Here is a 71,406-nt window from a genome sequence, read left to right on the forward strand (position 1 = left end):
TATTTGGATTCTTGGTGTTTTATAAATTTATCAGCACATCAGACTGAACTTTTGACCTGAGACTCACATCTGTATACATATGATTCAATTACGCCCCGTGTATTTTCTGGGAAAAATCTATGCCCTTATGGATGGGCACCCACAGTTCCAGAGAGGCTGTGGGTGAAGCAGAATGCCACAAGCACTAACTTTCCTGGACGACAGAGACCACTCTATTTAAGACTTCTTTCTTCACAGCTCTTGTCCAGCCAGTGCAGGACACAAATCTGGATTCTGATTTTTGCTAGTTTTGACTGGGCTGACCTGTTAAGACATAGTTATTAAACTTCCTCTTTGGTGAGTACACTTCATATAACTGGAATCTAGCCCCTGGCAGCCAAGTTGTGATACAGACCAAAAGAAAGGTTTTCATGGCCATTGGGTTCAAGACTGAGAAGTATATTGCTTTATAGATTGCTTCCCCTTTGCCAGGAGAAGGTGGTAAAACTTCGTGGACTCGGAATGTCCGTTTAGTAGCCATGTGAACTTGGCCAAGCCTTATGACTTCTCAAAGCAGGAGTTATTTCATAATACTTACCTCATGGGATATACTATGTGGAATGAGAAAGGAAGGAAGGGTAGCTTCTAACATTTGAGAGCTGGCCTGGCCCTCAGAGCTAGGCCATATTTCCCTGCTAGACAAAAAGAATCTCACAAAATACCAATTTCAGGAAAGGTTACCCTGAGACCATAATGAAATGAGGCAAAATAAGGCCGTTTCATAATTTTATCTCAGCATAGGCAGAAACAAAGCCAATGTGCCACCCACAAAATACCAGACCCTCCCCCCACAGCCAAAACGATTAACTGCTACTTCTTTATCAATTGCAGCTTTATCTTTGTTCTTTGCTCCCTTCCCCATGAGCAGATTTATTAAGATATTCAATCATAAGATTACCCTTGCTGCCCCACCCAATCAAGTCAATTCTTGTTTTTTAGACATTTTTCCAGTTCACCTAGCTGAAGTACAAATCCTTTCATAGTTCTTTCTAAGCCTCCAAAGACGGTCCATGCTTCCCCATGGTGTATGTTCTCTCTGCTGCTGTTACCAATAACAAACCCTCTTGTTTCATGCACGTGTTTCTGGTGGTCTTTGGCTGAAGGACATTGACATGCATAAATGGGATTATGTGTCTTATGTGTTGGGCATGTACATGGCACAAATGAGCACTGAATAACTGTTTGGTATTAGTCATAGTGAGATATTATTAAGGATGACTTTAACCCATTCATTTCTCTCAAAGATGTTCAATCCTTTCAGTTCAGTTCAGTTCAGTTCAGTTTAGTCGCTCAGTCGTGTCCAACTCTTTGTGACCCCATGAGCATCATTCCTTCCAAAGAAATCCCAGGGCTGATCTCCTTCTGAATGGACTGGTTGGATCTCCTTGCAGTCCAAGGGACTCTCAAGAGTCTTCTCCAACACCACAGTTCAAATGCATCAATTCTTCAGTGCTCAGCCTTTCAAAGATGCCTAAAAAAATGTCTCCACCACAAAGAAAGTATAGATTTGGAAGGAACTTTAGAAATCACCTAAGGCTATGGAATTCTGCTCAGTGTTATGTGGCAGCATGAATGGGAAGTGGGCTTGGGGGGGAATGGATGGTGGTGGTGGTGGTTTAGTCACTAAGTCGTGTTTGACTATTGCAACCCCATGGACTGTATAGCATGCTAGACCCTGCTGTCCATGGGATTCTCCAGGCAAGAATACTGGAGTGGGTTGCCATTTCCTTCTCCAGGAGAATGGATACATTTATATATACATGGCTGAGTCCATTTGCTGTTCTCCTGAAACTATCACTGTATTGTTGATTGGCTATCAGTCCAGTTCAGTTCAGTTGCTCAGTGGTGTCCAACTCTTTGTGACCCCATGAATCACAGCATGCCAGGCCTCCCTGTCCATCACCAACTCCTGGAGTTCACTCAGACTCACATCCATCGAGTCGGTGATGCCATCCAGCTATCTCATCCTCTGTCGTCCCCTTTTCCTCCTGCCCCCAATCCTTCCCAGCATCAGGGTCTTTTCCAATGAGTCAACTCTTCACGTGAGGTGGCCAAAGTACTGGAGTTTCAGCTTTAGCATCATTCCTCCCAAAGAACACCCGGGGCTGATCTCCTTTAGAATGGACTGGTTGGATCTCCTTGTAGTCCAAGGGACTCTCAAGAGTCTTCTCCAACACCATGGTTCAAAAGCATCAATTCTTTGGTGCTCAGCTTTCTTCACAGTCCAACTCTCACATCCATACATGACCACAGGAAAAACCATAGCCTTGACTAGACAGTTAATCAGCTATAACCTGATTCAAAATGAAAAGTGGGAAAAAAAAAATCACCTAGTGCTCTTCAAACTCCAGTGTGCATATGAATCATCTGTGCTTATTAAAAATGCTAAGGCTCTACTTTTGTCCAAGATTCTGCATCATTAGATCTAGAAAAAACTCTAGGAGTTTATATTTCTAACCAGCGGCACCAGATTGCTCTTGGACCAAACTTTGAAAAACACTGTTCTGATCTATTCCTTCTTTTTTTCCTTTTGTTCCTGCCTTCCTTTCTTTCTTTCCTTCTTTCTTTCTGTGTGTGTATAGTTGATTTATAATGTTATGTTAGTTTTAAGAATAGTGATTCAGTTATATGTATATTTATATCTGTTCTTTCTCAGATGCTTTCCCTTATGGGTTACTGAGTATAGTTCCCTGTGTTATATATTAGGCCCTTGCTTGCATTTTATATATGCTAACCTGTATATGTTATCCTAAACTCCTAATTTATCTCCCTCTTCCCTATCCATCTTTACTTTTGTATTCTCACTAACTGGCACATAAAGTTTGCTCAGTAAATGTCTGGGGGATATGAATGTTATTCCCTCATCTGAAATTCATCATTGTAGTAGTCCACAGGACCTATTTCAAATGCTCAGCACAACAGGCCTATACACTCACATCAAAGTTCAGCATTTGCAACTTGCAACTTTCAAAAGCACCCTGCTTTTGATCTATTTAATGGCACTTTATAATAGGCAAGATGAGTAAGCAAAAGAGAGAAAACAAAAGTTGTGTTGTCCCCTAAGTCCTCTGCTCCTTCATAATTCTAATGGTTATGTCTCCTGAGATGCCGCATCAGTGTTACAACAGCAGGGGCCAACTCCAAGGTTTTGCTAGTGTCTGAAGTCCAGTCAACAATTGGCCTTACCATACACCTGCTTTCTTCCTAGTAATTAATGTAGCACTTGTATCGTATACATGCTTGGTTAAATGAGAAGATGTCATCTGGTTGGTGGCCATGAAGACCAAGCGTTCTCAAAGAAGGAGACTGGGTAAGAGCCCACAGATGATCATTGTAGCCTCAGAAAACTTATATAAACAGTGTCAACTTCTAACAGGCTGAACTGTTCTCAGAACTTCCTGAGATGCTCTTCCCAGGTTATAATTTGACTCCAATAAAAATTTTCCAATTCCTTTTTAGGTTGACTGGTTAATTTTTCATTGACGAAAACGATGTTGTTTTGTTTAAGCAACAGGTGGTTGTGATTGTCAGTTTTGCTTTAACAAACCCCTAAAGAAGAAAATTTGAATTCCAAAAGTCCAGAGGGAAGGGAATAAGACACTTGCTAACATCAGGACATACCCCTTGACAGCAGGGCAGGAAAACTGGAGAGGGAACCCGTGGAGAGGAGAAAGTTTTGAGGGTATGGCTTGGTAGATTGGGTCTTGACACTTTTCTGGAATAGCTGCTACTTCAGTTTCTTTCTTTGGTGGAACTTTTATAAGGTTAGTCAGGCCAGAAACGCTGGGGATTCAAAGGGAGAAAAGAGGACAAGATGGAAGGAAAAGATTTAAAATCTGAACTTGTTACAAACTAGGACATATAGGAAATACTTGTGTGTGTAGAGTATGTAAGCTGATACCAGGGTTTTCTCAAATTGGTAGTTCATCGTCATGGGGAGAAGGTTAGTGAGTTCCTATAGGGTTATCCCTTCTTTGTTTCACCTCAGACTCTCATCTGTTCAAGATCCCAGTGTTTAGAGAGAGGACAGAGAGAAGGAGGAAGGCTGGATTAGGAGTTAGTTTGAGCATAATGTCTTCCCCCATCGTTGACTTTTTCTTTACTTTGGGATTACAGGGTGGATAGTGTTCCCTTTGCCTGCACCTCAGGAAGGGAAACAACTTGCAGACTTGATCAACAAGAACCAAGGTCTCTAACTTTTTTTTTTTGAGTAGAGAAAAGTTTATTGCAAGGCCATGCAGGGAGACAGGTGGCTCATGCCCCCCCAAACCCCAAAGTCCCCAAAGGGTTTCAGTGAAGCACTTTTATTTTTTTTATAGAACCATTTCCATTTATTATACCACATTTATTCAAACAGCACTCAATTAACATTTGATTGCACTCAATCAATGGCTACGCAGCTGGTCACAGGTATTTTACATTCTAGTAAGAAAGAGAAACACTAAGGAAGTAAAAGAGAACACTTCAGATAGTATTGAGGAACACTAAACAAGTAAAAGATAAAATTTCAGGTAAATCACTTCAGATGGAGCGAGTTGGGTGTAATCCACTTCAGATGGAGCAAGATAAAATCAACAGATAGAATGGTCATATGGCATCTCCAGAGAAGTTGATATTTGTACGGGGACCTATTGTCCAAAAGAAGCCAGCCTGTGGAGATCATGTAGAAGTCATTATAAGCCGAAAGGAGCTTCATACGCAAAGGCCCTGAGGTAGGAATTAGCAGTGTCTCTAATTTTACATGCTTTCAGTTCCAGTGTTTCAGGATAATTTCCATATGTGAAGTTTGTGATTGTATTTCTGCTAAGCAAATAACATAAAGCTCAGCACTCCAAGAAGCTTTTGTCTTTCTCATTCATGTTTGTTGTATTATTATTGGCAAGTAGAGGATCCTGGCTAATATCTCCAGGAAGCCAACACAATTCTTAAGAGTTTAAAGGTTAAAAGAACTGGAATTTAGGAACAATTAATATCAAATAATGCAGCAACCTCCAGGGAAGGAAACTTTATAAAAAGCCTAACCATGTGCCCCAGTTTGCATGGAACAGTCCTTGTTAATGCCTCTTGCCCCAGTGCAATCCTTAATAAAACACAATCTCACTCTCAAAAATGACTCACTTTAAGTAACAAATTCTATGCTTGCTCTGGTAATAAGCCACTAGGGCAGTGGATATGGAGCCCTTGAGGGTGTGGGATGGGAGGATGCTCTATAAAAAGTGAACAACCATGTGGGTATATCTAAAAACAGAGAAGAGAGGAGCAGGGATGGGAAAGACCAGCCCACCCAAGAGCAGGTTGGAGCCCAGCAGACTAGAGCAGTCTTTAATATTAATAATACTATGTTATTAATATTAATAACTTAATATTAAACTTGATATTGCTGTGTTGTTATGATCTAAACTTGGATCTCACCCTCACAACCTTTATAACAAAGCTGGCTGCACACATTATTGCTTTATGTGAGAAATGGTTCAGGAGTTAAAGGAAAAGGCAGTATGTCACCAATTTAGGTCAGTGTGGATCCACTCAGTCATGAGGCAGGAGTTCAGAGCGGAGGGTAACTCAGTTCAGTTCAGTCGCTCAGTCGTGTCTGACTCTTTGAGACCCCATGGACTGCAGCATGCCAGGCCTCCCTGTCCATCACCAACTCCTCAAGTTTACCCAAACTCATGTCTATCGAGTCAGTGATGCCATCCAACCATCTCATTCTCTGTCGTCCCCTTCTCCTCCTGCCTTCAATCTTTCCCAGCATCAGAGTCTTTTCAAATGAGTCAGCTCTTTGCATCAGGTGGCCAAAGTATTGGAGTTTCAGCTTCAACGTCAGTCCTTCCAATGAACACTCAGGACTGATCTCCTTTAGGGTGGACTGGTTGGATCTCCTTGCAGTCCAAGGGACACTCACGAGTCTTCTCCATCACCACAGTTCAAAAGCATCAATTCTTCAGCACTCAACTTTCTTTATAGTCCAACTCTTACACCCATACATGACTACTGGTAAAACCATAGCCTTGACTAGACGGACCTTTGTGGACAAAGTAATGTCTCTGCTTTTTAATATGCTGTCTTGGTTGTTCATAACTTTCCTTCCAAGGAGTAAGCATCTTTTGATTTCATGGCTGCAATCACCATCTGCAGTGATTTGGGAGCCCCCAAAAAATGAAGTCAGCCACTGTTTCCCCATCCATTAGCCATGAAGTAATGGGACTGATTGCCATGATCTTAGTTTTCTGAATGTTGAGCTTTAAGCCCACTTTTTCCACTCTCCTCTTTCACTTTTGTCAAGAGGCTCTTTAGTTCTTCTTCACTTTCTGCCATAAGGGTGGTGTCATTTGTGTATCTGAGGTTATTGATATTTCTCCCTGCAATCTTGATTCCAGCTTGTGCTTTTTCCAGCCCAACGTTTCTCATGATGTACTCTGCATAGAAGTTAAATAAGCAGGGTGACAATATACAGCCTTGACGTACTCCTTTTCCTATTTGGAACCAGTTTGTTGTTCCACGTCCAGTTCTAACTGTTGCTTCCTGACCTGCATACAGATTTCTCAAGAGGCAGGTCAGGTGGTCTGGTATTCCCATGTCTTAAAGAATTTTCCACAGTTTATTGTGATCCACATAGTCAAAGGCTTTGGCATAGTCAATAAAGCAGAAATAGATGTTTTTCTGGAACTCTCTTGCTTTTTCGATGATCCAGAGGATGTTGGCAATTTGATCTCTGGTTCCTCTGCCTTTTCTAAAACCAGCTTGAACATCTGGAAGTTCATGGTTCACGTATTGCTGAAGCCTGGCTTGGAGAATTTTGAGCATTACTTTACTAGCATGTGAGATGAGTGCAACTGTGCAGTAGTTTGAGCATTCTTTGGCATTGCCTTTCTTTGGGATTGGAATGAAAACTGACCTTTTTCTCATCCTGTGACCACTGCTGAGTTTTCCAAATTGGCTGACATTTTGAGTGCAGCACTTTGACAGCATCATCTTTTAGGATTTTAAAAAGTTCAACTGGAATTCAATCACCTCCACTAGCTTTGTTCGTAGTGATGCTTCCTAAGGTCCACTTGACTTCACATTCCAGGATGTCTGGCTCTAGGTGAGTGATCACACCATCATGATTATCTGGGTTGTGAAGATCTTTTTTGTACAGTTCTGTGTATTCTTGCCACCTCTTCTTAATATCTTCTGTTTCTGTTAGGTCCATACCATTTCTGTCCTTTATCGAGCCCATCTTTGCATGAAATATTTCCCTTGGTGTCTCTAATTTTCTTAAAGAGATCTCTAGTCTTTCCCATTCTATTGTTTTCCTCTATTTCTTTGCATTGATCACTGAGAAAGGCTTTCTGATTTTTCCTTGCTATTCTTTGGAACTTTGCATTCAAATGGGTATATCTTTCCTTTTCTCCTTTGCTTTTCACTTCTCTTCTTTTCACAGCTATTTGTAAGGCCTCCTCAGATAGCCATTTTGCTTTTTTGCATTTCTTTTTCTTGGAGATGGTCTTGCTCTCTGTCTCCTGTACAATGTCACGAACCTCCGTCCATAATTCATCAGGCATTCTGTCTATCAGATCTAATCCCTTAAATCTATTTCTCACTTCCACTATATAATCATAAGGGATTTGATTTAGGTCATACCTGAATGGTCTAGTGGTTTTCCCCACTTTCTTCAATTTAAGTCTGAATTTGTCAATAAGGAGTTTATAACCTGAGCCACAGTCAGCTCCCTAACTGGGGAAACCATAAACAACTCATTCCCTCTCCAGAATGACAAGATATGTTGGGTATATTGGAAGTGGGTATGTTGGGTGTGTTGGAAGAAGTGGTACATATCTCCTACCCCATGTAAGATGAGATTTGAGCCATTTATTAGATTCTCAAAGGATGGGATACTTCAGATGAATTTTGACCTGAAGCCAACAGTTTCATTGAGGAACTTACTTATTTTTAACATTTACTTATTTTACTGCATCAGGTCTTAGTTGTGGCGTACAGGTTTAGCTGTTTCACAGCATGTGGGATCCTAGTTCCCTGACCAGGGAGCAAACCCACGTGCCCTGCATTGCAGAGTGGATTCTTAACCAGTGGATTCTTAACTAGGCAAGTCCTGAGGAACTTTAAAAGAGTCCTAAGACCTATGTTTAATTATCTAGGACATTATTTACGCAATATCCTCTTTACTAGAACCCACAAGAAAATCTTCTTTTAGGTTTCATTATTGGGCATGGTTAGGCTAGTTTTGAATAATTAATTTATTTGCTTTATAAACTCAGTCAGTCATGGAGGTGATCTTACTTCCCTCTGTATCCTGGTTGCTCGGTCCAAATCTGGCTCTATCTTCAGCCACCAAAGTGCCTTATCACACCCAGTTTGGGCTTAAGCTTCACTCTTAGCTCCATCTCTCTTTCTCTCTCTTATTTTTCTTATGACCAAATTTCCTCATTCATCTATTTTTACTTTCTTTAATGTATTATGTTGCAATTTTTTATTAGTGACCTTAATTCATTTTTTAGTAAATTTATTTATTGTTTAATTAAAAGATAATTGCTTTACAAAATTTTCTTTTGTCAAACATAAACATGAATCAACTATAAGTATATATATGTCCCCTCCAATTAATCAGACTTCTCCAGAAAATTTCAATCTTCTATTTTTTTCATCTTTTCTTTATTTTTGGCTTTCCTGAGTGGTATGTGAGATCTTATATCCCCCACCAGAGATCAAACCCATGACCCCGGCAGTGGAAGCATAGAGTCCCAACCACTGAACTGCCAGGGAAGTTCCCAGTGCTTTATTTTTGATTTAGTATTATTTTCCATATGTCATAATACTTTACTCCTATTAAAGTGATAGGAGGCAGAATTTTCCTATGTGTCAGTGTTTTTGGTAAAAATCCTGAAAATTTTCTGCAAAGCACATACTGCAAAGAGACAGTGAGTTCTAGTTCCATGAAAATCTCATGGAGGTATGAGATAATGGACATGGAATTGGGAGAAATGGTTGGAGGCTGTTAGAAAGACAAGGAGGGCAGTAGGTGAAATGACCAGTTTGTCTGTTTCTTTATGGAGCTAAAGGAAGAGTCAAGATGCTAAGGATGACTTTCTTGATTAGGTAAAACTTGGATTAAATAGGGAAGCTGATGGGATAACCTGGAGGGATAACTTGAAGTGTTTCAACAAGTACTTATTAATATTATTATAACTGTAAATATATCCTTGTAAGATTAACCACAAATGGGTTGACCCAGTTGAGTTGAACTTTGAGCCTACATGGTCTAGCTATGGGGCTTACCTGGCGGCTCAGATGGTAAAGAATCTGCCTGCAAAGTGGAAGGCCTGGATTCAATTCCTGGGTCAGAAAGATCCCCTGGAGAAGGGAATGGCAACCCACTCCAGTATTCTTGCCTGGAGAATCCCATGGATGGAGGAGCCTGGCGGGCTACAGTCCATGGGATTACAAAGAGTTGGACATGACTGAGCGACCACAGTTTCACATGGTCTAGACTTTAAAAGAATGCTGGCAGTAATATCCTCTACTTAATTCCCCTTATGAGATGTTGTTCCCCATCTTGAAAACATGTCATCATGTCTGGCCAAATGCCATTATTGCTTATGAAGACCCCATACATGAAAAGAAAGGCAGGACTCTATTTGTGCCAGAAACACAAGCTAAATCTTTTATTAGATTCTAAAGGAGAAAAGTGGGGAATTTAAAACTTCAATAAAAATCCATCACCCGTCTTAAAGAACCAACTTTGGCATTCATTGCCCCCCAGTCAAGATATCTTCTGTACTCCCCTGGCCTCAGCAGGTACTGCCTTCCCCTGTAGCTTGGCATCTCATAGAGGACCCAGGAACCCTCCAGCACGTTGAGGGAGTGAACCTCAGTGAGGTGGAAGCGGTCTTGAAGAGAGGGACAATCGTCTGTGATCTCTGACATCTGTCCTCTGAAGTCATCTCTCTCGTAGATTCTCATTCTGAAAGTGCCGGTGTGCTGGGTGACAGATAGAAAAGAAAAAGTAAATGGATACAAATAGAGATAAATCAAAGTTCTAGCCCCTGCACTCCCTGGTCACACCTGCCTCAGAGCTCTTTTAGTCCAAGTCTACAACAACCATGTTTGCAGGGTTAAGATGCCTTCCCTGCCCTCATCGCTCACCTGTGAATCTAACAACTTCTGGGCTAAGCTAGAAACAGAACACAGCAGCCCTTCAGTTGCTATGTACCACCCTCTCCTTGAGAATTAAGGTTGGTCTAAAATAAGGTTGATTATTTTAGGGCTTTTTATCAGAGAAAGTTCCTCTCAAAGTAGAAAAGTGAGCATCATTGGAAAGTGAAGTCTCATTTGATCTATTACTCTTGTTAAAAAGGAACCAAAATTTAACTATTTTCTGTAAGACCAATGTTTTGGTTTTCACGTTTACTTTGGAACAAAGGATTATGAAGCTCTTCAAAAAAAAAAAAAATAAGATGGCATATTTTCTCTACCTCTGTCTTTGTAACCTCATTTTCAGTTCAAATTTCAACCTATGTGACAATCAAGCTTCCTTTTTGACCTCCTACCCTCCCCTTCCTCACTCCCCCAGCAGCAGGAATCATCTTCACGAAACTTGGATGTTTTGTGAAGTTTGGATGACACTTATCCCACCCCCTACCCCCCACCCCTCAACTCCCACACATTCTTCTAAGAACTCTGCAATCACTCTCAGGGAAATACTGGATCTCAAACTTTAGTTTTGATGAGGCCTTACCTCTGATTCCTACCCCTAAGCAAGCTAATAGGTACCGATTACAAAATTAGAATAGAAACCAGGGGGCCTGTCTTCTCTAGGAAGATAATCAAATAGAAAAGTAAGTCAAAGCAAGCAAAAGTATTTTTTTATCAATTAAACAGACCCAGATTGTATTTATAAATTTGGATATACTGGGTTTCTGAGTTGACACGGCTTGGAATGACCACTTAAAAAAAAAATTATATCTTGGAGTAGGAGTTTGGGGTTAGCAAATGCAAATTATTGTATATAGAATGGATAAACAACAAGGCCCTACTATACAGCACAGGGAACTATATTCAATATCCTGTGATAAACCAAAATGGCAAAGAATATAAAAATGTATTGGATGTATAACTGAATCTATTTGCTGTACAGCAGAAATTAACACATTTTACATCACCTATACTTAAAAAAAAGAAATGATATCTTGAACAGATAACTTCAATCTCTTCTATGACATGCTTTCTCTTAATGCATCTTTTATCTTTGACTACATTTAAAACATAAAACACTGGGAATCTGTGATTTAAAAAAAAACAAAACACCACAGAGTTCATGAAGAATGGCTTCCCATCTGAGACACCCCTCTAGAATGGACTGCATGCCCTGGGCTCACTCCCACTTCCTGCTGTCTAGTTAGAACGATTTGGTTGAAGAATGCTATTTTTTTAATGGCTTTAATTTCCAAAGAGACGGGAGACAAAGACAGAACCAGGCTCACTTGCGGGATGAGGCGGCAGGAGCGGATGGAGTCGTTGAAGCCCATCCACTGCTGGTAGTCGGGGTAGTCGCCGCGCCTCAGGAAGTACTGGTGGCCCTGGTAGTTGGGGCGCTCATACAGCATCCAGCAGCCGCTGTCCACGCGAATGGAGTTACAGCGGCTGAAATAGGGCTGCAGGTTGGGGCAGTCGCTGCTGCACTCGTAGCAGTGGCCCTGGAAGCCCCGGTCCTCGTAAAAAGTGATCTGCAAAATGGAAGATGTGGGAGCATGAAGCGATTTGCAGCCCCGCTGAAGATGCCACGACGGGGCAAAGGTGGAGCATCAGGTACCCCGCACTTACCTTCCCCATGTTGGCAAAAGGCAGCAGGAGGTGTTCGCTGGGTGCTGTGTGGGACTAGGGGGAGGGCCGCTGTATATATAGCAGCTCTGACTGCTGCCTCCGCAGGAAATCACACAAAAGGGGCCTATTTCGGTGAGTAAGGGGATTTGCAAGCTCTCCGCTCCCCCTCCCCCTGGTCATTGGGGTTAGCTGAATGTTTACTGTCATTCTTTCTGGTAGGTTCGGGTTTTTCTAATTCACAAAAGCTGTTGTTGCCACCAAAATGAAAAGTCTTTCCTCTTTAGAAGGACGAGCAAAATTCTATCCCCATGCTTTTAGTTTATAGCCTACTCTGCTTAACTGACTCCTTAAAGGTAATTAAACAATGTGTTCTGCTTAGGGACTGGTGTTTAAAAAAATTCTTGAAAATGAGAACTTTAATATCTTAAGGAAGAGGGAATCAAATGAAGTAATTTGTGAAAATGCTTTGAAAAGCATAAAGTTAATTCAAATTCAAGACTCTGTGATTATCAATGTTGTTGTTTGGAGGCCTATCTTGAGTGAAATTGACACTTGGCTGGAAATTTGTGGGCTCCCTGAGGCTGGGAATGATTCTTGTTCTTTTCTGTCCCTGAGCCCTAGAGCAGGGGATGGGCACAGAGTAGGCCCTCAGTCCTTGGCTTTGACCTGAGTGAAAGCAGATGGTTGTGGCCTTCCTCTCTGCATGTCTCCCTGGGAGCCTGCACCCTTCCTTCTGCTGGTGCTGCCCAGAGACTGCTCGCTTTCTGGGGGGGTTCCTGGCTTCCTTCAAATGTCCTAAGATCTGTCTTTCCTCTTCACCTTGATAAGTTCCTGCTCCCTTGATAAGGGTGATTTGAGTTAGTATAAGGAGTAATGTAGGGGCTTCCCTGGTGGTTCAGTGGTGAAGAATCCGCCTGCTGTGCAGGAAGTGTGAGTTTGACCCCTGGGTCAAGAAGATCCCTTGGAGAAGGAAATGGCAACCCACTCCAGTATTCTTGCCTGGGAAATCCCATGGAAAGCCTGGTGGGCTACAGTCCTTGGGGTCGCAAAAACATCAGACATAACTTTTTGACTGAACAACAGCAAGTAGTAATGTAGAAACCCTCAAGGTGCCACATCCCCTACTTTCTCAGACTTTTGAGATGCTAGACAGCACCCAGACTCGACAACAGAGCATCTTCATAGTATGGACTTCACAGTGTGGTATGGGGACCCCTAAAGTCCCCAAGACACTTCCAAGGGGTTCATATGGTCAGAACAGTTTTCCTAACAATGGGTGTATGTGTGCTCAGCCGCTTCAGTCATGTCAGACTCTTTGCAACCCTAGAGACTGTAGTCCACCAGGCTCCTCTGTCTGTGGGATTTTCCAGGTGAGAATCCTGGAGTGGATTAATCTTCCAGGGGACCTTCCTGGCCCAGGGACTGAACCTGTGTCTCCTGCAGCTCCTGCATTGCAGGTGGTTTTTTTTTTTTTTTTTTTTACTGCTGAGACACTGGGGAAGCCCCCAAGATGTTATTTGCCCTTTTCACTCTTCTTTCACAAGTGTGCAGTGGAGTTTTTCCAGAGGCTGTATGACATGAAAGAGATTTGGCAAAATGTAAAGCAATTTCAGCCTTTTCATTACTTGCTTTTTGCTTTGGAAAACATGGTTATTATTCATGAAACATGTTATTTATGTTAACATGTAATAGATTTATTACCTAAGGCTCTTCCTATAAAAAAAGGAACCCACCATGGGTAGGGGGTCCCTCTATTGGAATAGAACCAACACAGTATCCAGCAGATACTGGCCCTGGCATGACCCTCTATGTAATGAGAGAGATTAGGTGGTTACCATTTCCCCAGTGGCTCAGCTGGTAAAGAATCTGGCTGCAATGCAGGAGGCATAGGAGACCTGGGTTCTATCCCTGGGTCAGAAAGATCCCCTGGAGAAGGAAATGGCAACCCACTCCAGTATTTCTTGTCTGAAAAATCCCATGGACAGAGGAGACTGGTGGGCTCCAGTCCATCCCAAAGAGTCGGAGACAACTGAGCATGCACACATGCACTGCAGTCTTAGAAGCTATACCCAGATCAGTGACTCGGGGATTAAAGAACCCTTTACAGTCAGCTAATGCTGAGATCCTAGAACCAGGTTGAAGAAATCAGCCTGGCAACAATGTCAATTGAAGGAGAGTGGCTCAGTGCTAAAGAATTCGCCTGCCAATGCAGGAGGCATGGGTTCGATCCCTGGGTCTGGAAGACCCTGGGTCTGTTCGATCCCTGGAGAAGGAAATGGCAACTCGCTCCAGTATTCTTGCCTGGGAAATCCCATGGATGGAGGGGTCTGGTGGGAAGTACATGGGGTTGCAAAGAGTCAGGCACAACTTAGCAACTAGAACAGCAACTATAATTTACCAGAATTCCTGTTAAAGCCAAAGATCCTCAAGGTTGATAGAGACACAGCTTTACAAATTTAAAAAAAAAAGAAAGATGACATTGAACCTACTATGTGAAGTGTATAAGATATGTATATCTAGAAAGATAACTTCTAAAACAAGCCATGTTTTATGCAGAAACAATTCGTTTATAGGCCTTCAAGGCTAACAGACCTGAGCTCAGTTCCCAGTTCCTCTACTTCCTAGCTGTGTGTACCTTTTTATTTTATTTGTTGTTTGCTTTTTTTTTTTAATTAACTTATTTATTTTAATTGGAGGCTAATTACTTTACAATATTATAGTGGTTTTTGCCATACATTCACATGAATCAGCCATGGGTGTACATGTGTTCCCCATCCTGAACCCCCTCCCACCTCCCTCCCCATCCCATCCTTCAGGGTCATCCCAGTGCACCAGCCCTGAGCTCCCTGTCTCATGCATCGAACCTGGACTGGCAATCTGTTTCAAATATGATAATATACATGTTTCAATGCTATTTTCTCAAATCATCCCACCTTTGCCTTCTCCCACCGAGTCCAAAAGATTGTTCTTTACACCTGTGTCTCTTTTGCTGTCTCACATATAGGGTCATTGTTACCATCTTTCTAAATTCCATATATATGTGTTAGTATACTGTATTGGTGTTTTTCTTTCTGACTTACTTCACTCTGTATAATAGGCTCCAGTTTCATCCACCTCATTGGAACTGATTCAAATGCATTCTTTTTAATAGCTGAGTAATATTCCATTGTGTATATGTACCACGGCTTTCTTATCCATTCATCTGCCGGTGGACACGTAGGTTGCTTCCATGTCCTGACCATTGTAAACAGTGCTGTGATGAACATTGGGCTTGTGTGTACTTTTTTAGATTTGGTTCTCACAGTGATCGGCATGTGATTAGACTTGGTCATTCGGGAACCTTGGCCTGGACTAGGTGTTCAGAGAGCATCCTCTGGCGCCCTCTAGCGGCAGTCTTGCTCACAGGACAGGAATGTGTGGTGGCAATGGAGACAGGCCCACACTTCTTAGAAACCACACTCCTTGTACCTGGAGCCCCCACATTTCCTCCATTTACATCCTTGCTTCCAAAACCTAGAAGAGAATCTTCACCCACCCACCCAAGGACACTGTTCATAAAAGGGAGCCTGTTTGGGGGACGTGATCCGGGGTGAGGGGAGGTGGAATATGTGGATGGAGCTTGGGCATGTGCAGGAGTGAGAAGGGAGGAGGGTGGGCCATGGAGTGGTGATGGGGGTCTATTTATGTTCTTGTCCCAGATCCCCCAAATATTTGGGGAACTCTTGATAATAACTGTGCTATGTTAGCCACATGATGTATTCTTTTTTTTTTTTTTTCCCATATGATGTATTCTAAGATTTCTGGTATGATGTCTAGAGCACACACAACACTCTTCATAAGGTAGGCTTTCACTATTAACTATTACTACTTCATCATCATAAGCTAAATAAGTGATGTAAAGTTTGCTGAAAGTTCAGTGGTACCCACTCAAGTGAGAGCAGACATGGCTTCCTTCAGCACGGTTGTGTCAATGATATGCCAATGAGCTCAAGAGGTTTCATTCAGAGAAAGCAGTCTGCAGATGCTTCAAGAAAACCCAGTTGACAAACTAAAACATTTGTATGAGACTGGGTGGCAGGGAAGGTAATGCACTATTTCCGCTGAGGCTTCTAACAGGCCTCAGGTAACTTTTGTTGTTGTTACTTAGTTGCTCAGTCGTGTCCAACTCTTTTGCGACCCCGTGGACTGCAGCCCACCAGACTCCTCTGTCCATGGGATTTCCCAGGCAAGAATACTGGAATGGGTTGCCATTTCATTCTCCAGGGGATCTTCTCCACCCAGGGATCGAACCTGAGTCTCCTGCTTGGCAGGTGGATTCTTTACCACTGAGCCACCTGGGAAGCCTCCAGGAACTTCGTGCTGTGCCAAGTTGCTCAGTCCTGTCCGACTGTCCGTGACACTGTGGACTGTAACCTGGCAGGCTCCTCTGTCCAGGGGGATTCTCCAGGCCAGAATACTGGAGTGGGTTGCCATGCTCTCCTCCAGGGAATCTTCCCAACCCAGGGATTGAACCCAGGTCTCCCTCATTGCAGGCAGATTCTTTACCATCTGAGCCACCAGGAAAGCCCAAGAATTCTGGAGTAGGTAGCCTATTCCTTCTCCAGGGGATCTTCCCAACCCAGGAATCGAACTGGGGTCTCCCACACTGGGGTGGATTTTTTCCCAGCTGAGTTACCAGGGAGCCCAAAACATCCTGTTGTGGTGTTAGTCTCTCAGTCGTGTCCAACTCTTTGTGACCCTGTGGACTGTAGCCGCTCAGGCTCCTCTGTCCATTTAATTCTCCAGGCAAGAATACTGGAATGGGTAGCCATTCCCTTCTCCAGGAGATCTTCTCAAGCCAGGGATTGAACTCGGGTCTCCTGCATCGCAGGCATATCGTTTACCTTCAGAATCACCAAGGAAGCACCAGGGAAGGTAAATTCAATGGCTCTTAAATGAACAATTTCATTTTTGGAAAACAACAGGGTTATGTTAGATCCATTCATGTGTTTTGACATTTGAGTCAAATGTATTTTGATATACAAGTTTATTCAACTGTGATATCCTAAAGAACTTTAAAGGGTTTTATAATTTTTTTTTCTGATTTAAATGAGACCTGTGCTTTTAAAAATGAGTTTTGCAGTTCTTTTTAAAGAAAAGAAAAAAAAAAACCTTGTGTATAACTGTGAACTTGGTATTCAAATATTCGTGCTAAAAGGCTCATTGGTTCAGTCCCTCCCTTAATCTCCCATATATTTTAGACTAGGGTGTTGGCTGATCCTACAAAGAGATGTAACAAAGCATGTCTTGCCGCACCCAGGACCAAATGTCTCATTCCATTGACTTGTCCATCTTCTTTTTTTTTTTTTTAATTTTTCAGCACTTTATTTATTTTTTTTTTGATAAATTTAACACCTTTTATTGCCATACCTCATTTTACTGTGCTTTGCTTTAGTGAGCTTTATAGATACATGTTTTGTTTTGTTTTTTTTTCCTTGTTAATTTTCTGTTTAGTTGATCTATCCATAAGTGTGAGTGGGGTATTAAAGTCTCCCACTATTATTGTGTTATTGTTAATTTCTCCTTTCATACTTGTTAGGATTTGTCTTACATACTGCGGTGCTCCCATGTTGGGTGGATATATATTTATAATTGTTATATCTTCTTCTTGGATTGATCCTTTGATCATTATGTAGTGACCTTCTTTGTCTCTTTTCACAGCCTTTGTTTTAAAGTCTAATTTATCTGATACGAGTATTGTGACTCCTGCTTTCTTTTGGTCCCTATTTGCATGGAAAATCTTTTTCCAGCCCTTCACTTTCAGTCTGTATGTGTCCCCTGTTTTGAGGTGGGTCTCTTGTAGACAACATATGTAGGGGTCTTGTTTTTGTATCCATTCAGCCAGTCTTTGTCTTTTGGTTGGGGCATTCAACCCATTTACGTTTAAGGTAATTACTAATAAGTATGATCCCGTTGCCATTTACTTTATTGTTTTGGGTTCGAGTTTATACACCATTTTTGTGTTTCCTGTCTAGAGAATATCCTTTAGTATTTGTTGGAGAGCTGGTTTGGTGGTGCAGAATTCTCTCAGCTTTTGCTTGTCTGAAAAGCTTTTGATTTCTCCTTCATACTTGAATGAGATCCTTGCTGGGTACAATAATCTGGGCTGTAGGTTATTTTCTTTCATCATTTTAAGTATGTCTTGCCATTCCCTCCTGGCTTGAAGAGTTTCTATTGAAAGATCAGCTGTTATCCTTATGGGAATTCCCTTGTGTGTTATTTGTTGTTTTTCCCTTGCTGCTTTTAATATTTGTTCTTTGTATTTGATCTTTGTTAATTTGATTAATATGTGTCTTGGGGTGTTTCTCCTTGGGTTTATCCTGTTTGGGACTCTCTGGGTTTCTTGGACTTGGGTGATTATTTCCTTCCCCATTTTAGGGAAGTTTTCAACTATTATCTCCTCAAGTATTTTCTCATGGTCTTTCTTTTTGTCTTCTTCTTCTGGAACCCCTATGATTCGAATGTTGTAGCGTTTAATATTGTCCTGGAGGTCTCTGAGATTGTCCTCATTTCTTTTAATTCGTTTTTCTTTTATCCTCTCTGATTCATTTATTTCTACCATTCTATCTTCTAATTCACTAATCCTATCTTCTGCCTCTGTTATTCTACTATTTGTTGGCTCCAGAGTGTTTTTAATTTCATTTATTGCATTATTCATTATATATTGACTCTTTTTTATTTCTTCTAGGTCCTTGTTAAACCTTTCTTGCATCTTCTCAATCCTTGTCTCCAGGCTGTTTATCTGTGATTCCATTTTAATTTCAAGATTTTCGATCAATTTCACTATCATTATTTGGAATTCTTTATCAGGTAGATTCCCTATCTCTTCCTCTTTTGTTTGGTTTGGTGGGCATTTATCCTGTTCCTTTATCTGCTGGGTATTCCTCTGTCTCTTCATCTTGTTTAAATTGCTGAGTTTGGGAGTCCTTTCTGTATTCTGGCAGTTTGTGGAGTTCTCTTTATTGTGGCGTTTCCTCGCTGTGTGTGGGTATGTAGAGGTGGCTTGTCAAGGTTTCCTGGTTAGGGAAGCTTGTGTCGGTGTTCTGGTGGATGGAGCTGTATTTCTTCTCTTTGTTCAGTCGCGCTATGGGGAGGGAGGAAGGGATGCTGCAAACAAATGACACTGGCGTGCGCTCGCAGTGCCTCAGCCACACTGGGTCTGCCCCCGCTCACGGCGCGTGTAGCCTCCCTGCCCACACTGCTCGGGCTCTAGGTTGTTCCGCCGGGAACAATCCGAGGCTGGCCCTGGGTTGCATGCACCTCCCAGGTCCAAGCCGCTCAGGTTCAGGCACTCAGGTAGTCCTCAGAGGCGCAGACTCAGTTGGGGCTGCGTTTTGTGCTCTTCCCAGGTCCGAGCAGCTCAGGTGATGAGGTGTTTGGCGAGCGCCAATGCTGCGACTTATCGCCTCCCCGCCACTTGGTTATCTGGGTGTAAAACCGGCGCACCTTCTCAGGCAGATGTTGACCGTCCAGACCCCCAAGAAGTTTTAGTTAGCAAAGAAGCCAGTTTTATAGATAATGTCTCTCTGGGGCTGCGATTGCCCCCTTCCGGCTCTGGCTGCCTGTCACCGGAGGGGGAAGGTCTGCAGCCGGCTATCTCTGTTCAGTCCTTTGTTCCGTGCGCAGGCCTGGCGGTCTTAGGTTAGGGCTGGCTTTTCGCGTGGTAGATATCCCACAGTCTGGTTTGCTAGCCCAAATTATTTCGCTCAGATAGTGCTCAGGGTATTCAGGCCAGATTCTTACTCTCAGCGATGCAGCCCGCACCGCGCCTCCCTGCCCAGCCCCGATTCGCTAATGGCGGATGCAGGCGTCTGCGCTGCTTCTCCGCTGGAGGAGTTACCGTAGGGCTCGCAATCTGCGAGTTTTAATTGTTTATTTATTTTTTCTCCCTGTTATGTTGTCCTCTGTGCTTCCAAAGCTCGGCACGGATTCGGCAGTGAGAAGGTTTCCTGGTGTTTGGAAACTTCTCTCTTTTTAAGACTCCCTTCCCGGGACGGAACTCCGTCCCTCCCTCTTTTGTCTCTTTTATTGTCTTTAATATTTTTTCCTACCTCCTTTCGAGGAGTTGGGTTGCTTTTCTGGGTGCCTGATGTCCTCTGCCGGCATTCAGAAGTTGTTTTGTGGAATTTAGTCGACGTTTAAATGCTCTTTTGATGAATTTGTGGGGGAGAAAGTGTTTTCCCCGTCCTACTCCTCCGCCATCTTGGCGCCTTCCCCTGACTTGTCCATCTTCTAAAATGCAAGGCAGTGGTGGGAAATCTCATTATTTTTCTTCACAAAAAAAATGTTGCTTTTCACCTTTCCTTTCATTTTTGTTCTCTTTCTCAGGCTGTCTCCCCTGTGTCTTTCCTTTAGCTGTTAGAGGTAAGCTCTGAGACCTTCATAGAGTGGTGCTCTAACTCCGCCCCTCCCCTCACGAAGGTCTCCCTACTGCCATCCTACACCAGCCTGCCAATCTCTGGGCCATTTTTTTTTACCTCCCTTCAAGTTTTCCAAGGTCACCAAGAACCAAACAGGACTGGAGGCTATAAGAACCAGGTAGAGGACTGAGTGTGAGAGAATGCCGTCTATGTCTCTGAACATCCACATTGGTGACCTTGTGTGGGAGAGTCATTGCTTTCCAAAATAAACTGGAATCGTTTGCAATAAAGTCAGAATCCCTTGCTGTTTTTCAGGCTTCCAGGGCTCCATTTATCCACATCAGTTCAGTTCAGTAGCTCAGTCGTGTCCGAGTCTTTGCATCCTCATGGACTGCAGCACGCCAGGCCTCCCTGTCCATCACCAACTCCCAGAGCTTCCTCAAACTCATGTCCATCGAGTCGATGATGCCATCAAACCATCTCATCCTCTGTCGTCCCCTTCTCCTCCTGCCTTCAATCTTTCCCAACATCAGAGTCTTTTCCAATGAGTCAGCTCTTTGCATCAGGTGGCCAAAGTATTGAAGCTTCAGCTTCAGCATCAGTCCTTCCAATGAATATTCAGGACTGATTTCCTTTAGGATTAACTGGCTGGACCTCCTTGCAGTCCAAAGGACTCTCAAGAGTCTTCTCCAACACCACAGTTCAAAAGCATCAATTCTTTAGCTCTCAGCTTTCTTAATAGTCCAACTCTCACATCCATACATGACTACTATTTATCCTATAATTAATTAGTAATTAATCATGAGGATTAGAGAAGCATGACATGGCCCTTATCCTTATGCCTTGTTGAAGACACTAAACCAAGACAAAAAGACATTATGTGAGAAAGGCAGTGCTTCAGTGCTAAGTTGGGTGGTCATGAAGTAGATATAGATGTTCAGAGAAGGAAGAGACAAGTAAAAGCTGGTTGTATGAGTAGCTATCCTGGGAAGAGGGACCTAGACTGCCTTGAAGATTAGGTGGGATTTGATAAGCTTCCAAGAAGGGAAGGTGTTCCAGTATTGGGAACAGATTCCTTCCATTGGCCCAGATCATCAGACATCTTGAATTTAGATGAAAAGATAGGGGGGAAAAAACTCCCTTCTGCACTTCCAAGTTTTAAAACAAATTTCAGTGTGAATTGTGTCTGTTCCTACTATTTCTCTACTTAGCCCAAAAAGAGTTCAATAAAATAATGAGAGTGAGGATACTTCTTTTGATTTGTTCTTTGCATATCAACTTTCCTTTTCCATACTACTTCAAAGACCCCCAGAGCACTTTAAGGGAAAGGATACAGTTATAATGTAGTGAAGACTAAAAAGTTAAATTAAAAAACCTCATTGGTGATACAGAAATGAGAAAAGAAGAAAAATTCTACTGTTAGCCAAATCAGGCCTAAATCACCTGCTAGATCTGAAATGCACACACACACCAGCACATACAGTATTGTCACAGGTGATGATGCCCTTGGCTTCTGCAGTCTGCCAACCGCACTGAGGTGGGTTTAGAACAGGGGCCAGTCAAGGAACTCATAGTTATGTGTTCTTGGGAGGATTTCACTGACTGTTGGCCTGTTTCACTGCAGATTCCCTCCTGTGAGTGCAGCTACGACCCCTCACTCACACCTGCAGTCTTGCTTCAGTATTAAGTATTGGAGCTTCAGTTTCAATATTAGTCCTTCCAATGATCATTCAGGGTTGATTTCCTTTAGGATTGATTCATTTGATCTCCTTGCTGTTCCAAAGATTATACAAGCAATAAGTGCAGGAGTATGAATGGATGGATGAAGTCACTGCTTCCTGAATGTGTTCTTCAGAAATAGTGCCTATTCAAGAATTTCATGTGTTTGTGAGTACTGTGAAAGTAAAAAATGCTTTAGAAGGAGCAATGTGAAAGCAAGGCACGGGCTAGGCAGGGAGGTGGTCACTGGTAGTTTTGTTTGCAAGGGCTTCCTCCTCCACCAACCAATGATGCAGGCCCTGAAAGAGCCACTCACCCCCTACCTGACTCAGTCCAGGTGCCTGATGCCCTAAAATCAGAAGCTGACTATACAAGTAAAAGGGCTTGTGTGCAGTCTCTGACTCAATCTTTCCTATGACGTTGGAGTCAGGAGGTAAGGCCGAGTCTCTCAGCAATCTCCTGAACCAATGTAGTTGTTTCCCTGTATCCTCGAATTCTACATCCATGAATTCAAGCAACCACAGAAAGTAACCAGGGAAAAAAAAAAAATCCAGAAAATTTTAAAAACCAAAACTTGAATTTGCCACGCTGGCAACTATTTACATATCATTTACATACTAATACTGTGTAAATACAATGTAAATTATATGTAAAATTTCAAACTTCCCTGATGGCCTCTTGGGTAAAGAATCTGCCTGCAATGCAGGAGACACAGATATGGGTTCGATTCCTGGGTTGGGAAGATTCCCTGGAGAAGAAAATGGTAACCCACTCCAGTAATCTTGCCTGGGAAATCCCATGGACAGAGGGGTCTTGTGGGCTACAGTCCAAAGTGTTGCAGAGTCAGACACAATTGACAACTAAGCACAGCACGCAGCATTTACATTGTAGTAGGTGTTATTAGTAACCTAGAGATGATTTAAAGTATATGGGAGGATTGCATAGTTATATACAAATACTGCTCCATTTGATATAAGGGACTTGAGCATCCACAGATTTTGATATCCGTGGGGATTCTGGAACCAGTTCCCCTTGGATACCGAACAATGGCTATACTTTATTTCTAGGTGTTTTATTTGATACCTAAAATGTCTTAATCTAATTGTTTGCCTCAAGATTCTGTTAGTGATGCCTGCCACCAGTTTTGCAAGAGGTCTGGATGAATTTTACAGTATCACATGACACAGGCTGGAAGTTGTGTCAGAGTTGATTGGAGCCAGCCTGTAACCACCTGTGTATGTATGTGTGCTTAGTCGTTCAGTCATGTCTCTTTTTGACCCCATGGACTATAGCCCTCCAGGCTCCTCTGTCCATGGGATTTTTGCAGGCAAGGATCTGGAGAGGGTTACCATTTCCTCATTCAGGGGATCTTTCTGACCCAAGGATCAAATCTGCGTTTCCTGCATTTGCAGGGGTTATTCTTTACCACTGAGCCATCCGGGTAGCAAGACGGCAGTAATGAACGACTATGAAAAGCACATTGAGGATGTTCACATTTTCTCGAATTTTTTTAGAAAATAGTGAATTTACTTCACCCTCCCCCCCTTTTTTTGAAATCCGTGTGTGTGTGTATATATATATATATATAGCACAATGAGAGAGAAGGCAATGGCACCCCACTCCAGTACTCTTGCCTGGAAAATCCCATGGACGGAGGAGCCTGGTAGGCTGCAGTCCATGGGGTCGCTAAGAGTCGGACAATGACTGAGCGACTTCACTTTCACTTTTCACTTTTGTGCATTGGAGAAAGAAATGGCAATCCACTCCAGTGTTCTTGCCTGGAGAATCCCAGGGACGGGGGAGCCTGGTGGGCTGCCATCTCTGGGGTTGTACAGAGTTGGACACGACTGAAGCGACTTAGCAGCAGCATAATGAGGTAAAACTGATGGAGTGATGACTACTGTTTATTGAGCTTCTTTATAAGAAGCATCCCATTTATTCCTCACAAGAACATACAAGTGGGAAAACTGAGGCTTATGAGGATGAATAACTTGCTCAGGGTCACACAGCTACTAGGTGGTCAGGCCAGAAACCAAGTCCACGGACCTCATGGCCTACATTGGTAACCATTAAGATATTCCACCTGGAAACCTAATAGTGTCTTAAAAAATCAGAACTGAATGAAGCAGGAACTCCTCTTGAACAACACCCCTAATTTTATAGAGAAAGAAGCTTGTGGCATTCCAAGGTTTTTTAGATAAAATGCTAGTTTCTAAACCCTTAAATTCACTAGGTTGAAACAAAACAAAACCTCCAAGTTAAAATTATCTTCAGTGAGACATATCACCTGGGTTTTCCTTTAAAAAAAAAAACAACAAAAACAGAGCTCGTAATTCATTGGTCACTCAACAGAGGACAACACACTAAGTTTAAGTGTGGTTTAACTAAGCCGGCAGCAAAACCACAAGTCTCCTGCACATTTGGTATTGGTAAGAGCCACAGCAGTTTAATAACATGTGTATTTTCATACCTATAATTCATAGCATATGTTCCTTCAGCAAGAAGGAATCTCATTTTAAAAGATTCTTTATTACTTAAGGTTCTGTTCAGGGCTTTATTATTTTTAAACAGCTTCATTGAGATATAATTCACATTAATATTTGCCCATTTAAAGTGTATTATTCAGTGGTTTTAGTATATTCACAGTTATGTGCAACTGTCACCATAGTCAATTTTAGAAAATGCTCCATTCCACAGTGAAAAGTCCTGAACCCTTTAGTTATCATTCCTTTATCGACCTATCCCCCAGTCCTAAACAACCGTGAATATACTTACTGTCTCTAGATTTGCCTATTCTAGGTGTTTCATATAAATGAATCCTATAATATATGTGACCAGCTTCTTTCACTCGACATGTTTTCAAGGATCATCCATGATGTAATATGTATCAGGACTGCATTCCTTTTTACAGCCAAAGAATATCCCATTGTCTGGATTATCACATTTCGTTTATGCAATCATCCACTGATAAACATTTGGGTTGTTTCACCTCTGCCTATTGTGAATAGTGCTGCTGGGAACATTCGTGAATACGTTTTTGTTGGAACATTTCTTTTCAATTCTTTTGAGTGTATATGTCAGACTGGAATTGCTGAGTCATATGATAACTCAGTTTAACTATTTGAGGAACTACCAAACTGTTTTCCCATAGTGGCTGCATCTAGTTACATTACTTTACATTAGAACTTTACATTACTTACAAGTATTTACATTAATTTACATTACAGAGATTTATGAAAGTTCTAATCTCACCACATCCTTCCTAGCACTTGTTATTTTCTGTTTTATTTTTCTCTAAAGTTTAAATAACCACCTAGTGGGTTGTTGTTGTTGTTGCTCAGTCACCCAGTCGAGTCCAGCTCTCTGTGACCCTATGGACTGCAGCTCCCCAGGCCTCCCTGTCCCTCACCATTTCCCAGAGTTTGCCCAAGTTCATGTTCATTGCGTCGGCGATGCTGTCCAGCCGTCCTAGTGGGTATTAAGTGCTATCTCACTGTGGTATTTATTTGAATTTCCCGAATGACTAATAATGGGCTTCTGTGGTGGCTCAGTGGTACAGAACTCCCTGCCAACGCAAGAGATGCGAGTTTGATCCCTGGGTCGGGAAGGTCCCCTGGAGGAGGAAATGGCAACCCACTCCAGTATTCTTGCCTGGGAAATCCCCTGGATAGAGGAACCCAGAGGGCTATAGTCCATGGGGTCACAGAAGAGCTGGACTCGACTTAGTAAACAACAACCAACAACAACGACTAATAATGCTGAGCATCTTTTCAGTAGCTTCTTGACCATTTATATATCTTCTTTGTAAAAGTATAATATTCAAGTACTTTGCCCATTTTTAATTGTCTTTTATCTTTTGTTGTTATTTTAAGAGTTTTTTTTTTTTTTTAATACTCTGAATACTAGACTCTTACCAGATAAGAAGTTTGTAAATATTTGGTAAATATTTTCCCTCATTCAAGAGTCTGTCTTTTCACATTCTCTTTTAAAAACTTTGGATTGGAGGATAATTGCTTTACAATGTTGTGTTGATTTCTGCCATATATCAACATGAATCAGCCATAGGTATACATGTATTTTTCACTTTCTTGATGGCATTCTTTGATTCACACGTGCATGCTAAGTCACTTCAGTTGTGTCTGACTCCTGGTGATCCCATGGACCGTAACCCTCCAGGCTCCTCTGTCCATGGGATTCTCTAGGCAAGAATACTGGAGTGGGTTGCCATGCCCTCCTCCAGGGGATCTTCCTGACCCGGGGACTGAACCTGGGTCTCTTGTGTCTCCTGCATTGGCACGTAGTTGATTCCCACTAGCACCACCTGGGAAGTGTAAAATGTTTTAATTTTGATGACGTCCCATTTATTATTTTATTGTTGTTAGCTTGTGCTTTTGGTGTCATCTTTAAGACGTCATTGCCTAATAAAAAATCATGAAGATGTATGTTTCTATTTTCTTCCAAGGGTTTTATAGTTTGAGTTCTTTGATTTATTTCGAATTAATTTTTTTCTGGTATGAAATGGGGATCTAACTTTACTATTTTGCATTTGGATATCCAGGAGTCCTAGCACTATTTGTTGAAAAGCTATTCTTTCCCCATTGCGTGGTCTTAGCACCCTTGTCAAAAATCAGGTGAACATAAACAGGTGGGATTGTTTCTGGACTCTCAAGCCTATTCCTGTCATCACCACGTCTACTGTATGCCAGTACCCCGCTGTGTCGTTTACAGTTGCTCTGTGGTAAGCTTTGAAATTGCGAAGTATGAGTCCTCCTAGTTTGCTCTTCTGTTTTCGAGATTGTTTTGGCTGTTCTGGGTCCCTTGCAAATTCCATATGAATTTTAAAATGAGCTTTTCAATGTCCATGAAGAATTTAACTGGGACAGAGCACGATTTTTGCTCATGTAAATTTGTAAAAAGAATTAGTATTCTGGGTGAGCAACTCTACTCTAGTGGAAATAAATCCCGGTGTGTAGGATAACACATTGTCTTACTTCACTCTGCATAGCTGAGTATTCCCTAATTGAATTTTGATAAAACTTCATATTGTAGTCCAGGATAATGCAGTCCTCTCCAGCAGTCCTTTTGTGTCCCAGCCACAACTGGTTCCATATCTTCTCCTGCGTATGGATTTAATAGTTTTCATATGTTTCTTTTCTCTCTCCCTCATACTGTGGGTTGTAGAGGCAGAGACAGTGTTTCTGCCTCCTTCCCATGATGTGAATGGGAACTTCTTAAATACTGCTGCCATCAGGAAGTAAGTAGACGTTCAAAACACTTGATTTCAGGGCCAGGTAAGTTGCCAAGGGTCACCATTTATTAAAATTCAGTTATTCTTTAACATGAACAAGAATTACTTATGGGCCAGTAACACGATTTGTATATATAGTGCATTTCTATGTGGATCATAAGAAAAGCACAGCCTAGTACAAATCAATGGCCCGTCTCAGAGAGCCCACTCGGGCATCCATGGCCCCCCAGTCGTGGTAGCGCCTGTAATCCCCCGGCCGCAGCAGGTACTGCCGCCCCCGGTAGTTGGGCATCTCGTAGAGGACCCACCAGCCCTCCAGCACGTGGAGGGAGTGGAGCTCATTGAGCCGGAAGCGGTCGTGGATGCAGGAGCAGTCTTCCGTGAGCTCGGACACCAGGCCTCCGTAGTCATCTCTCTCGTACAGCCTTATCCTGTGAGAGCTGGTCTGTTGCGACAATAAACCAAAGATGAAAAATAAGTTGTGGGCATCCTGGGTGTCAGTAAAAGTGACCCAGTCATCTTGCAGCTTCATGAAGCATAGTTTTCAAACCATCCTGTCACATATGTATCCTCTCCTTACATTGTTGGTTTAACAAATTGTTGTTGTTTAGTTGCTAAGTCATGTCTGACTCTTTGCAACCCCATGGACTGTAGCCTGCCAAGGCTCCTCTATCCATGGGATTTTCCAGGCCTAGAATACTGGAGTGGGTTGCCATTTCCTTCTTCAGGGAAGGTATTAGAATAAAACTTACCTGACCAGTAACCTATCTTATGAAAGAAATAAACATTGAAATAAAGAAAAGGGATTCCTTGAAAGCAAAACAAAAAACAACTATTGTAACTATATTCAGTTGAGTCTGCAGAGAAGATTTGGAGAAGGAAATGGCAACCCACTCCAGTATTCTTGCCTAGAGAATCCTATGGACAGAGGAGCCTGGGGGCTGCTGTCCATAGGGTTGCACAGAGTTGGACACGACTGAAGCAACTTAGCATGTATGCATGCATGGGAGAAGGAAATGGCAACCCACTCCAGTATTCTTGCCTGGAGAATCTCAGGGACAGAGGAGCCTGATGGGCTGCTGTCTATGGGGTCGCACAGAGTTGGACACGACTGAAGCGACTTAGCAGCAGCAGCAGAGAAGATTTAACTCCCTTTTCCATTATGACTATGTATCCCTGAATCCTATCAAGCATGTTTTTAAGTCACTTTTGCACTCACCATTGACAACAATTCACGTTTACTCTTAGTCCACATGTCTGACATTTTGCCAAGTCCCTTGTACCATTTGAGTTTCTGGCCTCAAAGAAGTTCCTATCTTGTACCTCTTTTTGCATCTGCAAATTTCTGTAGTGAAATTTTGTTTTCACTTCCTGAATCCGCTTGCCATGACACATAATTTGGTGATTCAGAAAGTCCAAATACAAGCTACACATGATTAATAGACATTAAGCAGGACTTTGGTGAGGACTACATCCCATGAAATCTTAATGAACAATTTTTCTGACCCTTGTAAGAAACTAGTTGATAATATCTGCTTAATACAGGGAGCCACTTGCAAGCAGACATATTGTTCCAGTTTCTAGATCTGTATGTCATAGAGAAGGTATTGAAAATAATTGCCAATACAGTCAGAATATGTTATACCTATGTTGTTCTCCCATAGTCTGTCAGTGTTTTTATTGTTAAGAAATAATGATACACTGATAGGTTTTTTTTTTTTACTTAACATGTGATTTTTATTTAGAAATTAGGGATCAGCTAGATGATACCAAGTTCAGTTTTAGAAGCTATATCGTTGTGATTTCTTATGCCTAAAAACAATTTACCCATTTTTAATGTTGCTGCTGCTGCTAAGTCGCTTCAGTCGTGTCCGACTCTGGGCGACCCCATAGACGGCAGCCCACCAGGCTCCCCCGTCCCTGGGATTCTCCAGGCAAGAACACTGGAGTGGGTTGCCATTTCCTTCTCCAATGCATGAAAGTGAAAAGTGAAAGTGAAGTCGACTTCACTTTCACTTTTTAACGCTAAATGAGTTTAAATATTTCCCTATGAGAGCATAGTAAAAAGGCATCTTTTTTTTCCCCCCAATGCTTGAGAGTTGGGCTTTGTTATTTTACTGTGAACACTAGTCCTGAGTTGAAACAAATTGACTTTTATAAACAGGAATTTATGGCCCTGGATCAGTGATGCCCTCACACCAGTCAGGTTGAAGCAAGACTCACGTAAGGGATAGCTCGGCAGGAGCGGATGGAGTCGTTGAGGCCCATCCACTGCTGGTAGTCAGGGTAGTCGCCGCGCCGCAGGAAGTACTGGTGGCCCTGGTAGTTCGGGCGCTCATACAGCATCCAGCAGCCGCTGTCCACGCGGATGGAGTTACAGCGGCTGAAATAGGGCTGCAGGTTGGAGTGGTCGCTGCTGCACTCATAGCGGCGGCCCTGGAAGCCCCGGTCCTCGTAGAAGGTGATCTGCATGCAGGTGGAACATAAGGTGACAGCAGGAAGTCAGCTGCGAGATACATCCCCCCTCCACAAACACCATCGACACGCAGCAGGCATGGTCTGGGACCTCAGTTGGCTCACCTTCCCCATGGCTGTTGATAGCGGATGATCAGCGTCCAGTCTGATGGGGACAAACGTGGCAGCTGGTATATATAGCAGGACGGCTGCTGCGTTGGCAAGAACAACACAAAAGGGGCCTGGGGGTAGCATGTGAGGGGATTTCCGTGTCCTCTCTCTCCCTTTTTTTTTTTTTCATTTGGGATCATGGGGCAGGGGGCTCTCATTTTCTCTGGGCTTTTCAGGTTGTCCTCACTCGTGCCAGTGAAAGGAATTGAAGTCAGCAGAGCCATTATGACCTTGGAGACAAAGGATGCACTTCTCAGCCTATGCAGGGCTCTAGAAATACATTACGTGCCCAGTATTTTGTACAGTTTGCCTATGGAAACTGCTGAGATGAGGTTGGTGGTTCCCCCTGGGGTGACGCGTGACAATCCTATGAATTCCAGAAGGACTTGACGTGCTAAGGGCAATCAAAAAAAAAAAAAATCCTCTAACTGAAAAGCAATTACATTTCCTAACTTGCATGCTAAGTTGCTTCAGTCGTGTCTGACTCTTAGTGACCCCGTGGACTGTAGCCCGCCAGGTTCCTCTGTCCATGGGGTTCTCCCGGCAAGAACGTTGGAGTGGGTTGCCATGCTCTCTTCCAGTGTATCTTCCAGACCTAGAGATTGAGCCCCCATTGCTACTGCTAACACAACCTGGGAAGCCCACATTTCCTAAATCACCTTGTCAGGATTATGTGGATTTGATAAAAATATTTTGCATATGTTCCCGTAGGGAAGAAACGATTAGTGCATATAGAAGCCTAAGTGTCAATCATAGCTATCAATGAATGGCAAGGTTACAGGTCTTAATTTTATGTTTTTATTTCTCCTTTTTGTTGTTTTCAGTTTCTTTAACTTTCTGTTATGTACATATATATGACTTTTATGAGGTGAAAAAATAAAATCAACCTGTAAATGTTTACTGTGAGGTGCTAGTGAAAGGCAGCAAATTTTATCAATAGCCACATTTTGTCTTTAGTTTTAACATCTCCCCTTGGGCTTAAATGACAGAGGTCTCCTAAGACTCTCTGAAACACTCCAAGAGCAGGAACATATCCAGGATCCTCTCATTCCCCTCTCCCCTCAACCCATCTTCTAGGGTTGCTTTTTGTTTTCAAAACTGGTATCATGATTTGCCTGAGTTTCCCCTCCCTGAAGCAGCACTGTTTCATAGGAAGACCCCAGGCAACTGTTTGAGAACCTTTTTCCCTTGCTGCCAGCCTATTGCTTTAGAAATACTCTTCAGATATGCAGGGGCAGAATATGACTCAATTCCCCATGCTTTGTCATCCCATACATATGCAGAAAGATGAGATCAAACGTGGGTCCTGGTTCTCGACCTGTGGAAGGGAATCTAAAAGGACATCCAACTACAGCTGGCAATATGTCCACAATGCCATTTGTGAAAGTCTTCAGGCAGCATGTATAGCAAAGGTGCAGATGTTACGAGGAAAGGCATCAATAGCTACAAAGAAAAACGTTCCCTTGCATGTGGCAGAGTTAGACTCCCCCCCCCCCCCCCCCACCCCCAAAAAAAGCTGGGCAGAGTTCTATGAAGTTCTACAGTATACATAGGACCAGAGGACAGACCTAATGCAGCAGGTCTACTGGTCAACCTTAGTTACAGCCATAATTGAACCAGTGTGGAAAAGGCTGCCTTGGTCTTTCCAGCCACAATGCCACATTGAAATACACCACCGCTTTGAACAAAAGTCAACAAACCACATGCCGGTTTTGGCACAAGTTAAAGAAAACTGTTCTGTGTTAACAAAACCTTAAGATGGCATAACTTACACTCGCGTTCATTTGGTCAAATTGCTACCTGCTGCTGCTAAGTCACTTCAGTCGTGTCCAACTCTGTGCGACCCCATAGATGGCAGCCCACCAGGCTCCCCCATCCCTAAACTCAATTTATAATCAGCATTTTGAAAAGGTGTTGAAAGACTAGAACGTTTTCTTTTTCTACTAGTCCCTGTGTTCTATTGAAAGAAAGCCTGTACTCATTTTTCTTTTAAGGCTTTATTGAAATGAGTTTAAATGTTTCCATGTGAGAACATAGTAAAGGCAATTGATGAAGGTTAATTTTATTTTGGATTGAAACTTTGGAAAACTGCCTCCTACTCCACTATTCTGCAATGTTCAGTGCTAAACATTTGTAAAATGTGCTGCAAAGTCAGGCTACTCTAACACAGAAATGGTATATATTCTCAAAATTCTCTAGCCACCCATCTTCCAGTCACAATGAAGTAGCATAAGATATATACTTGCTATTAACCACAATATGACCAAACAACATGATTCTAAGATAAGAAAGCTCAACATCCAAAATAACACTTCAATGCACTTTGCATCAAAAGCTAATTGCAAAGAGAAATATGCTGGCAAGAGTTGCAGTTTTAAGATGATGGTTCCCTTCTTCCAGAGACTTTATTATGAACTCCCGTGGTGCAATTCCAAGTTTCTAAGTGACCTGCAGAATAAAAAGATGATTATGGTATCAAACACATCAGTTTAAAATGGACACGAACATTAGCTTTCAAGCTATAGGAGTTAAGATCAAATATCAGATACCAAGTTACTGACAAAGATGAGCTAAAATAAAAGTGGGTGCAAAAGAATTTCCATGGAATTCTTCTCAGACATTTGGAAATTGACTTATATTTCTCAATTAAATATAATACATGATCCCACAGAGGGAAATTATTGGGTTAATAATACACTTTATAGTGTATTTCCTAAGAATAAAATTATTCCCTTAAATAACCACAGGATGGTTATTTGTGAATATTTTCTATTTTTTTTTGCCCTTGTTCTTTGTTCTTATTTGTCTTTCACGCTTTTTCTACCTTTCCTAGGATGTGATGTTACTCATACCCATTTTAACTGATAAATGAGCTATTAGTACCAAGCAGTACAAAAGAAATTTTGGAAACTGTTTTCCAGAATACCTGGATTTAAAAAAAAATAATTCTTCTTTTCCCCTTATTTATTAAAGAAATTCAGTGACTGGAAATAAATAGAAAATTCTGAATAAGGCATTAATATCTTGCAGTTTAAAAGTGTTCATCAGCTAAAAGACATGATACAGCATCCATAAGGCATAAAAGAAAAGACTAAGAAGCTTAAACATAAATGAAAGATTTCTTCAAACAATAAACTAAAAAGGATGTTTCATACATTTGAAAACATTTTTAAAATTTATTTATCTATTTATTTTGGCTGTGCTGGGTCTTCATTACTGTGTGAGGTTTTCTCTAGTGCCAGTGAGAGGAATCTACCCTGTAGTCGTGGTGTTCAGGCTTCTCATTGCAGTGGCTTCTCTTATTTTTAAGCACAGACTCTAGGACATGGGCTCAGCAGTTGTAGCTCTTGGGCTCTAGAGCACTGGCTCAGTATTTGTGGTCCATGGGCTTAGTTGCCCAGAAGTTGTCGCATCTTCCTGGACTAGGGATTGAACCCATGTACCTTGCATTGGCAGGTGGATTCTGAACCACTGCACCACCAGGGAAGTCCTTTCATTCATGTAATAAGCTATTTATTTTATTTACTTGTTGTTTCTAATCAGGTGTGCATGTGTTAATATGTACATTGATGTGTACATGTATGGCAAATATTAGAATTGAAAATTATTAACAGTTGTTACTTCTGAGGAGTAGGACAGGGGTGTGGGAAAGAGAGGATTCTTTTACTTTTCACTATGTAATTTGAAACTTTTACTGTAAGTACCACTATTTTAATTGAAAAATTAATTTGGAAAGTACATTACCCAAAAGTTGGAAAAGATGCCTGAAGTACACAAATATCAACAATAAAGCATGAAAAGCCCTCACAAATGTGGTTTTTGCTGCTTAGTTATCAAGAAGGGGCCATGTAGGAGGGATTCGTCTCAGGATCTGGCCTTACTGCAAGATGGACACTTATACTGTTGACATGCCTGGGTTTACAAGCATCAGTTAACCTATGGGAAAAGCTGGTCCCCAGAAACGAGCATCTCAATCAGTATGGGCAAGGCACAGTGATTTGAGCACACTCACCTAAGGACCATTCACTTACTGCTAATTCACTAATCAGCAATAACTACTAAATATCTACTGCCTTGAAAGCACCTTACATCCATGTGGGAAATAATAAGGGAATAAAAGATCTGCTTCCATCAAGAAGCCAACAGTCTTCAATGGTTATGAAAGAAAACATACAGGGAACGAAATTATATTTTCAAAATAACACTCCAATGAATAATCTTGAGAGCTAGATCTTCCGGACATAGGGTGCATAGATGAGCCTCAGAGGGCAATGAACCACTGTTTCAGAGATCTATTTTTTCATGATTAAGCTTAAAGTCTTGATTACTAGTGTGCATGTGTGTGTGTGTGTGTGTGTGTGTTATTTCTGGAGTTGTTACTGTTTTCTTATTTTCTGTGTTCTGTTTTACTTCCTAAAGTTTGCTAGGGCTTCCTTTGTGGCTCAGACAGTAAAGAATGCGCCTGAAATGCCGGAGACCCAGGTTCAATCCCTGGGTTGGGAAGATCCCCTGTAGGAGGGCATGGCAACCCACTCCAGTATTCTTGCCTGGAGAATCACCATGGACAGAGGAGCCTGGCAGTCTACAGTCCATGGGGTCGGAAAGAGTTGGACACAACTGAGCAACTAAGCACGCAAAGTTTGCTATTCCCAAACTCATATTTTTAAAATTATTACCTACTTCAAAAAGTAGATCTACTTCAAAAAGATCTTCAGTAACAAAGATATGGTTCTAGAAAAGCTATACCTTCAAGTCTCATTATTGTTATTTGTTGTTTAGTCGCTAAGTCATGTCCAACTCTTTCACAAACCAATGGATTGTAGTCTGCCAAGTTCCTCTGTCCATGGGATTTTCCAGGCAAGAATAAAGTCATTTCCTCCTCCAGGGGATCTTCCTGACCCAGGGATTGAACCTGCATTACAGGCAGATTCTTTGCCATCGAGCCACCAGGGAAGCCCAAATCTCATTATAGCAAATGTCTTTAAAGGAAATCTCAATATTTTGTAAATATTTCCTAATAACATGGTTGTTCCGCTACGTGAATAACACATATTAAAGGCCTAATATTCCCTGGTGGCTCAGATGGTAAAGTGATTGTCTACAATGAGGTAGACCCTGGTTTGAGTCCTGGGTTGGGAAGATCCCCTGGAGAAGAAAATGGCAATCCACTCCAGTACTATTGCCTGGAAAATCCCATGGGCAGAGCCTGGTAAATACAGTCTATGGGGTCGCAAAGAGTCGGACACGACTGAGTGACTTCACTTTCATTCACTTTCAATATGACCAAAGATTTCAGGCAGTTCTTAAAGCTGTGACTTGCTATGATAAGATTATATTTCTAATCAGTCAAAAGTTGGCCTCAGAAAACCTGAACAAATCCTGAGCCCTGTGTGACTCAGCCTAATGAGAGATTCACATTTAAAAATGCATAGTATAGCAACCAAGCTACATAAAAAGGAATTTCAATTTTCGCTTGTGTTTCTTGAATGCTTAGTCACTCAGTCATGTCTGACTCTTTGCAACCCTTTGGACTGCAGCCCACAAGGCTCCTCTATCCATGAGCTTTTTCAGGCAAGAACACTGGAGTGGGTTGTCACTTCTTCCTCCAGGGGATCATTCCCTGCTCAGAGATTGAACCCACATTTCCTGTGTCTCTTGGGTTGCAGGCGGATTCTTTACCTGCTGAGCCATTAGGGAAGCCCCTGTATTTCCTGAAGCAAGCCCAATTCAGAACCTAGTGATTCTGTTTTCAAAATTCCTCTTTCCCTTTCCTACCTTACAACCTCCAGCTGACCCAGAGTCTCTCATTCAACAAAATCCTAAAATACCCCAGCCACCCCCTCCACCAAGCCTAAACTACTTTTCTGATTCTCTCCTTGCTTTTAATATATTGACCACCTTGGTCTCTCTGACTTTAAAATTTTCCTTTTCACTTTGTACATTATAATTGAGAACACAGTGTTGGAAAGTCAAAGACCCCTCCTTGCTTTCTCCTTCCCTTCCAGCCTTGTCCATCTCTGACCATTTTCTGAAGTCTGCAACATAAATGTCCAAGGAACCAGATAGGCAGGGCAGAAACAGCAGAGATACAAAGCAGGCAAAGATAAAATTCTTATTAGCAAGAAAGGGATCAAGAATAGGAACATTGGACACAGATATGAACACAGATTCTCTCCTCAACACTTGAATCAACAGAATTCTAGTTGGTTAACTGTGGTTAGTATTTCTTAAATGATGAAAAGATAATAATGGTCAATATTTAGGAGTTAACTCGGTTTTAATTCCTTAAGACCCATCAGATCAGATCAGATCAGTCGCTCAGTTGTGTCCGACTCTTTGTGACCCCATGAATCGCAGCACGCCAGGCCTCCCTGTCCACACCCATATCAGTGTACTTAAGAGGTAAGTACCATTGTTCTTCCCATTTTACAGAGAAGGAAACTTAAGGCCAAGACAAGTTAAGCAACTTGCCTGAAGTCACACAGCTGATAAATAATGGGCTTTAGTTTCAAAGCCAGAACATCTAACAACCGAAGGCTAGACTTTTAACTATAAGTACTCCCCAAACACCTGGTATCAGTTTGGTTCAATTTGCATGTTTAGACCTACTTTGTCCTTCGGCTGTGTGTCCAAAGATAAATTTTTTGATGATTTCCATTCCATGGCATTTGCTTTCCTTGTAGAACTGCTGGTGGCATTTTTGTTCATTGCTGCCCTTCTTAGCTTGACACCTAGGGATGCATGAGGTAGTCATATCTGTATTAAACTATTTTTTAAAATAAGTCCACCCTTGGTTTTAGATTCTTCCCTGCTAGAGTCCTCTGCTTCCACCAACAAAAGGTCTGAGAAATGACTTCCCTGATTTCAGAAGGGAAATCAAGTCATAAACATTCCTGATTCTTTTAAATTCCCCCAGACAGAAAGATGTTATTACCAGAACAACTTTGACCTCACTTTGTGCGCGTATCTCTGAGTTTTACTTAAATTTCTCTAAATTACAGAAGTAAACAGGCTTACTCTGTTTGCTGGCATATTCTGCGGCTTTGGGTGCTGTTAACATGGCAAAAGGGTGCAAGGAGAGGCGGAAGGGTGGAGCTCGGGGAACCTGAAAGGAAAACAGACCTACTTTTAAAAGCTGCAGCCACTTTGTGCTGTAAGCAGCTGCTGGTTATAGCACTTGTCTCAAGACTTGGCCTGTCTCCCCAACCCATCTTCCTGACACATGACTAGCATTTGAGGATCATCTTTCGTGGGTCATGCGCCTTCCCGTGCTGCCTTTGGTGGCCATTCTTTGCCTAGAATGGTCTTTCACAAAACTGTGCTTTTCAGGTGGCTCCCTTTACCTGGAATAGCCTTTTCTTCCTCTTTTGCCTCAAGGCACCTACTTTTCCTTTACGATGTGGCTCAAATATCACCTTTTCTGAGAAACTGGTCCAGTTGTCTCCCCAGCTTCCTGCTTCCTTGCTGGCACCTCCTAACCCATCCTAAGGCCAAATTATGGACTCACTCATCTGTGAATGCAAAGCACATTAACACATAGAACACCCCCAGTGGTGACAGTTAATAACCCACTGTCCGTTGCACCGCATTGGAAACTCAAGGTTAGGACTGTCTCGTCAGTCTTTCATTCACGCAATAAGTTTCTAGTGAGCACTACGGAAGGCAGGCCCTGTTTTAGGAAGCCATGGTTGGTAAGACAGACAAGATTCCAGCCTTTCTAGGGCTGAGTGAGGAGAAAAGAACAATAAACTATTAGATAACCAAGTTCATCATACACTGTGACAAATTGAATCAACTAAACAAGAGGTTGTGCTAACAAGTCATTGGGCAACCATCACTTCAGACAGAAAGGACAGAAAACATGGATTATACAATGAATATTCTCTTAATAGACGGAATGGTTTATAGTCTCCTCAGCTGGGCCCTTCTAGATTTGATCTCAATCTTTTTTTTTTTTTTTTTTAATGTGGACCATTTTTGAAGTCCTTATTGAATTTTTTACAATATTGTTTCTGTTTTATGTTTTGGTTTCTTGGACACGAGGCTTGTGGGATCTTAGCCCCCCAACCAAGGCTAGAACCCGAACCCCCTGCATTGGAAGGAGAAGATTACTAGGGAAGTTCCTGACCTCAGGCTTTTATTGAAATGGTAAACGTATTTATTGAGAGTTTGTGTCATATCCAGCCTTGTAAAGAATTAAATATAAGCATGAATGATGGCTTCTAATCTCAAGAAGCAAGAATACTGGAGTGGGTTGCCCTGTTGTCCTCCAGAGGATTTTCCCAACCCAGGGATCAAACCCAGGTCTCCTTCACTGCAGGCAGATTCTTTACCATCTGAGCACCAGAGAAGTCCATGAGTACAGGAGTGGTAGCCTATCCCTTCTTCAGGGGATCTTCCCCACTGGGGAAGATCAAATCAAACTGGGGTCTCCTATATTACAGACAGGTTCTTTACCAGCTGAGTTGGCTCAGATGGTAAAGAAGCTGCCTGCAATGTGGGAGACCTGGGTTCTATCCCTGGTTCAAGAAGATCCCCTGGAGAAGGAAAAAGCAACCCACTCCAGTATTCTTGCCTGGATAGTCTCATGGACAGAGGAGTCTGGCAGGCTGCAGTCCATGGGGTCATGAAGAGTCAGACACAACTGATCAACCAAACCATGCATGACACACAAAACCTCAAGAAGCATGTAATCTATTCCGAAAGATGACCGAGAACAAAGAAAGTAATTAAAAGGAGGCTTTGTATCTGTGTGGAGCAAAGATAGGTGTGATAACAGCCCTGCAGGATGATACACGCCTTGTGTAAGAAAGAAATCTGGCTTGCACAGCATCTTGATGCATTTCGAATTCCTTGTTGTCCAGTGGTTAGAACTTGGCACTTTCTTGCTGTGGCCTACATTCCAGAGAACTAAGATCCCACAAGCCCAGTGATGCAGCCAAAAAATAAAAAGACAGGCCTTTCATGCTTTAGTTTCCCTGTCCACTGGGGAAGAAAGAACCCGAGTATTTTAAAGGTCACTTCCAGTTCATATATCCTGTGACTCCTGATAATTGATAACTTATGCAAGCAGTTAATGTAGCTCTCTCTGTGGTTTATAAGAAAAATTATTTTACAAGTAGGATAACATTGAAGTCCTAAACCTAGAGTTAGCTATATGCTCTTTTTTTTTTCCCTTCAAAGTTACTGATTGATACCTTCATTGTACTACTCAGCTAGGGAGTAACAGAGTTGGGACTGGACACCAGTCTGTTGGTCTCTGAAGAGCTTGCTTTGAATTTTGGATGCAAGTTTGAGTGGAGAGGAGTGATGGGTGCTCAGACACTGGGGTGTGGCTTCATGAAGAGAGGAGGAAAGAAGAGATCTGACATTCTCTAGTTACCTGTCTGTCTTTTTCCTCTTTCTGTTCAGTGTTTCACTCTTTACCTCCTTTTCCTTTTCCCCTCTTTTTCTGTCAAATGGAACTGCAGAATATTTCTATTGCTTGCTTTATTTGTCAAAGGAAGGTTTATGCTCCTTTTCCTTCAGTTTGAAAATGCGTAGAATCTCTTACATTTATCTGAATCTAACTTCAGATCACTCCAGTATTCTTCATCCATGGAGAATATCATGGATGGAGGAGCCTGATGGGCTACAGTCCATGGGATCACAAAGAGCAGACACAACTGAGCGACTAACACCTTCACCACCTTCACTTTCAACTGCAAATAATCATCACATGCGAAGTTCTTAATTTTTTTTTCCTCCTATGGGTCTAAGTTTCTCAGCAGAAAAACGGCTCCCTGTCAGCAGAAAAATTCCCTCTCAGGAGTAGAACTAGAAGCTTGCATTGTATTAACAGAATTGAACAATTCTGGGTCCTTGATGGCTTTCTGTCACCAGGTGGCAGCAGATAGTCCTGAAAAAAAGCTATCAAGCCCACACAGTACCCATGTGGTGCATGGTAAATCACTTCAGCCATGTCTCACTCTATGTGACCCCATGGACTGCAGCCAGCCAGGCTCCTCTCTCCATGGGATTCTCCAGGCAAGAATACTGGAGTGAGTTGCCATGCCCTTCTCCAGGGGATCTTCCCAGCCCAGGGTTTGAACCTGTGTTCTTTCGTCTCCTGCATTGGCAGGAGGGTTCGTTACCACTAGCGCCATCTGGGAAGCCCCAAGTGGCCAGTTCTAGTGGCCAAAAACTCTACATAATCTGATTAGTATTCAACAGGGCTTTAAGCTTTTGCTTGGGAAGGATTTTAGCTGTTGCTTAGGAGACACTGTATCTGGAGGAATCAGAGTTTATTCATACACATGCAGCCATTAAAGAAGAACCTTTATCAACTATTTTTTTTAAACTACCCCACCTTGTAGTTAAATCCAGTTTTTGTTTGTTTGTTTTATTTTATTTTTAAATATAAATTTATTTATTTAAATTGGAGGCTAATTACTTTACAATATTGTATTGGTTTTGCCATATATTGACATGAATCCATCACGGGTGTACATGTGTTCCCTATCCTGAACCCCCCTCCCACCTCCCTCCCTTTACCATCCCTCTGTGTCATCCCAGTGCACCAGCCCCGAGCACCCTGTATCATGCATCAAACCTGGACTGGTGATTCATTTCACATATGATAATATACTTGTTTCAATGCCATTCTCCCAAATCATCCCACCCTCGCCCTCTCCCACAGAGTCCAAAAGACTGTTCTACACAAGTCCAATTTTTAAAAATTATGTTATACTCTTAAGGACTGTTTTAAAGTCACTCTCACAATTTAATCTTTGAAATACTATGTTTTCATTAAGAGGGCCTGCTAACTCCTTGTTTAAGATGTAGAGGAAGGTACCTGGACAGAGCTGATGTGCAGCCTCAGGGGAAAGGCCTGAGCTGGCATCCTTGAGGCAGGGAGGACCTTGTGAGGTCCACACGGTAGAGGACCCTTAGATGCTTGTATCTGTGGCTGAAATCATATCATACCCTTTGTGATGATTTATCTAAAGTAGGCAAAGTTTATGTTTTAATAAGGGGCTTCCCTGGTGGCTCAGTGGTAAAGAATTCACTTGCCAGTGTAGGAAATGAAGGTTTGATCACTGGGTCAGGAAGATCCCCTAGAAAAGGAAATGGCAACCCACTCCAATCATCTTGCCTGGGAAATCCCATGGACAGAGGAGCCTGGAGGGCTACAGTGCACGGAGTCGCAGAGAGTCAGACACATGACTGAACAACAGCAACATGTTTTAATAATACAGTGGATGCTTGATGAGCTCTTTGATTTTTGAATGTTTAGGGACGTGGTCCTTAACTAGCTGTGATTTTTGCCTCTTAGGGGACACATGGCAACACTGAAAGATATTTTAGATCAAGGGGCAGGAGTGGGAAGCTATTGGCATATAATGGGTATGAAACAAGAGGGAAGGGGACAGGGCACAACTTTTGAAAGAATGACATAGCCTGAGGACACAGCATAAACTGATTACAATCAAATGGGTCCAAGAGAGCAGACAAGTCAACTTCAACTAGACCTTGATCCTCAATCGGCAAGCTAAATAACACACCCAGGGGTGCCATGCAGTTCCAGTTCAGTTCAGTCGCTCAGTCATGTCTGACTCTTTGTGGCCTCGTGGATTGCAGCACACCAGACCTCCCTGTCCATCACCAACTCCTGGAGCTTACTCAAATTCATGTCCATTGAGTCAGTGATGCCATCCAGCATCTCATCCTCTGTTGTCCCCTTTTCCTCCTGCCTTCAATCATTCCCAGCATCAGGGTTTTTTCAAATGAGTCAGTTCTTCGCATCAGGCGGCCAAAGTATTGGAGTTTCAGCTTCAGCATCAGTCTTTCCAATGAATATTCAGGACTGATTTCCTTGAGGATTCACTGGTTTGATCTCCTTGCAGTCCAAGGGACTCTCAAGAGTCTTCTCCAACACCACAGTTCAAAAGCATCAATTCTTTGGTGCTCAGCTTTCTTTGTAGTTCAAGTCTCACATGACCACTGGAAAAACCAAAGCTTTGACTAGACAGACCTTTGTTGGCAAAGTAATGTCTCTGCTTTTTAATGTGTTGTCTAGGTTGGTCATGACTTTTCTTTCAAGGAGCAAGCGCCTTTTAATTTCATGGCTGCAGTCACCATCTGCAGTGATTTTGGAGCCCAAAAAATAAAGTCTCTCACTGTTTGCATTGTTTCCCCATCTATTTGCCATGAAGTGATGGGACCAGATACCATGATCTTAGTTTTCTGAATGTTGAGCTTTAAGCCAACTTTTTCACTCTCCTATTTCACTTTCATCAAGAGGCTCTTTAATTCTTCTTCACTTTCTGCCATAAGGGTGGTGTCATCTGCATATCTGAAGTTATTGATATTTCTCCCAGCAGTCTTGATTCCAGCTTGTGCTTCATCCAGTCCAGTGTTTCTCATTATATACTCTGCATATAAGTTAAATAAGCAGGGTGACAATATACAGTCTTGACATACTCCTGTCCTGATTTGGAACCAGTCTGTTGTTCGATGTTCAGTTCTAACTGTTGCTTCTTGACCTGAGTACAGATTTCTCAGGAGGCAGGTCAGGTGGTCTGGTATTCCCATCTCTTTAAGAATTTTCCAGTTTGTTGTGATCCACACAGTCAGAGGCTCTGGCATAGTCAATAAAGCAGAAGTAGATGTTTTTCTAGAACTCTCTTGCATTTCTGGTGATCCAGCGGATGTTGGCAATTTGATTTCTGGTTCCTCTGCCTTTTCTAAATCCAGCTTGAACGTCTGGAAGTTTATGGTTCATGTACTGTTGAAGCCTGGCTTGGAGAATTTTGAGCATTACTTTGCTAGCGTGTGAAATGAGTGCAATTGTGCGGTAGTTTGAACATTCTTTGGCATTGCCTTTCTTTGGGATTGGAAGGAAAACTGACTTTTTCCAGTCCTGTGGCCACTGTTGAGTTTTCCAAATTTGCTGGGATATTGAGTGCAGTACTTTAACAGCATCATCTTTTAGGATTTAAAATAGCTCAACTGGAATTCTATCACCTCCACTAGCTTTGTTTGTAGTAATGCTTCCTAAGGCGCACTTGACTTCGCATTTCAGGATGTCTGGCTCTAGGTATGTGATCAGACCATCGTGATTATATGCAGTTCCAAGGAACCATTAAAGGACTAAAAGGTGGGGGGTGGCCCAATTCCTGGATTTCTCCACTCTTCCTCAAAATAGAGTAATCCTACCACTCATTAGCTTATGAAATTACCAACTCATTAAAACTAACCATACCACATTTCAAGGCGGCTGTACTTACCCTCTGCGATGGCCCACATTCTGTCTGTGGAGTGTGTTTCTCTCTAAATAAATCTACTTCTTACCTATCACTTTGTCTCTCACTGGATTTTCTGACATGAGACATCAAAAACCTGAGCTTCATTAGGTCCTGAAACCAGGTACTGTGGGTTTTGACTGGATTCAAGTTCCAGCCATGTGGGTTAGAGTCCCAAGCAGGGTTTTGGCTGGGTTCGAGTCCCAGCAGATGAGTTCAAGTCCTGATCTGAGGTAAACAGTTTCAGGTGGAAGCCAGAAATTCTGCTAAACAGCTCACAATGCACTAAACAGCCCCAACTCTACCCCCTACACACAAATTATCTGGTTCAAAATGTTGAGAAACCCTGATTTAGAGGAATACGGAGGGAATCAGATACACCCCCAACCCCCTGAGTACCAGAACCTTAACCATAGCTATTGTTTTGAGGTTACCAGATGCCAACCACTAAGGGCTTTACTGATGTAACTCACCTCATTTCCCATAGCAATCCCAGCTTCTGGCTCCTGCTTCTACAAATGAAATCGAGGCTGATAGAGTTTAGAGTTTAGGCTCCACACCCTGGAGCCTGACCCTCCAAATTTTGCCTATAAAAGCTTCTTCCCTGAAACCCATGGGGAGGTTGGGTCTTTAAGCATAAACTGCCCTGTTCTCCTTGCTTGGCCCTGTAATAAACCTATCTCTGCTCCAAACTCTGATGTTTTGGTTGTTTGACCTCACTTGGTATCAGGCACTTGAACTTGAGTTTGACAAAACCCCCTTTCTGAGGATATGATTTATTTTCCTTCAGAGCTGATCATTATGTAGTCTATGTTGTCAACTACAAATTGGCACTTGCCAAGGGCGTTTGCCATCTGCCTCTGCGGAGATTGAACCCTGTGTTGCTGCAGCTGTTGAACTTCGACACACCCTGAAGGGAGTTCAAGGGTGGAGAGTGAAGCACTCTGTGCTTCAGAGAAACTGGTGGTACAGGTCTTTAGATAGATATTTTTAGGAACTGATTTCATGATTCCAATCCTGACATCTCTTCATATCTAGAAAAGCGCTAAATCTTTTCATGGAGACATCAGCTCCTCTTGACTAGCAGAAACCTTTTGTAAAGTAAACATTTGATTGCATTGAACTCCCCCTTCACTAAAATCTTATGTATTGACCTTCCCCCACTACCTCTTTGGCGCAGTCTCTCAGAGCTATCTGAGGTCCTGTCTCCTGGGCTGCAGTCCTCATTTGCCCCCAGTAAAACTTAACTCACAATTCTTACAGTGTGCATCTTTTTAGTGGACAAACAGAACTGGACATGGAGCAACTGACTGGTTCAAAATTGGGAAAGGAGTATGTCAAGGCTGTATATTGTCACCCTGCTTATTTAATATATATGCAGAGTTGCTGTTGTTTTTATTCAGTCACCCAGTAGTGTCTGACTCTTTGCGACCCCATAGACTGCAGCACTCAAGGCTTCCCTGTCCCTCACCATCTCCTGGAGTTTGCCCAAGTTCATGTCCATTGCACTAGTGATGCCATCCAGCAATGTCGTCCTCTGATGCCCTCTTCTTCTGCTCTCAATCTTTCCCAGCATCAGGTCTTTTCCAATGAGTCAGCTGTTTGCATCAGATAACTAAAATACTGGAGCTTCAGCTTCAGCATCAGTCCTTCCAGTGAAATTCAGGATTGATTTCCTTTAGGATTGACTGGTTTGATCTCCTTGCTGTCCAAGGGACTCTCGGGAGTCTTCTCTAGCACCACAATTTGAAGGAATCAATTCTTTGTTGCTCTGCCTTCTTTACCATCCAGCTCTCACAACCATATGTGACCACTGGTAAGACCATAGCCTTGACTTCACAGACTTTTGTCAACAGAGTGATGTCTCTGCCTTTCAGCACACTGTCTAGGTTTGTCAAAGCTTTCCTGCCAAGAAGCAATTGTCTTCTGATTTCATGGCTGCAGTCACCAACCCGGTGATTTTAGAGCCCAAGAAGAGGAAATCTGTCACCACTTCCACCTTTTCCCCTTCTATTTGCCATGCAGTAATGGGGCTGGATGCCATGATCTTAGTTTTTTTAATATTTAGTTTTAAACTGGCTTTTTCACTCTTCTCCTTCACCCGCATCAAGAGGTTCTTTAGTTCCTCTTCACTTTCTGCATTAGAGTGGTATCATCCACATATCTGAGGTTGTTGATGTTTCTCCCACCTATCTTGATTCCAGCTTGTAATTCATCCAGCCTGACATGTTTGCAGAGTACATCATGCAAAATGCCAGGCTGAATGAACCACAAGCTGGAATCAAGATTGCTGGGAGAAATCAACAACCTCAGATATGCAGAGGGTACCACTTCGGCTTCCCTATATGTATATACATACATACATACATACATACATATATATATACACATACACATATATTTATATTCTTTTTAGGTTCTTTTCTTATAGGTTACTACAAAATATTGAATATAGTTCCCTGTGCTATATAGTAGGTCCTTGTTAGTTATCTATTTTATATATATTAATGTGTATATTTTAATTCCAAACTCCTAATTTATCCTTCCCCACTCCCCTCCATTTTGGCCCCTTTAATGAATCTGGTTTATCCAAGCTACTTGAACACCCATGTTTGCAAACCTGCTTGATGGATAACCCTGCTAAGACTGGAGGGCTTCATGGTGCCTTTCCTTCCAGGATGTGATTTTCCATATATGTCCTCTGGCCACTTGAGTTGAAACCAAGCAACTAGATCTGCCTACTGCCTGCCTTTGTCCTCTGCTAGGCAAAGAAGATGAAGGGAAGAAAACACAATGTCTGAAACAGAGGGACTTGGGCTCAGATATTTATATGTATGTGTTGAAGGGGATGGTTTGAAAGGAAAGCCTAAAAGGGGGAAATCCTAGAAGTGAGAAATCTGCAGGAAAAAAATCAAACAGGATTAAAGCAGTGTGGTTTGCTTGACTCTCTAAGAAAACAAAAAAAGTAGTCTTTCTTCAAAAGCCAAGAAGAGCTTGGTATCTGAGGAGCATTAGTCTTGGGGTGGCTTATACTTCAACCAAGGAAGCATGTCAGCTCCAATATGAGATATGAAATCTATGAGAAAGTGATTTTTTCAGACTCACCCACCCTTGTATCCCTGCACCTACATGAATGAATGAATGGAAGAGTTGAAACCAGAGAAATCAGAGAGGGGGTGCTGATTTCCTCCATAATCCAGGGAATTTGAGTCTCAAGACCAGGCCAGCTTACATATGGACTAAGGTGAGAGGACCACTGGATTCAGTTATGATACTTCTGAGTAAATGCTGGAGTCCTAAGGTGGCCCTGGTAGACTCCTGACTTTATATGACCCCACCGTTTGCAGGATGGTCTGCAGGTAAGACAGCAAGGCAGGCAGTGTTCCTGTGGCCACAGCCCTGCCCCTGCCCTGGCCTCCCTTCCAAACCCTGGTGGGGACAAGGGAAGTGACAGTGGGAGCAGAAGGCCTTGTGTGGGTCCTCCTGGCTTCCCTCCCTGACTTCCTCCCACTCCACACTGCTGCCCAACTCTACCCACCCCATCTGCCCTTTCTTCTTCTCTTTTCTAGAGGTTATCCAAAGGCAAAGGGATCATCAGTTCACCTCTAAATAGAAGCCCATTATTTCAAATGTTTAGTAAATGTTTATATATTCATAAATAGCAAAACCTGAACTAATAGTAAAGATAATTCAGAATACTCTGGGCTATTTGTTTTCTATTTTTCAAGATTAGTATATGGAAACCCAAAGAGAGGAAGGGACACAGTCAGAATTCAACCTGGACTCCCTGATCTTTAGTACTTCAACTGGACTGAATTCCAAGCAGTCTTGTGGAAAGGAGAAATGTGGCAGCAGTACACTAGATAATTTCTCATGAGAATGAACATTGCAGATCTTGTCCTGGTTCTAGAAGTTATGGTACATCATACAAGAGGAGCACTTGGATTTATCAGACCCATATTATGAAAAGTGTAAGTGAGAACTTTTGTTAATGCAGAACAGAGACAGCATCTAGACTTTAAGGTGCTCAAGTGGCTGCCTCTATTTATGAATTAATAAAATGCATTTGCTATTATGAGTATAGTCCTCTATGTAGTGAAAGCATCTTAGATTTATTACTCAATAAGGTATAATTACATTTGGTTTTATATATTTTGATATGAAGCTGTCATTTCATGCCTGAAAATACAATATCAATTTATAAAATAAAGAAATTCTCTCTAAAATTCCGTTATGTTGATAGTCTCAGGTCATCCTTACCTTGGCAGCACCAGAACTGGAAGAAGAGCCAGCCCCATAAATTTTAAAGACTTCCTCAATTGGGATACTGTTCTGTTAAACAATAAAATAATAACAAAAATATATTATCATATCATGACTTTTCTTTTATTGTAAAATAAGACTATTACAGCTCCTGCACATTCAGTACCATGCCTGGAGAGCATGGGCACCAGATAAATAACTTTAAAATAAATGGATAAGTCAGAGTATCCTAACATCAGTTGTTTATGTGTTATTTTTTCCCTTAAATCCCTTAAAAAAATATATTTTTTTACAATATAATATAGAAGTCAGTCTTTTTATTAACCTTTAAAAATGAAAATTTTAATTTCAATAAATTTTAAATATTTAGAAACATTGGTTGAAAAATAAAATAAGTATTCTTTAATATAAAATGCACATTATAGATGCAAAATCTTCATAGATGCAAATAATGTTCTTTTCCTTACCATTAAGATTCCAGCATAAGATGATAAAATCATTGCTTCTCGTTCTCTGTGGTTTGGATATATGGGTCTACCCCGAAATGACATTTTCCTAAGGGGGAATATGAATAAGAATGGAGGGTTTATTCTTGTTCTTTTTAACAAGAATTTTTGACAAGGTTGTGATGATAATCATAAGTAATAAATAATAGCCAATGGCTGCTTGCTATGCATTTATTCACAAAACTGGTATGCTTAATCCATCATCGGCAAAGTATACACTTTGATTTTTGAATCTTCCAACAGTGATGAATTTACCCTCATCTACCCATGTTTCCACAGGTATCAAACCCCAGAGGAGTGGCCACTATGGTGGACAATTGTGGTTTTACCAACCCATATCCTTTCCTGTTCTTGTGGCAATTGCTTGGGGGTAACTGCCTTCCCCCTGTGTAAGCCTATAAAGCTTCCCCCTGTATAAGCTTCTAGGGGCGTGATGACACCCCTAGATTCCAAGGATGGAAAACACGCTGTGGACTAATTTAGCCGGCATGTTCTCTCCCTCACTCCACCCCCAGATAAGTCAGAGCAAACAGTGCCATTGAGACACAGTTCTGTGCTTTTTAAAGATCCATTCTCCCCTGGCCTGACTGTTGTGATAAAGTAGGCTAAAACTAGAAATAGTGTCCACTCAGAGGAAATAGCCAAGAGGTAGATCCTGATGACCTGGTTTGAGTTTTGAATTAAGCCATGCCTGATGCCACTCTACCCGTGGACTTTGCAGATACAGAGGCAATAAATCTCTCCTCCTTTTCTTTTTTATTTTTTCCTGCTTAAGTCCATTCACATTGGATTTTCTGCTTATTGCAACTAAATACTAACTGATCCAACCATTTAGCCCCAGGTGTGTGTACTAAAGCAACAGAGCAGAAAAAAACAACTGGCCTCTTGAACAAGGGATTCAATCCTGACGTCATCAGTTTCATGTTCTTTCTAGCTGAATGAGTCTGCCTGGCACATACAGGTGTGGTTAGTTGCTCAGTCATGTCCAACTTTCCATGACCCCATGGACCATAGCCTGTCAGGCTCTCTATCCAGGCTTTTCCAAACAAGAATAATGGAGTGGGTGTCATTTCCACCTCCAAGGGATCTTCCTGACCCAGGGATCAAACCCACGTCTTGTATGCCACCTGTATTGGCAGGCTGGTTCTTTACCACTATCACCACCTGGAAAGCCCCACATTTGGGAGAAAATGCCAATAATCCTGGCAAGCATTAAAACAGTGGTGATTCAAACTGCTTAGCTCAGGTACACATCTGGTTAAGTGCTTAAGAAGTAATGTTTGATGGTCCTTGGGAAAAGATTGCAGCTTTACCCAAAAAACTGATCATTTTTAAAAAAATCAAGGCATGTACACAATAAAGCACAGTTATATTTCTAAGACAAAACATCTTACGCAAGAAAGATCTGTATCTGACAGAAACCAATTCACAGGGATGCTAAATATATAAGCATGGATAAGACTTCCTCAAACTGACGACTGTGAGATTTTTTCAGGTTTCTAGCTGGAGACATGGAGAAGGAAATGGCAACCCACTCCAGTGTTCTTGCCTGGAGAATCCCAGGGACGGGGGAGCCTGGTGGGTTGCCTCTGTGGTCGCGCAGAGTTGAACACGGCTGAAGTGACTTAGCAGCAGCAGCTGGAGACAAATACTCCATAGTATTTTCAAATCAGAGTGCCTTGTGATAAATTTCCTCTGTCATTACTCGTTGTTTAAAAAAAAAAACAAAACAGGAAAAAGGAGTATTCAACTTACACTTTCTCCCACTCCAGCCAAGTTAAGTCTTCTGAGTGATCCAGCCATTGCAAAGCAACATTGATGGCCAAGTCATAGTGTGCCTGGAAGCAGGGAGCACAGAGAACAAAGGAACAGGCTGAGACATTGATTGAAGCTCACCCTGGCAATGACAATGGCACTGCTAAGCCTGTTCTAATCTTTTGTCATGTCCGCAACAGTGAGGATCACCAACTGTGTCCTGTAACCTGATGCTCAGATAGAAATAACTAGTGTTCTTCCGGCATTACATTTAACCCCCCACTAGACAAATGTGTGTGTGTGTTGGGTGGGTGGGTGGAGGTGCCAGAAATGATTGATGGATTCATGAAATACTAAATTGGGAATCAGGGAATCTGGGTTCAAATCTAGGTTACTGCTAACAACTCATGGTACTATATCCTTGGGTGAGCAATTGCTGTTCTCAGGGCCTCAACTTCCTTGAATTATAAAATAGAAAAAGGGGAAGGTAGAGAAAGAGGGACATAGAGAACAATTTCTAATTTGGTGTAACGTCAGAAACGTGCTCCCAGGGTCACAGAGGAGGTGTGTCCACCTGATGAGTTGGGAGAATCCCTAGAGACTCAGAAAAGAGGCTTCGGCAGAGCTGGGCTTGAAGGATGAAGAGAATTTCCATAGGTGAAGGACCTCCTAGGCAGAGGGTCCAGTGGACGCAAGGAACTGGAGGTAGACCTGGGTAAGTGACTTGCCTTCTGTGTGCTAAAAAGCTAAGGACCAAGTCAGTGTTCATTCTTATCATATTGACCACCTTTTCCTGGTCATTTCTAAGTGTATTCACCATTTATCTGCCAAATCATTCCTTCTCAGTTTGATGAAGAAAGGTCAGTTTTGTTTTTGTGTTTGTAGATGAATTCCAAGATTCTAGGTAATCTTAACATTCTCTAAAAGGTGTAACAATGTAATCATTTCTTTCAGGGACTGAACCAAGCTGAAAAGAGAAAGAAAGAAAAAGAAAAGGAAGGAAGGAAGGAGGGAGGAAGGGAAGGAAGGGAGAAAAAAAAGAAAGGCAATAATCACTTGTTGAAACCTAATTGGAAGATTCATGCCTGGATAGGTAGAGCTGTCATCACCTGTTTGCTCATTAGAAAGGCATATCTCCAGCCTCACCCCAGACCTCCTGAATCAAAACGGTCTTGTAATAAGACCTCATTAAAGTTTGACCAGCACTTGTCTAATCGATTTAATTTCTCTATTTAATACATGCATAGAGAAGTAGTTTAGAACATGAAACCTTCCTTAACCGCTCATTCAGTACCAGGGAAATCAGACAGGGATGGGCGAGAGGAGGGGGAGACACGTGGTCCTGCCTCCTCATTAGTGCAAGAACAGTAAATGGGTAGCATAAAAAGGCTGAGGGCTTACTAATCTCTTTTGAATTAGATCTCTTCACAGCTTCTTTAATTCATGTGAAGTAAATTTGATTACATAGCATGAATCTGAGTTTCAACAGGTATAATAACAGGAATTTAGGATTATTCAGTTACTAGGTTTTCTCCATGAATGGTAAAAAATTATGACATTTGAGAACTATACAATAGTAGTTTAATCTCATCAAAAGGCGTTTAAGATCATGGCTGTCATACTTTTAATTGTATACTCATTTTGCTTTTTTTATCTTTTCTCTCATAAAAGTAAATAAATAGCGAAAGTCTTGTGACTTTTTACTTTCTCATTCTTCTTGCTTTCAGTTTAATGAGTTGAAAAGACCACCTGGACAATCCTATGATAACAGATGAGAAAGAGGAAATTCTGGGGGAAGGGGATCAAGATTAGCCTCATTTACGATGGACATTAGATCCTGTTCCTCCCTGTAACACACATATGACACAGATGTGATTTGTAGCAGTATGCCTTTCTTTACCATATCATCTAGAAAGGTGAGTTGCCTTCTTCCTTTTGGGTCAAACTCATTCTCCCGAAGTCTGATGCCAATATAATCTCCCCTTAAAAACAAGAGAGCAGGATTGAACTAGCAGGAATGACACAGAAGCGCGGTCTGCCAAAGATTCCTCCCCAATTCTTCCCTCCTCCACCAAATACAAGAGAAGTCACCGATGGCTCTGGTAGCTGAATCAATATTCATTTTGATTTAAACAGCCATTCTGCAACCCTGCAGATTTAAAGTGTCCAACCATAATGAACAAATAAAACTCATAGAACTGAATTTCTAGGAAAGCAGGGAGTATGATAAACCCTCAATAGGCAGAACAGATGTTACAAAACCGAAAGGATTGAGACCCCCCTCTTTGAAGATTCCCCTGCTGCCCTTGCTAAATTCAGGCAGAATGTCTAAAGTTGATAACTTCCAGATATATGATATGCCATACAGATATATTAGTTAGCTTGAAGGCTTTCTTCCCCCCGTTAGAATGCAAATACCGTTAGGAGGGTTAGACATAAAAACGTATTAGTGATTCCACTTTAGTGTATACTTATCAGGTCCTTCCCTAATGGACTTTTAATAAGGGGAGAGTAGAATAAGGGCCCTGGGAGGTGAATAGAAAGGGGTACTCCCCTAGGAAAGTTGGGAGGAGAGACTGGATGTAGGAAAAAAGACTCTGGGGTTTCCAATGTCAATCTCACAGTGTTACATAAGTAGAGTTCTGTTGGTCAAGGTCTTTACCAAACACTTTGGGCAAGTTCCTATGCTGGAGATAAATTTGCTTTTGGATTCTAAAGCTGTTTTGTGTCATTAAGCTATTCTAGATTAATAAAAATTATTGAAGTTTTGCTTTGTAATTTCAAGACACTTTATTTAAAGTAGCCAGGCTATGGTTTTTCCAGTAGTCATGTATGGATGTGAGAGTTGGACTGTGAAGAAAGCTGAGTGCCGAAGAATTGATGCTTTTGAACTGTGGTGTTGGAGAAGACTCTTGAGAGTCCCTTGGACTGCAAGGAGATCCAACCAGTCCATTCTGAAGGAGTTCAGCCCTGGGATTTCTTTGGAAGGAATGATGCTGAAGCTAAAACTCCAGTACTTTGGCCACCTCCTGTGAAGAGTGGATTCATTGGAAAAGACTCTGATGCTGGGAGGGATTGGGGGCAGGAGGAGAAGGGGACGACAGAGGATGAGATGGCTGGATGGCATCACTGACTTGATGGACGTGAGTCTGAGTGAACTCCGGGAGTTGGTGATGGACAGGGAGGCCTGGCATGCTGCGGTTCATGGGGTCGCAAAGAGTCGGACACAACTGAGTGACTGATCTGATCTGATCTGATCTGACTATACGGTGAGGAAGGCTTTCTTATCTCTTCTTGCTATTCTTTGGAACTCTGCATTCAGATGCTTATATCTTTCCTTTTCTCCTTTGCTTTTCGCTTCTCTTCTTTTCACAGCTATTTGTAAGGCCTCCCCAGACAGCCATTTTGCTTTTTTGCATTTCTTTTCCATGGGGATGGTCTTGATCCTTGTCTCCTGTACAATGTCACGAATCTCAGTCCATAGTTCATCAGGCACTCTATCTATCAGATCTAGTCCCTTAAATCTATTTCTCACTTCCACTCTATAATCATAAGGGATTTGTTTTAGGTCATACCTGAATGGTCTAGTGGTTTTCCCTACTTTCTTCAATTTCAGTCTGAATTTGACAATAAGGAGCTCATGATCTGAGCCACAGTCAGCTCCTGGTCTTGTTTTTGCTGACTGTATAGAGTTTCTCCATCTTTGGCTGCAAAGAATATAATCAATCTGATTTAGGTGTTGACCATCTGGTGATGTCCATGTGCAGAGTCTTCTCTTGTGTTGTTGGAAGAGGGTGTTTGCTATGACCAGTGTGTTCTCTTGGCAAAACTCTATTAGCCTTTGCCCTGCTTCATTCCGTATTCCAAGGCCAAATTTGCCTGTTACTCCAGGTGTTTCTTGACTTCCTACTTTTGCATTCCAGTTCCCTATAATGAAAAGGGCATCTTTTTTGGGTGTTAGTTCTAAAAGGTCTTGTAGGTCTTCATAAGAACCATTCAACTTCAGCTTCTTCAGCGTTACTGGTTGGGGCATAGACTTGAATTACTGTGATATTGAATGGTTTGCCTTGGAAATGAACAGAGATCATTCTGTTGTTTTTGAGATTGCATCGAAGTACTGCATTTCGGACTCTTTTGTTGACCATGATGGCTACTCCATTTCTTCTAAGGGATTCCTGCCCGCAGTAGTAGATATAATGGTCATTGGAGTTAAATTCACCCATTCCAGTCCATTTTAGTTTGCTGATTCCTAGAATGTCAATGTTCACTCTTGCCATCTCCTGTTTGACCACTTCCAATTTGCCTTGATTCATGGACCTGACATTCCAGGTTCCTATGCAATATTGCTCTTTATAGCATCAGACCTTGCTTCTATCACCAGTCACATCCACAACTGGGTATTATTTTTGCTTTGGCTCCATCCCTTCATTCTTTCTGGAGTTATTTCTCCACTGATCTCCAGTAGCATATACACACACACATATATATGTATATGTATATTTATAAGTTTATATTTATATTAGTTCTGAAATTCTAGTTCTTTGGATGAGATATGTAGAGGAATTGGCATTCCTAATTATGGTTTGTTCTTTATTATGTTGACCTCCAAACACATGCATATAAAATGTGTGAATTCATATTGCAGCATTTCTTAAGCACTTGTTAAAAGATAATTATCTTAGTAGGCAGAGAAAATATATTTAATGGGGACTATAATGATGTTTTTAATAAGTGTATTATTGTTATGCCTATAATCTTGAAATAGAACCATAATAACCTTTTTTCCCCTTTTTATATGGTCTTTGATTTTCACCAACCTCTTAACAAAGTATCAAGTAAACGAAAAGCTACCACAGGAGAAAAAATTTCCATGGGAAAACTTAATGTTTTCTTTATGTGTTTAAAATGAAGTTTGGATGGCAAAAAATAGAGATAAATTATTTAACCGATAAGATTCACAATAGAAGAAGCAGAAGCTGCAATGTAAATGCTGCACCCTTGGGTACATTTTTTCAGGAATCTCACTCATATCTTTTACTAGTCGAACCCTTTCAAAGGCATACCCTGCCCAGCGCGGACTGGAGCTCTCAGCTCAGATCCTAGGCTCTAGAGTAGGGATGTCTCAGTTGTGCATGCTGCTGGCAGAAACATCCTCTCTAGAGATTTAGCATCCTGCTTTGGACCACATGTGAGGCCCTCGGGACAGGAGACAGAGGCCAGATCATCTGGCTGTCTCCTACACCACAGGAACAAATTCTTCCCTAGGCTTTTAACCCCTCTGCCAATATCCAGACTATCTATGACATACAACCCAACAAATGCTCAGTGCAATAAATGTAAGCTATTTTCCATCAGACTTACAGGAGCTTTTTCATTTCCTTCTTTAGGAGCCTTCTTTCCATGATTAAAGGCTTATCCAGCTAAGCAGGTAACTGCAGCTACACTGCATCTTTATCCTTTGGAAAGACCCAGCGTCTCTGAGCCTTCAAGCTACAGCAGCAAATCAGAGAGAATTTGAATAAAGGATGCTATCACTCCTAATACCAGTCATGGAGTCCTAGGCTTTGGAAGGGATCTGAGAGCAGGCCTCTTATCCAGCAGGTTTCCAGGTCAGAAAGCTGCCTGCCAGCCAGTGCACTGTGCCTTGAATTTATCTGACACTTCTTATTCCTTGCAAATTTTTTGTCAATATTCATCATTTACTTATTCTTGCAATAAACTCACAAGTAAAACAGACACGGCTCATATAATCGTGGATGAGACTATATAGACAGAAGCATCCAAACACAGATGGTTTGTGATCTGAATGTGTTTGAGTTCTGTGTGCATTCAACATAGTGACTCTCTGTGAATCCACCTGGTTCATGGCTCGTGATGGCATTTTCTATAGAACCTATGTACAACTTTCAATGGCCAGCAGGTCCTTGTAGAAACATGTGGTGATGACAAAGGTGAGGCCATATCTTCAGTTCTCACCCCCGCTTTGAACCAGAAATTGAGCCTAGGTGATGGAGTAAAATGGGGCCTGATGTCACAAAAAAGAGTTAGTTTTTTACAAATTATCACCATTGAATGGGGTGCCCAGAGATAGGTATATAAATAGGATATCAACTTTATCTGCAGTGTTTTATTTCTTTAAAAAAAATCTAAAGCAAATTGTGATGGTTAATTTTATGTGTCAACTTGGCTGGGCCACTCTGTCCATATTTGTGGTCAAACATTATTTTTATTTATTTATTTTTTGCACAGGTGGTTTCTGAAGGAGATTAACATTTAAATTAGTAGACTTTAAGTAAAGCAGATGACTCTCCATTATGTGGGCGAGTCATCCAGTCAGCTGAAGACCTTAAAAGAACAAAGGCCGATCTTCCTGAGCAAGAAGGAATTCTGCCAGCAGACCACCTTCAGACTTGAACTGCAGCTCCTCGTTGAGTCTCCATCCTGACTGCTGACCCCATCAGACTTTGGGACTGGTCAAGCCACCACGATCACATGAGCCAGTTCAATAAACTAATTCTCTCCCTATATTGTTTCTGTTTCTCTGGAGAACCCTGGCTAATACACATCTAAGAAAATTGTTAACATTTGTTGACTCTGGAATTATAGGCCTATGGATAGTCATTATATTACCTTCTCTACTTTTGAAATTTTGCACATGTTTTTAAATCACTAATCCAAAATGGCTGGGGAAAAAAAGCTTTAAAAACTTCTAAAATGGTAGCATATAAACATTAAGCTTTATCCGATTAAGCTCTCCAACAATAATTGGATGCCACTGATTTAAATAAATTCTTCACCTGTGCTTAGTCACTCAGTTGTGTCTGACTCTTTGCAACCCCATGGACTATCGCCTGCCAGGCTTCTTCCTCTGTCCATGGGGATTCTCCAGGCAAGAATACTGGAGTGGGTTGCCATGCCCTCCTCCAGGGGATCTTCCCATCCCAGGGACCAAACCCAGATCTCCCGCATTGCAGGCGGATTCTTTACCGTCTGAGCCACGTGGGAAGCCCAAATTCTTCACCAAATCAATTAAATTATTTTGGACCATACTTGCTGTGGCTTCATCTGCTAAAGCCCTAGATGAGATGTAGAAAAGGGAATAAAGCTGGAGCATAGGAATTGAAGTAAAGATAAAGACAGGACTGTTGTGCCCTACAGGAGAGTCAACTGGGAGAGGACACTGCAAGCCAGAAAGGTTTTCTGGTGGCTTAGACAAGGAAAAGCGCTGGGCCTGGAGAGACCAGATGCCGGAATGTGAAGTCTGCTCCAGCACTGACTGCTGTGGCCATGGCCAAGCCTCTTGGCTCTGCTGCACTCCAGTCTCAGGTGTTGTCTAAAATGTGATGAGGCTGGTTAATGTCATCCAGAGCACCTTTCACCCTAACATTCCACAACTCCATAAAGGCTAGCATTTATGGAAGACTGTGTTATCATGCTTCCAATTCAATAATTAGAAAAACAGTTGTTGATAAACATTTGTCCTACCTCAATTCCTTGACTGGAGTGGGGCTTAGATGCCTTTTTAAAAAGTAAAAGATTAGCCTTTGCTTTAACCTATTCTTATTTTGTAATTCTGAGCTAGTCCTTTGAATTTCAGATGCACCAATTATAAAATGTGAGTCTCTTGGTTGTTGGGACAACTTTCTCTTAGACCCATTTTCCTTCCCCCTTATCATTCAGTATCGCATAATAGGCAGATTTTTCCCCCCTTTTTTTTGGCCACGCTGCTTGGCTTGTGAGATCTTGGTTTGGTAACCAGGGAATGAACCCATTCTCTTAGCAGTGAAAGCGTGATGTCTTAACCACTGGACCTCCAGAAAATTCCTGTAAAAGATTTTTAAAATATGAGCAACTGCCATTCCACAAAGCCAGAGGTCGGCAGACCCTGTGAAGCCACCTTGAATGAGTGAATTTGCTTCTCTGTGTTTTCATGTTTCCTCCTCTGTAAAACAAGCATTGAATGATTGGAGGGGTTTCTGCCAGCTGTCCAGTTCAGTGACTCACGTGCATTGTGCCTGGTTGAAAGAGGACCATTTGCACAGACTCTGTTCAGCTTAAATTTGAATTCAGCCAGTCACTCCTCTTTTCGGTCTATAGAGTTTTAATGAAACAAGATTCTGGCTGGAAATACACAGAAAAGAGCTGCTGAAAAGGTGTCAGCCATCTCGTGCATTAGCTGTTTCATAGAAACCACCTTCCCCCAGAAATCACAGCCCCCATTTTCCATAGGAATATCACACCCTTTAAGAATATCTGCACACTCGCAGCAGGTCCCCACTCTGTACCCCACATCTATGGTACAGGTCTTTCAGACTGTGTTCTATTAAGAAATTCCCCTTTCATAATCTCTCGCCAGCCAGGGTGATCCCAGTGCTTTTGTTCTCTCTGTGCTTCTGGAGGCGTGCTTGAGCATCCACTGGAATGGTGTTCACAGACATTCAGAAAAATAGATGCCTTTTTTTTGGGGAGGTGGGGGTTGCTAGGAAACGGTGACTGAATGAAAATATTTTGTTTTTTAAAATACACCTACACACCCTGAAGGGAAAAAAGAAATCTTACGTTTGGGACAGGAATATGATCCTGACCTGGAGTTCACGGATCTTTTTACCTAAGCAGGCTTTGGTTTCCCTTCTAAATGATTCATGGAAAGGTGAGAGCCTGCAAGCCTTCCACCTCCCCCAGGAGTTTTTGTATAGCTCAGTGGGAGATCCTGGAGTCAACTGACCAAGCAAGGATTTCTAGGGAGCCAGTGAACCTCTGGCTCACCACACACACAGGCTGATTCTACTTGGTGACCATAGACATGGGGGCAGGGAAATCCTGAAGAAGCATCACCATTTCTCTCCTGCTAGGTGTCTCCCTGCTCACACATTTGTTCCTCATCTCGAACACTTCCTCCCTTGCTTAAAGCTTGCTGACAATCTCCCATGGATCTTAGATGTAAACTCCTAACCATGACCTGTGAGTAAGTGTCCTCATGACCCTGAACAGGTGCTGACTTTGTCACTCTGGCCCATCTAGGTCTGGGTGTCTATTAACATTACCACTTAACTCTCATTTCCTCTCCTCTTCGCCATTCAACTCTCTTACTTACCTGGGATCTCAGGTGTTCTATGAGTGACACCAGCACTCTAGATTTGGATTTTTATAGATTAGTTGTTCGCTCCATATTGAATTTTTTTCAATTTTCTTTTTTTGGAGTATAGTTGATTTACAATGCTGTGTTAGTTTTAGGTGTACAGCAAAGTGAATCAGACACACATAAAAATATCTCTTTTAGATTCTTTCCCCACATAGGTCATTACAGAGTATTGAATAGCATTCCCTGTGCTATACAGTACGTCCTTATTAGTTATCTATTTTATATACAGTACTGTGTACACTCCATATTGAATTTATATTTATATTGTGCTCAGAACATTCCAGGTTTTGTGAGCTTGAAGTTTATACAAACTGGGGACCGTCTTGAAGACAAAGAATGCAAAAATATGAATACAAGATTGAATGTTTATTTAGAACTATTAATCACCAAAAGTTACACATTTTAAAGAACCAATACTGCAAACATTAAAAATAAAGAAAAAAATCTCAATATTAATATTACCTTTACTAACTCTTGACATACCTAAAGTCTTTTTTTCTTACATACTCTTTGATTACCTCTTGATGTAACAAAGATATTTTTAAAAATTATTTTCTGTAGAGAGTTTGGGAAAAAAATTGTCTTTCCTTTAGTGGGGCCATTTACAATTTATTTTAAATTATCAATAACATTTTAGAATAAGCTAAGAATTATTTTCCAGCCTATTGACAATATTTGGGTATCATCTTTTTTATTAGGTTTGCCACAATTGCCTGATCAAAAGATACTCCTTTCCCAGGGCAACTGTTGGAAAACTTCGGCCTTGACCTCCCTAAGCTTCTTCATCCCTGCCCTCCCCCTCCCCTCAACCCCACCTCCACATCCACCTCATCCTCATCCCCACACAAGCTGAGGTTGCTGAAGCTGGTCCAACTCAACCAAGTACTCATTGACCCCAGTGCTCCCCTCCCCAGCTTTGGTCCTTGGAAACAGACAGAAGGTTCAGGTGCTTAACAATCCATCACAGGCTGCTTGTTGCCAAGACCAGACATTGATGGAGGCGATGCTGGTAGTTTGCCCGTCCTTCTGCAATGCCAGGACCACTCCCAGGACATGGAGAGTAACCTCTGGCTCGGGCCATGCACCTCCTCCTTGCATCCTCTGTGGAAGACACATTCAGCCTTGGAAGAACCCAGGAAAGTGACAGACCCTCCACCTTGACTGCTTTGGGAGAATACCCACCTCTTCTTAAACTTCTTATTCTCAAGACATTAAAATCAAAACAAAACCACTCTTATACCTCAGTGAGGAAATTCTCTGTTCTCATAGCATATCCTTGAGGCAGGTGTAAAAATAATACCCATGTTTTATACATAGGGAAACCAAGAGATGGAAAGGGGGTAATTTGCTGGGGAAAATCATTTTATCAGGTTTGACTTCCCAAGCACTACATCTTCACCAAACATTTTAATGTCTTCTTTAAACTTTCTAAAATTCTTGAAATAGTCATAATAGCTGCAAATTATATATTGACTTGATACTGTGGAAGTGAAATTATATTTTCACAGAATGTTGGTATGAATTTTTATCTTCATTAAAATTTATATTTAAATTTCTTAATACTACATAGTATGATAATGGAATAATAACTATGTGATTTGGGATAAGTTAACTCCCACACTTTATTTCTTCTTTGAGGGACTGTATAATATCTATATATAAAATGTACATATATAAACATATATATATATATATATATATTGATATGGGACATTAAAGGTCTTTCACAGATGGTAGTTATTAATACCATAGTGTTTTGAGTCTTGGACTTCCCTGGTGGCTCAGATGGTAAAGCATCTTTCTACAATGCGGGAGACCCGGATTTGAGCCCTGGGTTGGGAAGATCCCCTGGAGAAGAAAATGGCAATCCACTCCAGTACTATTGCCTGGAAAATCCCATGGACAGAGAAGCCTGGTAGGCTACAGTCTATGGGGTTGCAAAAAGTCGGATATGACTGAGCAACTTCACTTTCACTTTGAGTCTTAATTGTATCTATTCATCCTTTGCTCTTTAAAAGTACTCTTGGTGGGTTTATGTTGAATTTCATTATTTCAGTGGTGAGTTCCATAAGCGTAAACATTGTGCTTTCTTTGTGCTTCTCAAGTAAGATGCATAATAATGCTTTGTGTTTGTCATGCATTCACTAAATATGATCTGGCATGGGAAATTTTTTATGTTCTGAGGGTAATGAGAATTCTGAACACATTTACAGATAAAATCTCTGCTCTCATTTGTAGGAATGTTCTTGCCCTTTTTGATTGAACAATTAGGGGTCAGCAGGGGTTGACCCGATGGTAGTGTTTTTCACATTTGCATTTTGTAGGGGAGAAAAACCTCGTGTATGTGTAGACAGTGTATGATAAGCCAGTATATGTAAGCACGGCTCTCAAGTTTTACATGAAAAAAAAAAATAGTTTTAGTAATCTTCTCTGTGAACACAGAGTAGACACTGAAGGGTAACAAAGCTATAACTGTGCTGCCCCTAGGATTTTGACAAGTCTGAGCGTATCTGGGCAAGTCTGGAGAACCAGGGATTTTGGGGTTAGACCAAGATTCTATTTGCATCAGTGGTTCTCAACATTGGCTATGCTTTAGAATCACCTGAAGTTCTTCTAAAATTCCCCAGAACATTTAACTTAGAATCTCTGAGAGTAGAACTCACTTATCCATATTCTTTACATATCTCCAGGGGTTCTAATATACAGATGAGGTTAGGAACCACTGACATGTGAAAGAACTGGGGACATCCTAGGTAATAATCCATTGTTGCAGTTACACTGACCTTTAATTTGAGGGAAAGTTTACTTTCCAAAAAAAGCATGAGGAAGAGATGGACCACGTTTTCCCTTTGATCTTTGCACCCTAGATATGATGCCCAGCACCATATCAGTCAAATTATTACTAATCTGAAGATGAAGCTACTACAGGGATATGTGAAAGTGAAAGTCGCTCAGTCATGTCTGACTTTTTGCAACCCCATGGACTATACAGTCCATGGAATTCTCTAGGTCAGAATACTGGAGTGGGTAGCCTTTCCCATCTCCAGGGGATCTTCCCAACCCAGGGACTGAACCCAGGTCTCCCACATTGCAGGATTCTTTACCAGCTGAGCCACAAAGGAAGCCCAAGAATACTGGAGTGGGTAGCCTATCCCTTCTCCAGCAGATTTTCCCTACCCAGGAATCGAACTGGGGTCTCCTGCATTGCAGGCAGATTCTTTACCAACTGAGCTATCAGGAAAAAGGGCAGAATTAAAAAACAAACAAACAAAAACCCTTTTGATGTGTGTTTTTATATTTTAAAGTTCTTATTTTTTAATGGTATTAAAATTTTTTAAATTTATTGTTTTCAGCTGTTCTGGGTCTTTGTTGCTGCCCGAGGGCTTTCTTTAGTTGTGGTAAGCTGGGGCTACTTTTGTTGTTGTGTGCAGGCTTCTCACTGTGGTCACTTCTCTTGTTGCAGTGCACAGGCTCTGGAGTGTGCAGACTTCAGTAGCTGTGGCACACAAGCTTGGTTGCTGCTCAGACCAGGAATTGACCCTATGTCTCCTACATTGGCAGGTGGATTCTTAATTCTTAACCACTGGACCACCAGGGAAGTCCCTGAAGTTCTTATTTTGAAAATAATTCTTATTTTCAAAGTCAGTTTTAGTTGGAGGTTAAAAGTAGTTTTATCCAAAGACATCGTAAATCTAGCCTCAAACTCATGCCAGGATCCTCAGTAGAAAGGACTGCAAGAGAAGAGTGAATAAAGGACTGTCTTGGTGGTCCAGTGGTTAAGAATCCACCTGCCAATGTAGGGAACACAGGTTCAATCCCTGGTCTGGGATGATGCCACATGCTGTGGAGCAACTAAGCGCATGCACTGCAGCTAGTGAGCCTGCGTGCTGCAACTGCTGAAGCCCACAGCACGTAGAGAGCCCATGCTCTGCAACAAGAGAAGCCACTGCAATGAGAAGCCTGTGCACCACAGCGAAGAGTAGCCCCTGCTCATCACAACTAGAGAAAGCCCATGTGCATCATCAAAGACCCAGTGGAACCAGAAACAAAGCACTAAAAAAATTTTTTTAAAAAGAGTGAACAAAAATAAAAAGCATATTTCCCCTCTGATCACCATGGGACTTTGGGAGCACAAGTCCCCTGGAGCAATGGTATCACAGCTTCTGCCATGATGAGAGACAGTAGCATCAGCCACAGCAGCAAAGCAGGAAGATACCCTTAAAGTCACATATTAACAACTTAAGCACTAGGCATCAATAACTTTGATGTAGATGTTTATAGGGAAGGAAAAAAATTTCCTCTATCCTCTTAAGTTATGCATTTGAATCCTGCAATTTAAACTGATGAAAGATTAACAGGAGAAAAGGCACATCAATTCTTCTTGGTGTTGATACTTTTATGTGCACAGTGATTCCCAGAAAAGAAGTGATTTGGCTTGGAAACTTTAAAAAAAAAACATTTTAACAAAGGATAATAAATTATGGACAAAGAAAAGGGGTTTGGAGTTCTCAGGGATGATAAATTGTTGGAAAGTGATTTTAAAATATATGAGGGTAGATAACAGTTGTTTAGTAAGGTTTGTTTATGCAGATGCATCTTGGGCATCCTCTCCATCTTGGGTAATAACAGTTGATCTCCTTTTCCTGTTATAAGAGGAGGATACCTTTCAGGAGAGAAGGGGGACATTGTCACATGAGAAATTTATGCCCCACTTTTAGGCAACAGGGGGAGGGCAGAGAACTCTTTCTGTGTCTGATTTTTCTCAGCAGCCTTCGAGTCAAAGTAATCCGTACGCCAAGGGGTTGGAATGGGATATTCTGATCCCCTAAACCTTGACAGGCACTATGAGAATAGCAGTGATATTCCGTTTGGTGGTACCAGCTGTCATCTTCCCTAGGGGCAGAGTCACCATTTTAGGTTTAGACAGCAAGAAGAGACATTATTATAGGAAATATGGCTGCACTTAACAGAAATGTAACTTGAGCTAACTTATACAAGAAGACAATTTATTGAAAGGTGGCTAAAAAATTCTCACAGAATCCAATGGCAAAGACAGAGCTGGCTAGGTGAAGCTGGGTATGAAATTTTAATAAGGAAGTGTTTTCTCATCCATCCTTCCCACTCTTCTCTGGCTGTCTGCTTCATTCACTTCTCTCTTGTGGGTATCCACACCTGCTTTCTCTTTCCCAACCCCCGAGGTAGAAAATAGCTGCCTCTGGCAGATTTAAAGTTTACAGGCTTCATCCAGCAACACAGAGAGATGTTGCACTCTCTTTCACTCTCCTTGGCTCTATTCCAATTCCAAAAGCTCTCAGGAAGAAATTGTTTGGTGGGTTCACTTGGGTCTGCCACTGGCCTCATCAATTGCAACAAGGAGTAGGGTCTCATGTTAGGAACACTGGGGCCCTCTGCAGCCATACAAGTGCAAAGGGGAAGGTCAATCCCTAAACAGGGGTGACTCCTGGAAATTAATGCGCACCACTGAAGAAGGAATTCATAGGGCCTGGAGTCCATCTTAGGCCTGTTCATGCTGATCATGCTCAGCCACCTCTCCAATGGATGCTGAACTCTGTGTTTAGTGCCTATGGAAACACCAACAGAAGGATAAGGCCCCCTCTGGACAGGGGAACCTTGAAGATCGTATCCAGGTTACTCATCGCCTAAGAGAAAACATACACTAATCATCTTTGCCTCCGGACAGGTCATACATTTTTCTGTACCTATCAGAGTGTAACCTCCGGCTTATTGATTATTGGCCAACTCTTTAAATGTTTGAGCACATAACACGTGAATAGTGGGGTTATTGGGATTGTATTTACCCTTCCTTTGTTTATGTAAGTCTCAAGGAATTTGGAGTGGTGGGTATGGATATGTACACATGGGGTATAAAAGATTTTCATAGGTGCTGGTCCGTGTCCTTGGCTAAGACGAGACTCTTGGGCCCACCAGTGTAATAAACTGCACTCCATTATCTGCATTGTCCTTCTGAGTGAGTTTGTTTCCCGGAACACATGGCTACAATATTTGGTGCAATGGCCGGGAAACTCCTTACTTTGAGGAGACAGGTCTCATTTGAGGCCACCCGAGGCTTTGTGGCTTGAATCTCCTAGAGGGGGAAAGGCGCCTTGCCCTTCTGGAAGAATAGCCTTTCAATGCCTGGTTTCTTCGCTTTGGCAGGTAGTGAAGGGCAGCAAGGGAACTGAGCACTCAGGTGAGGAGGAGCCCACCCGTTAGGGTGGAGGAGGGGGCCTGATCACCCCCCTGGGAGGGACCAGAAGGGAGACGCAGAGAAAAGTGGTTTAGGTTGGTGACAATGGCTGCTCAGCACTCCGGTCGATGGTTGTGCCAGGGATAAAGAAAGGGAACTTAGGATTTAAGAAAACCAGTCAGGAGGTGTGTCCACGCCATTTTAGGAAGTGTGCAGAGCGGTCGCCACAGGGTTTTAGAAAGAGAATATCAAATTCCGTGTGCTCCTATCCCGCCCTCCACCAGGAGGTACGCATCTGCTGTGTGACCCATCATCTCCCCTGCCAGTGGAAACAGGTAGATTGGCTTCTCGGGAAGGCCCTGGGACGTAGGAATCCAGAGGTAAGAAAATGGGAGGGAGCGGATCTAAGGCCACTGTATTGGAGAATATGATTAAGAATTTTAAGAAAAGATTCGATGGAGACTACGGGAAAAAAATGACACCCGGCTGGCTCTGCACCCTTTGTGAAGTTAAATGGCCTTCAGTGGGAGTTGGCTGGCCACCAGAGGGAACTATGGACTTAAATCTCATAAAGGCAGTCTATGCTATCGTTATGGAAAAGCCCGGACACCCGGATCAGTTCCCGTACATAGACTCTTGGCTGGGAATAGTCCAAGACCCCCCCAAATGGGCCTGTTTTTATGCTCCTGGCAGGGAAGGAAAAATCTTGATGGCCCAAAAGGTAACCAAGGATGAGAAGGAAATTTTACAGGACCCTGAAGGAAAGGAACTTCCCCCACCGCTGTATTAGATGATGATCCTACCAGCTAGTATCACTGTGGCCACCGGAGGCCCAACCGGAGGAACCAGCCCGAGACCTGTAAGCCTCCCGGACTCCTCAATGGTCCCAACAGCTCCACAGGTTGTAGAGCCGCCCTCCTGGCAGGCTCCAGCCTCAGCTGGAGGGACAATGAGCCCACCGGACTCTACCACCCCGGATGCTGCCACTACGTTCCCTAAACTCTACCCTCCACTCCCAGTAAGTACTCCCAGACAAGGGGCAGGAACCACTGGAATTAAACAAAGGCTCTGCTCTGCCAAAGAGCCAGAAGAAAGAATACCCTTGCAGATGCCCCTCAGAGAAGTCCAGCAACCTCCAATGATAGGGGAAGACGGTAATTATCACCAAGCTCCTGTAGCCTATTACTCTCAGTCCTTTTCATCAACTGATTTACTGAACTGGCAAAACACACCCCCTCTTACTCGGTGGAACCCCAGGGCATGACTAGACTAATAGGGACTATTTTCTGCACCCATCGACCAACCTGGGACGATATAATGCAATTACAGAAGAGAGATATAGGATCAACACTGAGGCGAGGAAATGGTTACAGGAGATGGTTCCTGAGGGCACTGCTAACCCAGAGAGGCGGATAGAGCAAGGCTTCCCCACTGACAGACCTAATTAGGACTATAATACAGAGGAGGAAAAAATCCAATTAGACAGATACGGGACAGCGATTATACAAGGACTTAAAAGGGGAGCCCGGAGGCCAACGGACATGTCAAAACCAGCTGAAATAGTTCAGAAGGGGAACGAGTCACCTTCTGAATTTTACAAGAGACTTTGTGAGGCCTACAGATATACACCCATAGATCCAGAAGCTACAGGCTCCCAGATTGTTATCAATTCGACGTTTATCTCGCAAGCATGTCCTGACGTAAAACGAAAGCTTCAAAAGACCGAGGGAGTTCTATCCATGTCTAGTTCTCAGCTCATTGAAATAGCAGATAAGGTGTTTTGAACTAGGGACATGGAAATAGAAAAAAAATATGAAAAAAGTTATAAAGACGAGCAGAGGAGAACAGAGAGAGGTTTGCAATGTTGGCTGCTGAGCTTGGAAAGTCTTCCGAAGACTTTTCCACTGCCAAAGGAAAGAACTGCCCCCCCCCGCCCCTCCCCCAACCCCAGCCCCCAGCTTCGAGGTCAGGACAGCCCTCCAACCGGTCCCAACAGAGGTCTCGGGCTTTATTACATCCAAATCAATGCGACCAATGCTGTGGGTTCGATTATTGAAAAAAATGAGTGCCCAGAAAGAAGGGAGAATAAACCCCTCCCGGTTGCAGAACTCACTAACATAGAAACTGAATAGGGATGCCGGGGCTCAAAGACATCAGGTCCCTGAGAGCCCATGGTAATTTTAAAAATTGGGGACCAAGACACTGACTTTATAGTGGACACTGGAGTAAAATTGTCCGTGGTAACTAAGCCTGTGGTGCCACTGTCTAAAAGGACAGCCGCAGTAACTGGGGTTTCGGGAGAAGAAATGGGTAAGTCGTTTTGCCAGCCCAGGAAATGTCAGATGGGGGGTCACCAAGTGACTCATGAGTTCCTCTATATCCCTGAGTGCCCAGTACCCCTGCTGGGGAGAAACTTACTCTCCAAGCTGGGAGCACAAGTGATTTTCTCTCCTGAAGAGAAGCCCATTTTTTGGGTGGGCACAACAACCTATTTACTCTCCCTCTTTGTGCCCCCTCAAGACGAATGGAGGCTACATGAGCCCCCTGGAGATAGACAAGACAAGGCAACAGAGTTGGAGAAAAGGCTAACTCAGCTGTTCCCTGAGGTCTAGGCTGAAAATAACCCTCCCTGGGCTAGCCAGACACCAAGCCCCTAAAATAATAGAATTCAAACCAGGGCCACCCCGGTGAGAAAGTGTCAATACCCAATACCCAAAGAAGCCCGGATCGAGATTCTGCCTCATATTCATAGGCTAAAGCAGGCAGGCATCCTGGTGGAATGTCAATCAGCCTGAAACACACCAATCTTACCGGTAAAGAAGGAAGGAGGACGAGACTATAGGCCTGTACAAGATCTCAGATTGGTCAATCAGGGCACTGTAACTCTTCATGCAACTGTGCTAAACCCCTATACCTTACTTAGCCTCCTCCCACCTAAGACAAGGATCTATACTGGCTTAGACCTCAAAGATGCCTTTTTCTATATATGCCTAGCACCTGCGTCACAACCCATCTTTGCCTTTGAATGGGAGGACCCAATCAGAGACAATAAGCAGCAGCTTACTTGGACCCGTCTCCTGCAAGGGTTCAAAAACACCCCAACCATCTTTGGAGAAACCCTGGTCTTGGACCTGAAAGCTTTCCAGCCTAAAAGGTATGGATGTTGGTTCCTGCAAGATGTAGATGACCTATTGCTGGCTGCTGAGACTTGAGAAGAATGCTGGGAAGGGACCCAAGTGCTCTTCCAATTACTGGCAGAGGCGAGATACTGAGTGTCGAGGAAAAAAGCACAAATCTGCAAGGAGGAGGTAAGGTATTTGGGGTTTGTCTTAAGAGAAGGCACAAGGTTGCTAGACCAATCTAAAAAAGAAGTAATTCTGAGGCTCCCCACGCCTAAGACTCGGCGGCAAGTCAGAGAGTTCCTAGGGGCCACGGGATTCTGCAGGATTGGATTCCAAGATATTCTCAAATAGCCCAGACCCTATTTGAGCTCCTGACAGGGCCTGAAGAAAACCCAGTAAGTTGGACTGAGAAACAGCAGAAAGCCTTTGAAGAGCTAAGACTACCAATCACCTCCACCCCCACCTTGGAATTGCCAGACCTCACCAAACCATTCACCTTATATGTGACCGAGAAAGATAAAACAGCCATGGGGGTTTTGACTCAAACCTTGGAAACATGGGACAGGCCAATAGCTTACCTTTCAAAGCAACTTGATAACGTTGCCACCGGGTGGCCTAGCTGTCTGCAGGCTGTGGCTGTGGTCGCCTTACTGGTACGTGAAGCCACAAAGCAGACTTTCAGCCAGGATCTGATTGTAAAGGTCCCACATGAAGTCAACACCCTCCTTCAAGGAGGGTGTCAAACGGCTGTCAAATTCCCGGATTATTCAATACCAGGGACTGCTATATGAAAACCCCAACCTCTGTATCGAGCCTTGCCAGGGTTTAAACCTGGCAACGTTTTCCCAAAGGGAGAAGGTGGACCTACCCAGGATTGCAAGGAAGTCTTAGAGGAGGTCGATGCTAGTCGTCCAGACCTCCGAGACAGGCCAATTTCAAATCCTGACTGGGCTCTGTATACTGATGGCACCAGCCTGATAAAGCTAGGACAGCGACTGTCAAGCTATGCTGCAGTCACAGAAAAGACTGTTATCGAGGCCGGCTCCTTACCACATTGGTCAGCCCAGCGAGCTGAGTTATGGGCCTTAGTCCAGGTGCTGCAATTGTCAAAGAGTAAAAAAGTGAACGTCTACACCGACTCCCGGTATGCTTTCGCTATACTCCACGTACATGGGGCCCTATACCCGGAGTGAGGCCTTCTAATGGCCAGTGGAAAGGACATTAAGAATAAGGAGGAGATCCTGACTCTGCTAGACGCTGTCTGGAGTCCCACGGAGGTAGCCGTCATGCACTGCTGTGGGCACCAAAAGGAAGACACCCCACAGGCTCGAGGAAATAGGTTGGGTGACAAGCCCACCAGATGGGCAGCTGAGGACAGAAAAGGATCCGGGGAAATCCCCATGAGAACATTTGTCCTAGCTGAGCTACCCAAGCCGGCCCTAGACTCCCCGACATACACTGAGGCTCCAAACCAACTAGCTGAAGCGGAGAGAGCCACCAAAACAGAAAAAAGATGGTGAGAGCCAGCAGGTGGTAAGCTACTAGTGCCCGAAGAGATGGCCCCCTCTCTGGTGAGCCAAGCTCACCATATGACTCACCTTCAGTTCAGTTCAGTCACTCTGTTGTGTCCAACTCTTTGTGACCACGTGAACTGTAGCACACCAGGCCTCCCTGTCTATCACCAACTCCCGGAGTGCACTCAGACTCACATCCATCGAGTCAGTGATACCATCCAGCCATCTCATCCTCTGTTGTCCCCTTCTCCTCTTGCCCCCAATCCCTCCCAGCATCAGAGTCTTTTCCAGTGAGTCAACTCTTCGCATGAGGTGGCCAAAGTACTGGAGTTTCAGCTTCAGCATCATTCCTTCCAAAGAAATCCCAGGGCTGATCTCCTTCAGAATGGACTAGTTGGATTTCCTTGCAGTCCAAGGGACTCTCAAGAGTCTTCTCCAACACCACAGTTCAAAAGCATCAATTCTTCGGCTCTCAGCTAGGACATGACAAATTGCAGAAATTGATCCGAAGGTATTTTCTGGTTCCTTGCCTCTCCTTTCTATGTAGAACAGAATCCCAAAAGTGCAACGCCTGCTCTCAGATTAACGCTGCTCCAGGGTGCAGACCAAAACCCCCAGGTATCCAATTAAAAGGTACCCTTCCCCTTGAACATCTGGAAGTGGACTTCACTGAGATGAAACCATATCGCTATTTTTGTTACCTGTTGGTCTTGATATGTACATTCTCGAGATGGGTGGAGGCCTTCCCCACCATAACTGAAAGAGCATCAGAAGTGACTCAGAGCCTGCTTAGGGAAATAGTTCCTCGATTTGGATTCCCCATCAGCATAGGATCAGATAATGGCCCAGCCTTCATATCAGATCTGATACAACAAGTAAGTAAAGCCATGGATATAAAATGGAAGTTACACACTGCCTACCGGCCTCAGAACTCCGGAATGGTAGAACGAACTAACCGGACACTAAAGGAGATGCTTTCTAAATGGATTATAGAAACTGACTGTTCCTGGGTAGATTTACTTCCCATGGCCTTGCTCAAACTCAGGATGACCCACGGTCCCACAGCTATTCTCCCTATGAAATTGTATATGGGAGGCCTCCTCCCATAATAAGACAAGCAGCAACTGATATACTTCAGATAAGAGGAGATGAGATATCACAGCAGATGGAACAACTAGGTAAGGTAATTAATCAAGTAACTAGGTTTGTGCAAGAAAGAATACCATTCCCCCTGGGGGAGCAAATGCATGAGTTTATACCAGGGGACCAGGTATGGGTGAAAGACTGAAAGCATGACACTCTAGGCCCCCAATGGAAAGGTCCATATACTGTTGTTTTAACCACCCCTACCGCAGTTAAAGTTGCAGACATTGCCCCTTGGATCCATCACACCAGAGTGAAGAAGGCATACCACGCTGACCTGGAAGATGCCGAGTGGACCACCCAGAAGGACTCCACTGACCCACGGGAAACCAAGATCATTCTGAAGAAGAAGAAGAAAATAAGGTCTCGGACCAGCCCTCTCTAAGATAGAGCTGGATAAACGACTCCTGCTACTCGGCCTCACCAACACAATTCTGAACCTGACCACTGTTCCTGCACAGGACAACGTCTTCATCTCACGGGCACATTCTCACGTGGACTTCCACAGCTCCTCCAACTGTTGGGTATGTAGAGCTATGCCCCTGTCAGTAATGGATGGACTCCCGTGGTGGGTATTGCCACTTCGTTATGGGGACTTTATACCACTGTGCTCCTTCTTG

The 71,406-nt window shown here is 42.5% G+C and overlaps 3 protein-coding genes and 1 long non-coding RNA gene across 6 annotated transcripts; 1 reads left to right on the top strand and 3 right to left on the bottom strand.

The window, feature by feature from the left end:
* Positions 1–9,580: 9,580 nt before the first annotated feature.
* Positions 9,581–11,840, bottom strand: CRYGB (crystallin gamma B; the record flags this gene model as incomplete). The annotated part of the gene is made up of 2 exons (XM_061431047.1): positions 9,581–10,017; positions 11,520–11,840. Coding segments are annotated over 2 exons (597 nt in total), but the record flags the coding sequence as incomplete, so codon positions are not given.
* Positions 11,841–27,397: 15,557 nt separating this feature from the next.
* Positions 27,398–30,008, bottom strand: LOC133227916 (gamma-crystallin A). The gene is made up of 2 exons (XM_061382995.1): positions 29,449–30,008; positions 27,398–27,670 (listed from the first exon to the last, which is right to left on the bottom strand). The coding sequence occupies exons 1-2, from the start codon at positions 29,695–29,697 to the stop codon at positions 27,398–27,400; spliced, it is 522 nt and encodes a 173-aa protein (XP_061238979.1). The 5' UTR covers positions 29,698–30,008.
* Positions 30,009–31,828: 1,820 nt separating this feature from the next.
* C2H2orf80 (chromosome 2 C2orf80 homolog) lies at positions 31,829–55,105 on the bottom strand. 2 transcript variants are annotated; one of them, XM_061382976.1, is made up of 8 exons: positions 55,019–55,105; positions 51,558–51,639; positions 49,658–49,740; positions 47,864–47,951; positions 47,394–47,465; positions 36,868–36,955; positions 36,460–36,581; positions 31,829–32,298 (listed from the first exon to the last, which is right to left on the bottom strand). In XM_061382976.1, exons 1-8 carry the CDS (start codon positions 55,057–55,059, stop codon positions 32,290–32,292), a joined length of 585 nt encoding a protein of 194 aa, XP_061238960.1. In that variant the 5' UTR covers positions 55,060–55,105; the 3' UTR covers positions 31,829–32,289. The 2 variants fall into 2 exon arrangements, with proteins under 2 accessions (XP_061238960.1, XP_061238969.1); XM_061382985.1 differs by lacking the exon at positions 36,460–36,581.
* On the top strand, positions 49,737–56,264 carry LOC133227921 (uncharacterized). Of its 2 annotated transcripts, none has more exons than XR_009730006.1 (3): positions 49,737–50,372; positions 51,385–51,573; positions 55,907–56,264. It is a non-coding gene; the product is annotated as an uncharacterized LOC133227921 (long non-coding RNA). The 2 variants fall into 2 exon arrangements; XR_009730008.1 differs by lacking the exon at positions 55,907–56,264 and adding an exon at positions 55,045–55,129.
* The last annotated feature ends 15,142 nt before the right edge of the window (positions 56,265–71,406 follow it).

Source organism: Bos javanicus, chromosome 2, assembly GCF_032452875.1.
Source record: "Bos javanicus breed banteng chromosome 2, ARS-OSU_banteng_1.0, whole genome shotgun sequence".
NCBI lineage: Eukaryota > Metazoa > Chordata > Mammalia > Artiodactyla > Bovidae > Bos > Bos javanicus.

Coding starts and splice junctions, on each gene's coding strand:
- LOC133227916 (XM_061382995.1), bottom strand. CDS start 29,697: ATGCAGATCACCTTCTACGAGGACCGGGGCTTCCAGGGCCGCCGCTAT. Junction 27,671..29,448: donor CCTGCCGAGCTATCCCTTAC/GTGAGTCTTGCT, acceptor TTGTCGCAACAG/ACCAGCTCTCACAGGATAAG.
- C2H2orf80 (XM_061382976.1), bottom strand. CDS start 55,059: ATGGAAAGAAGGCTCCTAAAGAAGGAAATGAAAAAGCTCCT. Junction 49,741..51,557: donor TCACCTTTCTAGATGATATG/GTAAAGAAAGGC, acceptor CCCTGCTTCCAG/GCACACTATGACTTGGCCAT. Junction 36,582..36,867: donor AGAATATGCCAGCAAACAGA/GTAAGCCTGTTT, acceptor ATGCATCCCTAG/GTGTCAAGCTAAGAAGGGCA.